Raw genomic sequence first — 72,089 nt, forward strand, 5'->3', positions numbered from 1 at the left:
AGAAATAAAATATCAAAATTTTCCAGAATAGCAGTTTTTGACGTCAAACGCTGTATATTTGTATTATGTAAAACATTAATGAGTATGTATATGGTTGCAAAACTGAAAAATGAAATTTCTTTTTTCGTTTTGGCAACAAAAACTGAAACTAACTGAGCTCCAGGTAGAACAGAAATAAAAAACCGAATACACTTTACAATATTATTGTTTTTATAATCCATACAAATGTAACATAATAACTTAGAGCAATATTTTTGTTTTTATGATAATTTACGCTACAGGGAGATGAGATTTATCAACGAAGACGTAAAAGAACACATTGATTTAGAATATTTTTGAACTTCGTTTCTTTTCCCCTTTCATCTTTTTCTTTAGTTTTCATACATTACGATGTAAATAAAGCAAAATGTTTATATGTATGTAGGTACCTTAAACTAATCCGCTATTGGGTACTTCCAAGTACCCAATAGCGAAGACGATAATTCACTCGAGAAGAAGTGAAATGATTATACCTAACCATGTGATTTAAATCAGATTGAAATTGGATACTTGTAAGTGACATCACGCGAGTGCTGATTGGCTTCTGAATCGAAAAATGCTACGATTTATTTACGTCACTTGCAGGTATTCAATTATAAACTGACCCTTGTCAAGTAGGGTGTATGGTGCGCATAATAAAAAAGTCACACATTTAGAATTCAATTGCTCAGGAACTATTCGACCGATTTCACTCAAATTTCGCCTTTTAACATGTAAAATTTCATTCGTCAAAATAAAATAAAAATTCCATATCTTACAATTCAAATTTTTTTCAACTATTATTAAATAAAAGATAATGCAAAATACTGACTAAAAGTTATTTTTTGTATGAGTAATCTTTGTATATTATAATTGTTTCCAAAAATGTTTTCAATTTGCTTAATAAGTTTCTCGATGAAGAAAGAGGTAAAAAGTAATATTAATATTGAACAAACCAGACTTTAGATCGCTCTCCTGACAAAACTATTGGGACCATAGATTGCGATCACCCCGGGGGTCAGAAATAAGAATCCGTTGGATAAGTTATGTTTATTAAGAAAAAATACGTTTCTTTTTTTGATTTTGTAACTTAAAATATCATCTGCACTAATTAACAATGATGTTTGAGGTCATTTTCTTTAGCCATTAAGATTGAGTCCTAGAACGCGAAGATCCGATCAATAGATCAAAACTTATAAAAGGGTGGTCCGTTTATGTTTGAGCACCGTATAGTTTTTCTAAAGTAAGAACTCCCCTAGCCATTCATTTGGATACGTGGCGATGACTATGGTTATGAGGTTTAACTATTTCAAGCAGGGGTGTGGGGTCATTGTTTAGGACAAGTTTTGGCTCGGATTGTTGATAGAAAGGTAATCATTTTGTCATGGTCTATTGTGTTGGTACTAGAGTCAAGAGAAGCTACCCTCACTGAAATGCACCATTCTAATTTTCGCAGAAATACAGTTCCTGGCCAAATTATTAGACGTTCTGAAAGATTCTATGTAAAATCTTAATAATCAGGTCATATTATGCTGCTTTATTGTTTTTACGCGACTGAAACCGGTTTGCACTTGTTTGCATTCGTGTTTCAATGGGTTAAATTAGACGATATATAATATAAATTTGACGATTGGATAAATTAGACGATATATTATGTATAAATATAGAATAATTATTATATCAGGTATTATATTAGTATATCATAATAATTAGACCAAATTATTGGACGCACTGTAGTTCTTTTAATAATGACATGTTTTGCACGAGTTTATAGGTAATACTTTTATATTTAAACAAACATGTAATGGGCCTTTATTCAGGAGATTTATCATCTACTTCCTATTTGTATTTATTATTTTTTTGTATTTATTTCGTATTTATTTTGCATTTAAAATTACGTCAACCAATTGATACAAGAACGTAAACAAGTACAAACCGGTTTCAACCATGCTAAAAAAAAAAAAAAAAAAAAAAAAACTGTATAGCATCATATAATAATTAAGATTTTACATAGAGAGTGCGTTTAATAATTTGGCCAGAGGTTGTATATACTTAAATCCACATCTGCGTTAAACAAGGGGAAAAAACACGAAACTCTCTCAAGTGTCTCCTATTAATTAATTTGCAAAATTTCTTCCAATGTCACTTAATATTATAAAGCATTCGAACCCCGCTATAGCGAACTCTTTGCGAAGTCAACAATAAGTTCCCACTAAACAGTGTTTCACTATTTATGCATATTGCAGTTGCATTGTTGGAAATAGTGACAGCAAAGGTGCATAATTTGCTTTATAAATTTTTAGGTAAATGTGTAGAGTTTCTGTACAACTAAATTTCCTTACAGCGAATTTTTTTCTATGATGGTAAATTTTAATCGAAATTTTAAAGAGCGTGTAAGACATTCTCCGAATGACAACGTGGCTGTCTTCCCACAAAAAATATTTCAAAGTTTTATTTTTTTTAATTTTCGTCATTTTAGAAATATTTTAGACATTAATCGTTTTGATATCTGTCGTTATTGAAAAAAAAATGTTGCAATTTAAAGTAGGAAACACTTTCATAATTCAATCCATTTAAGCTCTCCATTATAAAGTATATCATTTCATTTAATAATTAATAATTAATAATTATATGCTTTTGAAGTTATCTCATCCACTAAGTATTTCGCAATTTAAATGCCTGCTGGAATCCACTATAAGCGAGCTACCAATTTCTCAGCTGTTTACTAAAAATATATATAAACACCAGTTCGTTCGGGACAACTAAACACGGAGCTTTGTAATTTTGAACCCAATTCAGAAGACTAAGGAACTCCTGGATCAAGTATTAGGAAGAAATTTGCCTTCGTGGAAGACATTTTGAGGGAACTAATCCATATTTGCGTTACATAGAGAGGAAAACCTCGAAAAACACCCACAGTTAGCTTGACGAGAAGGGGACTACAATCCATGATCCATCTACCACGGAGGAAATTTCACGCCAGCACTGTGATTGGTGCGAACCGGGTGCGGAATTCATATCTACAAGCCACTTCTGAGATTCGAGCTAAGTTCGCCTCATTGAGAGACGAACGCTCTATCCCCTGAGCCACCACGACTCTACAACGAAGTGTTGTCTAAATCTCCAAAGTTCGTTATATCTGGGTTAGACTATGTAAGCAATGATTTTGGGGGATACTTAATACTGTAGCTTGTACTGGCTGAGGTATTACGTTTATTAGGTCATTTCCTTTGTGAATTTTATAAACTGAAAACGAGATTGGACGACATTTTTATTTCAAAAGTATGTACTTTTCGCTATTGAAATGCGTGACATGTATTTGCGAGTACGCAAACCCCTGCCACACATATATTATAGTATGTATGTATATTATGGTATACTATGTATATTATGATGGTATACTAGGGTATACACACAGTAGTATACTATGGGGACGGAGTTTGCAGGTAAATTCTGTCCCCAATGACGTTGCTGCCATCTTTAAGTTAGAGATGAGTTTACAAATCATTCTTGAATAAAGTCTAAAAATGTACTAAAAACGTATAAATGTAAGTTATGGAAGAATAAACTCATTCTGAATATGTACAATCCCCCCCCCCGCTTCCATAATGAATTAGAATTTTACTTAATCTCAAATTGATACATTTCTGCAAAATTTATACTCTCGATATGTTGTCATCAGACATTATAACAAATCCGTACAATCATTTAGCGAATATAGATATTTTTATTTACTTATTAAAAATTGTACAATATGTAATTTGGTTGTCATTTTAACCAATTTGCCACAGATGAGTCACCCCATTGCAGTCTCTAAGCATATTATATATAAAATTCCATGTAAAATTATAATTATCGGGTGATACAATACAGCTGTATTGTTTTTACTCGGATGAAACCGGTTTGCATTTGCTTATGTTCGTGTATCAAAACGTTAACATTGTAATGCAATACGTTAAAAATCAATACAAATAGTAAGTATATAAAAAATATCCTGAAGAAAAACCCATTACATGTATATTTAAATATAAAAGTATTGCCTATAAACTCGTGCAAAACATGTGATTATTAAAAAACTACGGAGCACCTAATAATTTGATCTAATTATTATTATTATATACTAATATAATGTTTGGTATAATAAATGTTCTATATTTATATAATATATCGTCTAATTTATCCTACCGTCAAATTTATATTATATATCGACTAATTTAACCAATTGATGCACAAACGTAAACAAGTGCAACCCGGTTTCATTAACATTGTAATGCTTAACATTGTAATGCAATACGTTAAAAATAAATACAAATAGGAAGTATATAAGTATATAAAAAATCTCCTGAAGAAAAACCCATTACATGTATGTCTAAATATAAAAGTATTGCGTGCAAAACAGGTAATTATTAAAAAACTACAGTGCGTCTAATCATTTTGTCTAATTATTATAATATACTAATAATACCTGATATAATAAATATTCTATATCTATATAATATATCGTCTAATATCGTCAAATTTATATTACATATCGACTAATTTAACCCATTGATACACGAACGTAAACAAGTGCAAACCGGTTTTAGTCGCGTAAAAACAATTAAGCTGCATAGTATCATCTGCTAATTAAGATTTAACAGGGACTGTATATGGATATTGTATTTAAACTGCGTCTCTCCTACGATAACTTCAAAATAATGTTCAACAGCATATTTTATGCGATGAGGATGAATAATGCAATACAAGACAGCACGCAATCCTCTCAATAATAAAAAGAAACAAAATATTGAAACGTAAAATAAAATAAAAAAATTATGCAGTTATAGGTTGGAACAATTCCCATCTTTTTTTGTTTTGTTTCGGCGAATGGAGTGTGTAGGGCATTAACATGGCGCCGACCTGTCTCTGTTGTCCACAAATGCCGGGGCGGCCCGAGCGTTGTGTGCTGCCCTCTGCCGAAAATCTTGTTTCTTCGGAATCCCGTTTTCAACCGCAGCGGTTCTTAACTGCACCCCCCATACTGTGAATTGAGTTAGCAGACGATTTATACTTCACTGCCCACCTTTAAAACACATACCATCATCATGTCTGATTGTGAGTAGATTCTTAGATTTTTAACTATTTTCTTTTTGAATTAATTTTAAAATGCGAATTTCAATATTAATGTCACGGTTATTGATTTTCTGGAACAGATGGAATATATTATTTTTTTTTATAGGCACTTAAGGTGTGGTCAAACGTTAGATTATTGGTTATTTCATTCAGAATTTATTCATTTTTTTAAACAGGTACTAAACAGCTTTGATTAAGTTTTTTAATTTAGTCGTAAATGAAGATCGTGGCTTTAAATATATTAGATATGAATTCGGGACGAATATACTCGTGATTGATTTATAAGGCTCAAACGCTTATATCTTTCGTTTTAAAGATGCAAAAATGCATTATTCTCTGAAAAGATTGTAAGATTAGGAGCCAATGTTGCAAAGAGTAATTTCATTTAAATTCATCTGTTCTGAATTGCATTTTAATTTTTTCAGATTTCGCTTTTTGAATAAGATGTTTTTTATTTACAAAAGTAATTAATATTATATCTGAAAAATAGTTAACTTTGGAAATAAAAGCTTTTTTTAAAAAATAAAAAAGGTACATTTATAAACGTAAAAGTAACGAAATAAAAATACGTCGCTTGTGGGGGGGAAAATAAAAATCTATAATAATCGAATAGTGAGTCATGTATGGTGAGGTATACGTAGTGATGCATACGATGATGCAATGCAGTACCTTGTTATGACTGCAATAGAGTTAAAAAAGATTATTTTAATTTATATTTTTTTATTTTGTCTAAATTCTTACTAAATGTTATAACAATTAAAATTAGCAGTTTTTTAACTAACATTTCCAGTTAATTTTTTATTTAAAAATAAATATTTAAAAATTCAATTTTTCTTATAATTCCATTTAACATCTTTAATTACAAAATATAATTACAATATTTAATTATTAAATAAATTCTTTATTGAGATAAAGCGAATCATAAAATAAATTCACTTTATGCATAGAATAAGAGAATGTGGAATTGTATATACGTTTTCACTTTTATACAATTTAAGTAAGTACGAACTTGTATTCGTCAAAAATGAATGGATATTTGCATATAATTTATAACGTTTCATTTGCAGGTGAATGTTTCATGCTTATACTTTGAACATGAAAGTGATAAAGTAAAGTTTATAAGTTTTAATTTCATTTATCACTATTTTATCTATCCCTATTTTTTTGTATTCATTTAAAGAATTTTAAAGTCAAAAAATATTATTTTGATTTTAATAAACGGTAAATAAATGAAAAAACGTTAACAAATAGTTAATTGTCATTTTTATTAACTGTTCACATTTACTAAAATTGATACGGAAAAGAGATTTTTTTTTATTGTTTTATTAGGAAAGCATATATTAACAATAGTATTTGATTTATTCATTAATTGATATATAATAATTATACATTGATATAGTATATTGATATACAATTATATAGTGATATATAATTATATATTGATACATAAATCATATATTGATATATGATTTATAAATATTATTTGATTTATTGTTGGTTTATTCGAGATAAATACGATTTTTAAAAATGGGTTATACTACTGATTTACAACACTGCAAGTTTATTTTAAACACACCAAACATACTTCTTTCAATTACGAGTGAAGATACTGACATTCGAAACTAAGCCAAAATTAAATGTTGTAAATTCTAAAGTCAAAATAATATTTTTTTAACTTAAATTTTTTTTATTTGAATGTAACAAATTAGTGACAGTAAATCTATGACTTATGAAGCTGCTTTCGTGACAAAAGTATAAGAATGCAGCATTCATCTGCAAATTAAACGTCAAAGCAAAATCAAACTTTACGAGATAAATTTGATCAAAATGAATACATATACTATTTCTAAATCTATAAATTTTTAAATGTGTATTCATTTAATGGTTTAACTTTGAATCTTGATATAGAATTTTTTTAACACTAAAATAAGCAAAGGTTAGTAATATATTAACTTTATTTATTAAATTTCAATTATGCTGGATTATAAGAGTTATAATTGAAGAAGTTGAATAGACATATAAAAGGAATTAATAGCCATCATTTATGCCAAATTTATGGCCATATTTTAGAATGGACAAAACAATGGAGTTACTTTATTGCGCAATAAAATAAATTTCTCATGGAATTTCAGTCTACCTCCCCTCCTGAAACTGCAGCGACGCAACAGCTATTCCACAAACCAACGTATTGAATTTAGTAATTCAGCAATAGCAATTATTGCATTGAAAGTTATCATAGCATAGCAATATTCTCTACAACAACAATTCCTGTTGAAATTTCATCACAAAGCTTTGAAAAACTGTATGGTTTTATTTAATAATATAAAACTACAATGGCTTCGAAAATATGATGAAGGTAATAAAAAGTCGACACGTTTCGAGCGCTCAAATGTAGGCGCCTATTCTCTCGACGAGAATGAGGGGGAAAAAAGTGATTTGAAACAGAAATCGTTAACTTCCCAACGAAAAAGGGAAAATAAAGCTGAAAACAAAATTTCAAAACCCTCAGTTTGCAGGTGTGAAATAGAAATTGAAAACGAAATAAAAACTAAACTGGATAAACCGTAGTAATCGGAAGCTGTCACAGTGATCAAGATGTCGATTTTATACATTTTCGTCTGGCGAGTCTTGAAAATGGATGCCCATTATTGAGCTCTTGAAACATGTCGACTTTTATTACCATCTTCATATTCAGAATTCAGAATCAGAGAAGGGGGGAGGGAGGAAATGGAAATGTTCTTTTCCTGTTTATTCTATACAACGTCTTAAAACGTACATCGCATGAATAAATTAAGAATCTAACCTTGATCCTGGTATTCAATGCTATTTATAATTTTAAAAAATACCCAATTTATTGTATATTGAAAATAAGTTTATGTTATATACTGGATATTTGAAAAATAAAAAAAAAAACGCAATAAATATTTAAGTGTTCTTCTGTAGAAAAATCGTTTTAATAAGTTCTGAACAAGTTTAATAAAAAAAGAAGTGTTAATAAATAGAGTGAAACAAGTGATAAGCTACAAGTGATAAGCTATACAAGTGATAAGTATTAATAAGGGTGAAAAATTTGTGTTCAAAAAAATTTAAGCGTTAAGAAGTAATTCAAGAAGTAATTTTTTGAGAAATTTATAAAATAAACTATATATTTTATTTTCACCTATTTTTTATTTTTAATGAAGTTTCTTTGTAGGTAATCGATGCAATATTGCATGCCCTTGCTTTAATTATTTTCACTCAAGCACAATATATCTGTCTGAAGAATGTGCAATCTTCGAGTTTATTTAAAATTAAAAAAAAGCTAGAAATTTGCTTAAGATTTTGCGAAGTCAAGATCGTAGCTCATGAGTCAGAGGTCAAGGACAAACATTGAATCAATTCAATTTGATATAAAATACATTAGCGAAATTCAATTTTTACTGGGCAACAAAGCTCCTTAGTAATCTTAAGGCGAACTCCAGTAAGCGAAATTTTATCAGTAATTTATGATATAAAAATTATCTCTGCCTATTTTTTATTGAATACTTTTGGTTATGTTTTTTTTTTAATTTAGCCTACATGTCCAGAAAGCATGTAACCTTACGAAAACCTTGTCTCTGAACTGTTTTTTAACTGTTATGAAAATGTTAGTACTAAACCCTTTGTTCAATAAAGCAAAAATATCGCAGTTTCAAACCTTTCTTAAAAAAAAAAAATTTTTTTTAAAGCTTTTTTAAAAAGTATTGTCACTAAGGTAAAATGATGACGTAGGTCCATAATGACGTTTTATCTGACGTCACACTAGTAATAGGATCAAGCTACATTGTCCATTAAAATTTCATAACAATGTGTATTTAGCTGAGCATACAAGACTTCGTGAAAAGTAACCTTATAATTACCTAGATTTAAGATTATTTTCACCTTAAGACTAGCTTTATTCAAGGATGTTTTCACTCTTGATAACTCTAAGTCAACCTCGATTTACGGTTTTCATATACAGTCGAACTCGTTTATAACGAGCACAAAGGGACCGTAACATTGTACTCGTTAAATCCGAGTGCTCGTAATAAACGGATCCTTAAGGCAGGCGTGCAATCAGAAGAGGGAGGGGAGCTTGGGAGGTCAAATGATTGAATTTACTTAAAATTTAATTGATATTTACTTACTTTAATTACATTAATAAATTTAATTAAATACTTTTCTTAATTTAATGACAACTAACCTCCCCAACCTGCGAAAGATTAGAGCGATAAGGGCAATTAAATTTCATTTCGCGGTTTTTCTTAAATTTCACGCATTTCTTATCATTTTGAAAAAAAGATAAGACAGAAAGGCTAGAAAGATGAGAAAAAAGATTGCCAGACAGAAAAATATTGCTCGCTAAAACCGGGTCTTGCTCGTTAAAAGCGACTTCTGTTCCGTAGACTTAACATTGATCCAACCAAATATTCTCGTTTCCCTCGGTAAATCCGAGTTCGTTAAATCCGAGCTCGTTATAAACGAGTTCGACTGTAGAAGGTTGTTTTCCAAGCTTTTGGATTAGATAGGGTAGTGTGTGAAGAATAGAGCAGATTATTACAGATGTCGTTTTAAGGTTATTAGATTTACACGTAAACCACATAACAAACCTTTTTAGGTTTACATTCAAAGGTTTTTTGCTGAGTTAAAATAAACCTTATTTTGCTATCTGGGTAGATGTGCATAAAATAATAACAGTTAAACAGCAGCTCAGACAGGACGCGTTTTTTAATGGAACAAATATAGTTGTTTCAGTTTCAAAGACCTATTTCAAATTCAAGCTCCTTGGGAACATCCACGCAGGTAGAACACATTTACGGGGAACATTTAATATGATTCATATGAAATTTTGTATCAATAAAGTGTGTAATTAACGGGTAGTCTTTTCAAAACGAAAATAGAGCAAAAATCGCTGAGAGAAAAAAAAAATCGTACAAGAAAAAAGTTTAATAATCGAATAATCATTGAATTGGATTGATTGGAGTAATTGTAAAAATTTCGATTGTCCCCCGTTATTTGCTAAAATCGATTCTTCTCTTTATGCCCCCCCCCCCCCCTTTTGCTATCTCCAACTTTTCAAGACGTCAGTCAGATTACAACGGTTGCTATGGCAACTCTCTTCACTGCGGGCAGACGGTCAATAACCGGAGGATTGTCTGCCGCACTCATACCCACCCCCCTACATCGCGATTTGTATGAGAGATAAGCAACGAAGTGAAAAATGAAAAATTTGAAAAAATAAATAAATAAAATATACGTTTTTCGATTTAAGGTGCATTTTTATTTATTTTGACTCTTTAAAATAAGGCAATAAAATTTTTTGTGATTTACAGATTTACGTGTCACCATTTCTAATTTATTTCCTTTTGTTTATTCGGTAATAATAAAATAGTACGACCCCTAAGCACGGAAGATGTAGACTAATTTGTATTTAATCAACAGATTAAATCTACTTAAATATTTTTTATGATACAAATCACAAAGTTGAAAAGTTGTTAACTCTAATTTTTAAAATTTGTTATTTTCTTTTTAAAAATTTTTTTTTTTTCGTTAATATTATTTCCAATGTTGTTTCAACTACAAATTAGCTGCATGTTTTTTCACTAAATGGTCATAGATAGTTTTAAATTAGGCTTTTTTATTAATAATTCAAAGAATATACAAGCTGCAAAGTAATATCGCTTATTTAGTATTTTTTAAGTAACCTGAAACCACATGATTATTTTTTTTATAATAAAGCTTCTGAAAATTTTTTTTATAATACTCAACAATTTATAATTAACGGTGTTTGAAACAAATAAAATAAGTTATGTACCAAAAGGCAAAATTAATGGAGAAACCTTACTAATTCATTTAGGACATTAGTCTTGGAAATCGATACTAACTTTTAAAATCTCTATGCTTATATTGACACCAATAGTGCTGAATTAATTTTGGCAATGCGAACGTATTAGGAAATTAAGCATACTAATATACCAAATTATTAGACCAATTATTGGCCAAATTATTAGACGCTCTATAAGATTCCATGTAAAATCTTAATTATCAGGTGATACTATACAACTCTATTGTTTTTACGTGACTGAAACCGGTTTGCAGTTGTTTATATTCGTGTATCATTTGGTAAAATTAGACGATATATGATATGAATTTGACCATTGGATAAATTGAACGATAGAATTCATAAATATAAAATATTTATTATATCAAGTATTATATTAGTATATTATAATAATTAGATCAAATTATTAGACGTACTGTAGTATTTTAATAATGACATGTTTTGCACAATTTTATATGCAATACCTTACTATTTAAACATAAATGTAATGGGTTTTTAATCAGGAGATTTTTTATATACTTCCTATTTGTATTTATTCTTAAAGTATCACATTGTAGTGTTAACCAATTGATACACGAACGAAACCGACTGTAAACAAGTGTAAACTGCGTAAAAACAATAAAGCTGATATAGTATCATCTGATAATTAAAATTTTACACAGAATCATGTACATCTAATAATTTGGCCAGGTAAATGAAATTAGTAGATTTTGTACCTATTAATATTGCATTAAAGTGGCTGGGTGGCGCAGTTGGTTTGTCGTCGGCCTTCTGAGCCCAAGTCTGCGGGTTCGATCCCCGGCCCAGACACCGGATTTTCGGGATGCAGAAATCCTCAGCGGCCTTGTCGTATGATTATGCGGCATGTAAAAGATCCCTGGAATGCCTCATTGGCTCTTGGCATTTCCGGCAAAATTAAAATTCCTAGTGCGCTTTAGCATCCAAATAGAGTCTCGGTGTTGCCATCTAGTGTGGCAGAAACTAGACGTCCAAATTAACATGACCAACGGTATCTCACCCATTGTGGTGGTCCTGAAAGAGTGGATACCACCTCTGGAGAACGCACTAGGTCTGCTCATCGGCAAGACCGATTGTGCAGCTCATTGGAAATAAAAATAAATAAAAAAATATTGCATTAATACTGCGCAGTTGTAATATAGATAATTTAGAAGGAGGTGTTTTACATGCCTTAGAAAGGGATAAGTTTCAGAGAAAATCATCATCGTGAGAAAATCGACCATCATGAGTTGACTTCAAGCAATATCATCACACCAAATGCTACTGAATGCCTATTTTTATGGGATGAAGTACTAAAAACGTGTTTTGCTTAATCTAGTAACGTAAAGCTACTGGCTATATAAAAATTAATAATGAATAAAGAAAATTAATTATTTATGCTTTATTAATTGCGTTGTAAAAGTTTTCATAATATTGTCTAGTACTGATTTATAGAAAATTTAATTTTTTTCACCCCGTACAGAAAACGGGTATTAATTTTGCGTAGAATATTAGTTTTAGAAAATGAGTTTATTTGTTTGTGTTCTGTCTTATAACTCAAGAACTATTTGTTCTTTCATTCGGAGAACGACTGCAAGGAGCAAATTTCTAAAATTCGTTTGAAATATTCAATTAGTTCGTTTGGTGGAGTCGTATGAAAAAGGAAACGTTTTCATTGGCTTAGAATTTGAATCAGCGATATTTGATAACTTGTATCTCTCATTTAAAAAAAATTCGTTATGTTCGTTATTCGTTATGTCTGATAAACTCAAAGATCAAATGAATGTCATAGCATTGACATATTGCGTTACAGAATTAGTGTTTCTAAAGTTGTTTGAAACCACGTGTTTATTTTGTTTATAGTTATGCTTTTAAAACGGGAATCTATAAAAATAAATAATTTGAAATTAACAGCATTTGAAATAAGAATAATAAGTTATGTACTGAAAAGTAAAATGAATGGAGAAATAGTACTAATTCGTATAAGAGAAACTTAAACCGTCTTGCTCTTATAAACGCCAGCAAAGCGTAAATTTGTTATTAGGTTTTAGTTTAACTCAAAAAATAGTTATGTTCCAGGATGCAAAATTAATGGAAACGAGATATGTATTTTATCACCATGCTATTAACTCCAATGAGGCTTAATTAATTCTGGTAACATGTAGAAAACGAAATAAAAAGTAAGATGCTTAAGGAAATGAAAAATTAAGTGAGAAATAGTACTAATTTATTTAAGAAAAAAGTAAGTAATCAAACTATTTTAAGTGATAATGATGTTTGATTAATAATAATTAGGTTTGATTAATAATAATTAGGTACTTATTGAAATAAAAAATAAGCTATGTTGAAATCAATATTAATTGAGAAATGGTACTGATCCGTTTAAAACAAGCATAAAATATAGCTAAACTACTATTGACACCAATTATGCTTAATTAATTTTGTTAATAAGTATTAACAGAAATAAAAAAAATAATACGTATGTACTCCAAGCACTATAAAGTAAAATTAATAGAAAAATGGCACTAATTCGTTCAGGAGAAAAGTTAAAAAATCGCCATACTGTAATTAACGTCAATGATGCCTAGTTAATTTTTGTACTTGGAACTACTGTGGTATTTGTTACTGATTAAATAGGTACCAAATGTGCAAATATATATATATATATATATATATATATATATATATATATATATATATATGTAATGTAATATATTAGCAAATTTGACGTCTTTTAAAATATCATCAATACTGGAAAGCTTTAATATAGATGCTGGGAAAATTCCTTTTACGATCTCTCTAGAAGGAAAAGTAACCAGAGAAAATCGCGTAATTACGGTGAAGTTTCACAGTCATGATTTAACCTCGAGCAACAGCATCATACCCAAATGCTTATCAAATTTCTTTATTTTGATGAACTACTAAAAACGTTTTTTCTTAATCTAATAACGTAAATAAGCTGACGTGGAAGGATAATATATAATAATGAATTTAAAAAATTGAATTATTTTTGCTTTATTACTTGTGTCGGCGTATGTTTTTCAGTCTTCTGCAGGATATCGCAGTTTTGTTTAGTGCTGATATATTGATTTCTCACTTTTTCCACCTCGTACAAAGAACGGGTATGTAATAAATAATGTATAATAAGTAATATATAATAAATAAATTTCATTGAGATTTATTGTTATTTTATAAAAAAAAAAGCAATTTGTGATACTTCACACTTGACTTAATCCTATAGTTTTTAATGAGGTTTCAAAACACAATGTTTGTAACTACTATGAAGTTTAAAATGTAAAAGTTGCGAAACTTGCTATGCTGCAAATCGTAATCATAGCACAAAAGAACTAATTCTTTACTAATTCCATTTGTGTAAGCACAACATGTGCACATTAAAAGCATATTTTAGATGCAATATAAGGCTTAAGGGATGTAGTGTTTATTTATTTATTTGAGGAGAGAAGATTTGCTCTATATTTAGCTTCCTCAATCTTACCTTTCATTTTTTTTATTTACATCATTTGCCTCATTAATATTAAAACATTACTTTTCATCAATTCATTGAAAATAATATATGTATGTAATTTAATGTTTTCTGGCAACAAAAAAAAAATTGCAATGAGGCCATTTTAAACAACTATTTTATATTGACCATTGATGAAGATTGTGGGAACCTGGTTGGCAGGGCTCAAAACTTACACTCGCGAAAACGGGAGTTCGAATCCAGCCAGCCGAAGACTCCCGTGTAGTAAATGGTGCACGCTAAATATGTCGGACCACAAAGTCCTCTATGTTCCTTTAACAAATTATACCTCCGGGGGTACTGGTTCACTGGTTCGAGTCAAAATTACGATCTGTGGATGAATGCATGAATGGGTACTCTGTTAACTATTTGCAATGAAAAAATATATTCATAAACAAAGCACGATAAATGTTATTTAGTTTTAATATTTAGTTATGAAAGTGAAAATATTAACAAGAAGAAAAAAAATCAAACTTGAGTTGCGTAAAAAATTGTGATAATTGCATTTGCGTGCAAGTTATTGTTGTACTTATTCTGGAATTGATCTTCTACAAAGTGAAGTAGCGTGCCGTTTATCATCAACCCACATGAGCTATTACTCTCTTTCCCTGAACCCGGAAAAGGTAGCTTGTTTACTCTATAATCTATTCTAAATGTCAATAAATATTCTGAGAATTTAGAAAAAAAATTCCGTCTGATTTTATATCCGCACTTCTGTTGCATGAAATTAAACATTCTCAGAAATTGTAAAAAAGAGAGAGTGGGGTCAATTGTAACAGGGTATGATTGTAACAGAGCAAAAATATCGAGTGTCGGGTTCTAGATTTGGTTCCTAGGTGGCGCACAAGGTGCATTTAATAAATCTACATGTACATCCCTGATGGCAGTCATTTTTATGTACTTTTGAAAGAATTACATCACAAAAGATATTTTCACGCCATGCAAGTACTATTTTTGATATTAGAATATTATATTGTAACAAAGTAATTTTGTTTAAACAAATAAAATTAGTAACCGAATATGTAAGTGGACACCTTAATTAACATTTCAATGAAAAAAAGATTAGTTTTGCTAATTAACTAGCATTGTTCTTAACAAATGAAGCTGAAATGGCGTCTTGAGGACAATTGTAACAATAAGTAAAGGGACGAATGTAACAGCTGAAAATAAATAATCTTATGTTTACAAACCATTACTTAAGTCTTTAAGAACCACCAATAGTTCCCTATATCATTTATATTATGTTGCATGTGCATTATTTCATTTGTCACCTTTCACAGCATAAATTACAATTTTTAACCCCTTAAAGTTAAAAGCTTAACCCTTTAGGTCTCTACTCATTATTATTTTTACGCCTAAAATATCACTACTATTTTGATCAATAAAGAAATATATCACAACTATGATACTATGTATAATTAACTATGTTTTAGTTGAATTTATGAACTGTTATAATTGACCCCGTAAGTGGGGACAATTGTAACAAGTGCTCGACTGTCAAAAATTGTTAATAACTAATATAATAACATTTAAAATTAGGTATTTATTTTTTTTTCTAGTAGAGGATAGTCTACTTTACTCGTCTGTCAATTAATACTAATAATATATTGGATTTTTTGTTAGTTAAAAATAGTTAAGTAAAAAATGTTACAATTGACCCCACTCTTTCTTTAGATAAACAATGTGTTCTTTAAATTTTTCCTTATTGAGCTTGTTATTATTGAACATTTTTCATTGAAAAGCAGCGGTGTTGTTTCTAACCTTACTGTTAGAAGAAAATAAAAGGAAACCTTTCAATATTAAAAGCTCTGGGAAAAAATAAAAAAAACTTTTAGTAATTATGAAAAAATTACTGTACTTTTCAACTCATAACTGAGGAGTATCTCAAATGGAATCATTTTCCTTTTTTTTTTGTTCAATCAATGGTTCAATCAAACAATTTGTTCATTAGTTCAATTTTAGCAATCGGGGTGATTAATGAGCACAACGAGCAAGGGTCAGAGCTTTAAATTAAATTTTAAATTAGTTTCTAAATTCAAATTTAAATTAGTTTTTGAATTTTTAGCTTGTGAAGTTAATAATGTTATTTTAAATCTTTCTGGACAATATACTATATAATAATGTATGTGTTACTCTGAATGACCGATATTGGTGATTGTTGACTTCCATGGGTAAATGTTGAGAATCCCGTATTCGCTTTAGTAAATGTCCGAAATATATACCAAATCTACTTAAGTGCCACTGCCCGGTATGCCCTACATCAATGGTTTTTTAAATTTAAATTTAAATTAGTCTTTGAATTTTTAGCTTGTGAAGTTAATAATGTTATTTTAAATCTTTCTGGACAATATACTATATAATAATGTATGTGTTACTCTGAATGACCGATATTGGTGATTGTTGACTTCCATGGGTAAATGTTGAGAATCCCGTATTCGCTTTAGTAAATGTCCGAAATATATACCAAATCTACTTAAGTGCCACTGCCCGGTATGCCCTACATCAATGGTTTTTTAAATTTAAATTTAAATTAGTCTTTGAATTTTTAGCTTGTGAAGTTAATAATGTTATTTTAAATCTTTCTGGACAATATACTATATAATAATGTATGTGTTACTCTGAATGACCGATATTGGTGATTGTTGACTTCCATGGGTAAATGTTGAGAATCCCGTATTCGCTTTAGTAAATGTCCGAAATATATACTAAATCTACTTAAGTGCCACTGCCCGGTATGCCCTACATCAATGGTTTTTTAAGATCAAATGCCACTGCCTGGTATATATTTGTCCGGTATGCCCTATATTAATGTTTTTAAGGTCAAGTACCGCTTCTCGGTATGCCCTACACTGATGTATTTTTAAGGTTCATTGTCCCTGCCCGGTATACATTTGCATGGTATACACTACACTGGTGCTTTTTAAGGTTCAATACCACTGCCCGGTATACCTTACACAGATGTTTTTTTTTTAAGAATCATTGCCACTGCTTGGTATACATTTGCCCGGTATACCCTACACTGATGTTTTTTAAGGTCAAGTGCCCAGTATGCATTTTACCGGTACTCCGAACACTGTTTCTCCTAATCTTTCCTCAGCAGATATTAAGACATCGATTAAATACAATAATACCAACGAACAAATTAATATCGAAACGGATATAACAAATATTTGGGACATTCACCAAAGCGACTGTGTGAATGTTGACATTCACCGTTGAAAGTCGACATTCTCTTGATTTTGATCATTAACGGTAAAAAATACATCGTTTCGATAATTTTGACTTATGCTCGTTTCTTTACGCTAACTCTGGATTTTTTTTAAAATTGGGATTTCGGCAGTTTTGAGGTGGAGACAACAATATATAACGTTTCCAAATAAGAGCTAAAACTATGGAAAAAAATAGTTTTATTTATTTCTTTAAACATTTTAAATAAAAAGAAAAATGTCAATGAAATGTCAAAAAAAAAAGGTAATTCATTTTATGCTGTAGTAAAGAACGATGCTATTTCTTATTTATTATTTGAATGCCAAAATTACGAGGTTTCAGTAATGTTTTGTACATTAACTTTAAATTTTGCGAAATCGTCTGAAAAACAGTTCTTTAACATAACATTTATTATTAAAAAATAAATTAAGCGAAAGCCTTTGAAATGCAATACAAAATGTAAAAACAACAATCAAAACTCAATAATATTTGAAAATGGAGAAAAAAATACGATTATATTTATTTTATTTTATTACCAGTATTAAAAATCCGTCTCTATTCTGAGTCATCAATGTATAACTCCGTAGCCTTGTAATTTTGAACCTAACCTAGAAATCCTGGATCACGCATTGGAACAAAGTGGGAGAATTTTGGGGAGAATTTTTTGATGAAATTAACCAGCATTTGCGTTACATGGAAAATAAAACTACGAAAATCTCCCACAATTTGCTCAATGTTTGGGGATTCTAACCCATGATCTACTGAAAATAATTTACGTCAAAGCCCCGGTCATTGCGAGCCGGCAGCAGATTAACCAACCACCACCAATATAATTTATAATGTATTGTAGTATTAAACAACATTGTTACCCTTTGAAACTTGTGAACTTACCGAGTGCAACATTTGAATAAAAATATATTACCCCACGCTTTGAATTTCGAATTTTTCTTTGATGTTATAAATTATACAGTTGCCATTTACCATTGGCCAGATGAGTAGTTAAGTTATTTGATAGTTTTTATACCATCTTTGTTCATTGAAAATCAAACTATGTGATTTGTTTTTAAAATTAAAGAGAAATTTTATCCCCTCATTCAATTTTCCTGTTATAGTAAAATATTTGAACCCCATATCCGATTTTGTTTCCCAAAACTATTGTGTAACTATGTCACGGAATCACGCCTAAAAGTAATTTGACAATTTTAATTAGTTGAACAGGAACTTTTAGAATATAATTCAAAATTTTTTAAAAGAGATTGAAATTCCTGATATAGTTTCCAAAAATGGTGAAAACGGCAGAAATTTAAAGATAATAAAAAGCTTTTTCGCTGAAAGGAAAAGAACTTTTGAAACGAATGAAAATTAACATTCATATTTAGGTCCCATTGAATGTAATTCAATCATTTAAAATAAACTTGAATTCCGTTAAACATTTTGGTGGACTAAGGATAAGGAGCAGAATAGATTCGTGTATTGGTTCCCTCTAAAAGCATTGATAACAGTCTAAAAATGTTAAAGATTTTGAAAAATATTTTTACAAAATAGGTTTACACACTATAAGCATTAAAAAATGCAAAACGGGACATGAATCGAAACAATAAAGCATATAGCAGTGTAAGGTTGATCTTCATGCCAGCAAAAAACTTTATCATAAAGCCCTAACAAGGTTTATAAAAGGCTAGCAATTAAATCATGTAAGCTTGAAACAATGTTAAATTTAACTATGCTAGTTTATCTGCTATAAAGTTCCTATTAAGCTTAGATACACAACTTTTTTTAAGTAGGGATTGAATCTGCCTTTACAAAACATGGCTAGAAAAACCTTCTGAAATCGCGATTGAGTGATCAATCTCAAGAGTAGAAAGCGTTTTCAAATCGAGAATAGAATTCGCATTCTCAAGGTTTATTTTAAATTTCATGAATATCACTGAAACAAAATTTACTTTTCTATTTGAAAAATTAACGTTTCTATTTTGTGAAGCCCGAGCTGCTGTCGTTTCTACTTTAGGATATTTAATTCACTATTTTCCTAATAGATGGCACTAGTGGTCCCAGTTTTTCCCCGATTACGAGATCAGTCGAGGGAAGGAAATACTGGTAGGAGTTTTAGGATATACCATGTCCTGAAGGATTTATAAAGTGTATGCATTGAAAATCATATTGTTGTGTTTTTATATTATATTATACTAGTTATATCATATTTACCTTCAAAATTTTGCTCTAATTGAATAAGATGTGTGTGCAATCCATTACTTTTTTATGTCTATGTAAAAATTATAAATACAGTAGTTAGTGCATTTAAAATTTTATTTTTGTAATGAAAAACAATTTTCTAACTGTTATAATAATATAAAGAACAAACATAAACAGTAAAAAAAAATTTCATTTTTTATCCATTTTTCTGATTTTTTTCTATTCCAACCAAATGAAAATCAAAATACAACATTTTTATTAAGGTTGCCTGCAAACTGGGATATATGTTTAAAGTTTTAGTTGATTATCAATTTAAGTTTTTTTTTGTTGTTATTTTACTTGAAGTATTCTATTGGCTGTATTTTTTTTCTAATGTTGTGTCGTTTACAGCTGCTATTCGTGCCGAAGAAACAGCTAAGGGAGGAATCAAGTACGAGCTGGTCTTGTCTGAGCCATCCGTCAATGATCCACCCAAAAAAGAGCAAATCACGTCACCACCCAAGAGTATGTCCGTGGAAGAGATCGAACAAAAACTGAAGGCCGCCGAGGAGAGAAGACTCGTAAGGCATTTCCAATCATTTTCAACGGGGCTATTAAAAAAAACTCAAAATACAACCTAACCATATATTTAAAAATTAGGGTGCTAGATCCCCTGCGCTAACCAACTCCAATGAGTATAGCGCAATCATTGGTAACAGTGTATAAAAAACTGTTTTACACCAAAATATTTATAAAAAACGGAAAAAACTGTTTTATGTTTTGGCGTAACTACCACTACGATTATTTAACATCTATTCACTAATATAAAAGACACGCTAACTCGATTCAATCTTGGGATACATTGTAAAAGATGAAGGTTGGCAATGTTGTTAACACTAACATTGATGAACTTCGGACGTAATATGATCACGCCTACTTGGATAAAAAGTCCACATTGAACACTTGACTTGCTAGATGTAACTGCGTCATCGTCCTCCTCGCAATCTCATATCACACAACGGGTTCCTGTACACACTCGATTGCTAATAGCAACACAGGAGAGACCACACATTTAATAGTGAACTTAATACAGCTCCCCCGACAAGACCTCAAAATTCGGTGAACTTGACACAGCTGTCCTGAGGTATACAATTAACAAGTAGGAATGCAAAGCATCGTACATCCAAATCTCGTAAATAACGCCAACTAATATAGATGTTTTTGGCGGAGGTTATCCAATGGAGGGGCGCATGCGCTAGCGTCAAAATTTCAGTTCGGATTTTAACTCACCACATTTCCTCCCACCTTGAGTAGAATATCTGCAAATCTTTCGCAAATACCGCAACTAGTGATATCCATTCATCAAATTCTGGTGGTGGAGTATTGTAGCGTAACTACCGCTACGATTGTAAAACGTAAATTCACTAGTATATAAAACATGATAACTTGATTCAATCTTAGAGTAGCGTATGATAGAAAAAAGGTAACATTGTCAATGACTACACTACCCACAATATCAAAAAAGAATTGTTTCTTGGCCTGAAACAGTTTTTTTTCTACTAAAGTTGGAAATATTCAATTAAAATATATATGCTAATAAAAGTACTACTTACGTAGTACTATTACTTACTTAGTAATAATGCTACTAGGTAGTACTAAGTACTACGTAATACTACTACTGCTTAGTAAAAAGTACTACTTACGCTTGTGACTCACTTCTAACATCCAAACATATCCCTTATGATTCCATTAAAATTTATTAATGAACATAAATAATTTGGTTTAGTAATATTTTTTTTCAATTACTAAAAGTATATCGTTAAAACAAATTTGTTTTAATTTTTTTATCCTTACCGCACAGGCTGATATATCGAATAACATTTGTGCCTGCTTAATAAGATAACTTTATTGAATTACTTTTCAAAAAATAACACTTTTAGTTTTAACTTCTTACTTTAGAAAACAATCAAAATTTTAATACATAATGATAGCACAGTTAAAATAAAAAAAAGAAATATTACCGTTAAATTTGGGATGCAAAAATGTTTACAATACTTTTATCATTAGTATTAATTTCATGCTGATGATTAAAGAAAATATAGAAATTAATTTGAGAAAACCGGATCCCATCTTGCAATTTTTTTCAGCCTTTAAAAATGCACCAACACCCTCATTAGATTTTCATATATAGTAATAGTTTCGTATATAGGATTATAGTATACGTATATAGGTATATAGTACGTATATGGGTATATAGGATTATTTTTCGTATATTGGATTTCGTATATAGATATAGTTTCGTATATAGGATTTAAGGAGTTACTACGAGGTGAGAAAATAAAATGAATGATACTAATGCCTTTGGAAAATATGTAGCACAAAAAATAACAAAATTTTTTATTATTTTTGTCATTTATGAAGTAATAATAGGTACGCAAATGGCTTGTATTGTTGCCTAATATTGATATTGAATATAATAGAAATTATGTTTTGAAACACTTTTTTTAAAAATAATTAAAATTTTTGGATACTAAAACAATCTGTATTTATTATGTGATTTGCTTATCAATATTGCTGAAAAATCTTTCTCATTCGGCAGAACTTTCTTACTAATGCTTTTCCCTTACCCTATTGAACCATTTTCACAAAAATGTGTAAATGTTGCTGGGCACTTGACCTTAAAAAGACATCAGTACTGAGTATACCGGGCAAATGTATACTGCGCAGTGGCACTGAATCTTGAAAAAAACATATGTGTAAGGTATACCGGGCAGTGGCAATGAACATTAAAAATACATCACTGTAGGGCATACCGAGAAATGGCACTTGACCTTAAAAAAAGCATCAATGTAGGAAATACCGAGCAAATACATGCCGGACAGTGGTACATGATCTTACCAAAACATTACTGTAGAACATACCTGGTGTATGCATACCGGGGAGGGGCACTTAACTAGACCTAGTATACACTGAGTGGCCAAATTATTATGACCACCTCAGAGTTTTATGCAAATGAGTTATTGCGTCACAGCTCTGCCGCTAGAGGGCAAGATAGCTATAACACGGGAATGCTGGACAAGTGAGTCATCAGTTATACTGTGTTGCTTGCTCAGATATGGGAAAGAAAAGTTATTTAACTGAATTTCAACGTGGAATGATTGTGGTTGCGAGATGTGTCGGAACGAGTATCAGCAAAACGGCTGCACTTGTGGAGTGTTCTAGAGTAGCAGTTGTTAATGTGTACAAAGAATGAACAATCAAGCAAAAAACTGGGTCTCAACGTCAGACTTGTGGTCGTCACAGGGTACTTAATGCTCGATCAGAGAAAAGACTGGCCAGGGTTGTGCAGCGCAACAGGATAGCAACAGTGTGACAAATTGCAAGTGATCTTAATCAAGGAGCTGTGAACGTCTCTGAACGAACTGTTCGACGCACATTGCGCCGTACTGAAGGGGTAGTCATAATAATTTGGCCACTCAGTGTATATTTTGGACATTTACCAACGCGACTATGTGATTGTCAACATTCACCCATGGAAGTCAACAACCACCAAGATCGGTCATTCAGAGTAACACATGCATTATTATATAGTAGGTAGTCCACAAAGATTTAAAATAATATTATTAACTTCACAAACTAAAAAATTCGAAAACAAATTTAAATATTAATTTAAAAATTAAATCAAAAACTAATTTAAAGCTCTGACCCCTGCTCGCTTTGCTCATTAATCACCCCAAATGCTTTACAATTATTTTTAGTTTCTCAACTTTACACAATAATTAGTATTATTATTATTTACTTTTCGAAGAAGCGATAAGCGTATCGTTAAAGTTAAAAATTTACCGAACTTTTTATTGCATTTACGCGGTTTTTGATGCAAAATCCTTATGGGATAAAATTAAAAATCTAATCATATTGCTCGTTGCCCATGACAACTTCATCTATAACAATTTATCTATGGGTATATATTTTAGTTTTATATAAATGTTTTGTTGATAATAATAACTAGCTCGATGTTTTTCTCCCTAGAAAGTGTCTATTAATAATGAGAAAATTTTATTCACAAAAATGTTTTAAGAACTACACGAATTATTTTAATTAAATATTTCGAATATATAACATGCGGATACTAGATATCGAATTAAATATACTTTTCATTAACTGTTTCGTACTTAACTACATGTATTGCACATTATAACGATATATAATAGAGCATAGAGACCGTAATTAGAGTTTTAAAACTCTTGATTTCAATAAATACCTTTTTTCGTTGAATAAGTAAAAATGGTACCTGGCTTAGAAGATCAAACACGGAACTTTACAAAGCATATAAAGAACCTGATGTCATTAAATTTATCAAAATTCAAAGGATTAAATGGGCAGGCCGCATTATAAGAATGGAGGATAACAGGACAACCAAAAAGTTTTCAGTGCCAGGCCAACAGGTACAAGAAAAAGAGGACGACCAAACATAAGATTTCTAGACTGCCTTGAAAAGGACCTACAAGTTTTAAAGGTAATAAACTGGAGAATCTTGGCTAAGGGAAGATTGTCTTGGCATAGGCTTGGTGAGAAGGCCAGGGCCCATTCTGAGCTATCGTGCCAATGAGAAGAAGAAGAAATACCTTTGTAGGTTAGCACTTTGAATTCGGAATAGAGAAATATTTCATGTAAGCAATACTTTCATTATTTTTACACTAATAACAACCCAAGAAAGCCGACCGGTCTGTGTTGAGATTAGGGAACTGCCCTTGCATCAGAAAGGTTCTGGGTTCGAATTCCGGGCAAGGCATGGATGTTCTTTCCTTCTCTGTACTATCTGTCCTTACTGTGGGAGCAGCGTTGGCCCACCTAATAGGTTGCCCCTGAAAGAGAGGCCAACAAAATTGCCTGTAAGTGCCTGAATTGACGAAAAAATGTCAACATAGGTGGGCATTGGGAAAAAAAGGAAAAAAAACCAAGAAATCTGGATCTATACAGTTAGAAATTTTTCGGGAAAAAAACGGTTAAGTTACAATTTATTTAATTGTTATTTCATCATATTCAAACAAAACCAAATAATAAATAAGATTGCATTCAAATCATCAATTGTGAGAAAAACCGTTTATTAACTTCTTTCACCTAATACGGTTAAACAACCAGAATTTCCTCGGACCAAAAAGTCCCACTTAAAGAAGCAACTTAGTTCCTTGCAGATGGGTAAATATTCGAGCCGAGAGGGCAAAGCTGTCTGTCTTATGCCCGACAGAAGGGTGGTTCAAGTCCTAGCAGTGACGCCACAATATTTCTTCAATTCTCTTCAACGCATGACAGGGTTTCCTGTGTCTTCAATTTGTGACGTTGGGTTATTAGAATACGATACTCTCCTTCACGCATAGGCTGCTATCTCAAATGTCCAGTTAAACTTCTTTTTGTATGGTTTTGAATACACGCTAGTTGTAAATGGTTAAAAAAACATTCGTATTCAAGGTTTTTAGCCATACTACTAGCAAACGGTTTCAAAACCGTAAAAGTAAAAATGTTCGTTGCCGTAAACTTTACGGTTAATTGGATGGACAGACTGATTCCGGTAATTTTTTCTTCTTATAACCGTCGTTGAATGACCGACCCAATTTTGGGCTTACAACTACTAACTCCATAACCCTGAAATTTTAAACCTAATCCAAAAGACAAGCGAACTCCTGGATCAAGTATTGGGAGCAATTTGCCTTCTTGGATGACTTTTTGATGGAACTAACCCGCATTTGCGTTACCTGGAGAGGAAGACCACGAGAAAATTCCACAGTTTGCCTTACGGCAAGGGGATTCCAACCCATGATTCGTCTACCACTGAAGATATTTTACGTCAGCACTGTAGTCAGTGCAATCTGGATTTGGAATTCGCATTGACCAGTCATTGCTGGGATTCGAACCCGGTTCACCACATTGGAAGGCGAACGTTTTTCTTTCTGAGCCATCACGGCTACTGAAGGTTATTTTACCATAATTTTCGAAGGAAAATTCTAACAGTGTACCCGTGAGAATAGTGGATCATATCATGTGATTTTCTGGCCAATAAAAATGCGCCAAGAAAACTAGATAACGGTTTTATGCCATTAGATGCTTATTTCATGTACAGAAACGAAAAATGTAAGACTATTTCAACTTATGAATAATCGGTCCTATTGACTCGTGCTTAGTTTCATTGGATTTAGCATTAAAAATTTTCCATACAAAACAATATTTTGCTGCTCCAGATAATAGTGTAGGATACGAACAAGGTAAAACATTTTACCTTTTTGTTTAACACAAAACCTTTTTAACTTCTGAACTATTTGTTCATACGTCTCACTCAATTTGGGGTAACAAATTAACCTAACTTGCTGCATACGTTTTATTTAATTTTTCTCTCAAAATTCTTTTAAAAAGAATATTACGTATAAAGGAAAGAAAAGGATTTTTAGGTGTTATTTGCTGTCACATAGCAATAATTTTTGTGTAAAGCAAAAGAAAAAAGAACTTGGTATTAATTTCGTTGTGAAAAAAAGAACACTTTTTCTTTTAAGTCACTGGAATAAAATGCAAATAAAGAAATGGGTGAAAAAATATAATCTTTTCACATATGCATGATTATATGAAGTTTTTTTTTTCCAAATTATTTGTTCCGTAGTTATCACACCTAAAATTATAAAAAGTATAATTATCTAATACGCAATCTTTTTTAACATTACTTCTAAAATTTGTGATCTAATAATTGTTATTTTAAATAAGATTTCATTACGCGGCAATGAAATAGTCACGAAACAGTTATGAGGGTTGATGAGCTAAACGAGCAGATGTCTCATCATTTTAATATTAAGTTACCATTTGAATTCATATATGGATAAAACTCCCCACTGTAAAGCAAAAAATTCATTGAATCTCTACCTGTTTTCGACAATATACCATAACAGGAAAATTTATTGATTTCTAAATACGTATATTCTACTTACAAATAAATAATTTTTCAGCTGATTTTTTGAACTAGCATGGTGATGAAAAAAAACTGTCTTTTTTTAAACTCTTTAAAACTACCTCAGTTTTTAAAACAACACAAAATTTTTGCCACGCAGATCTTCAAAAACATAACACGTTAAGACGTTCTTTTCTTTCTTTTTTTTTCCTTTTCTTTACCACTCGAATGCTATTGTTGCAAAGAAACACTTTTACAGGAAACTACTAGGAATGCTATTCTTGCTTGTCCGTAATTGGAATCGAACATTAATATGTTAACTTACAGTCACGTTTCATTCGAAAAACTTGCTAAAATTCGTTTTAAAATTTCACCTAGTTAATGGAATATATTTCCATAAAATAAAACAATTATTTATTTATTTTGAGGGTACTTTAAGTACATTGCCTGTTTCGAATTTATAAGAATTTTAAAAACTATATAGATCTTATTTTGCACATAAGATAACAACTTTTGGGGAACTATAATTCCTTCTTTATCATGACTTTGAGTTTTTCCAAACATTGTCTGCTTGGAATTCATAAAAATTTTAAAAACTACATGGACCTTATTTTGTACGTAAGATAAAACTTTTGGGGGAACTATAATTCTTTTTTTATCACTTTGTACTTTTCCTAACGATGTCTGTTTGTAATTTATAAATATTTTAAAAACTGCATAGACCTAATTTCTTACATAAGATAAAAATAGTTGGGGAACTATAATTCCTTTTTATCATTATTTTGAGTTTTCCCAAACATTGTCTGTTTGGAATGTGTAAATAGTTTAAAAACTAAATAGACCTTATTTTTACGTAAGATAAAAATAATTGGGAACTATAATACTTCATCTGCACACACCTTTGAATAAAAAAGGTATACAATACACGTACTTTTTTATCATCACTCTGTGTTTTTCCAAGCATTGTCTGTTTGGAATTTACAAAAATTTTAAAAACTACATAGACCTTCTTTCGTGCAATAGATAAAAATAGTTGAGGAACTATAATTCTTTTTCTATCATCACTTTGAGTTTTTCCAAACATTTTCAGTAGAGAATTAATAAAAATTTTGAAAACTGCATAGACCTTATTTGGTACATAAGATAAAAATAATGGGGAACTATAATACTTCATATGCGCACACCTTTGAATAAAAAAGGTACACAATACACATACTTTTTTATCACCGCCTTGTGTCTTTCCAAGCATTGTCTGTTTGTAATTTATAAGCATTTTAAAACCTAAATGAACATTGTTTTGTATTTACGATAAAAATAGTTTAAAAAATATAATTCCTCTTTTTTATTAACACTTTGAGTTTTTCCATTTTAAACTAAAAACCAACTAAAAATCAATAGTTGAAGCAATGTTTAAAGGACAATTTAATGAATAAATTAATAATGAAAAGCGTATATAGTGTCTTTCAACCCAGAACTTAACTGCAAAAATATAAAAATAAGTAAATACAATAATTTGTTGTTGACATTTTAGTTAAACAATTAATGTATAAATAAAAGTTGACATTTTATTTTTCAGATGTTGGAAGCTGAAAGACTTAATCAAATCAACGAAAAGAAATCGAAATTGCAGGAAGCGAATCAGAAGCGTCAAGAATACAACAACAATTTCATACAATCCACCAAAGAGACTCTCGAACAAAGGATGGAAATTTTTGAAAACAACAGAGAAGCTAAGCTGAAGGCTCTTCAAGAAAAACTAAAGGAACACGTAAGTTGAACCATTTCAGTAAATTTGCCCACAAAATTGCAAATAATTCTTAAGTGCTTCATACAGATCCCAATATTAAATAGATCCCAATATTTCTAAAAGCAAACGAAATTACTAAATCGAACATGGAGGGTTAATTAATGTCTGAAATATCTACATTACCATACCACATAATATCCCATTCAGGTCAGAGCCGTTCAGACTTTCTCTGTATTGTTTATATCTGGAGTTGTGGCCGGCCAAACTATACCTAGTAGTCATAATTATTTTCCCAGTACCCATTTTTCATGAACAATTTAATAATATCCAAAACGTATTTTTTTATAATCACTAGCTCTTAAGTTTAATTTTTTTCAGCTTAATCAATGAAATCAATACATTTCCTTGTAACTTTAACTTACAACTCTAATAACTTTTCCTTGTTGTGAGAGATATTAATATGATACAACTGCTAAGCACACAACTGCCAAAACCCCTGAAACTAGCTGATTGGAATTAAAAATAGTCGCCAGCTTTTGACTGTCAGAAAATTTGTTAATTGCCTCTCAAAATAGCGATCGAAGAGATTAAGGCTCATTTTTGAATCGTGTAAGCATTTATCTTAAATACGTGAATACATTTTATAGTTTAGGGTGAATCTTTTAGGACTCCTATTTAATTAGGCTCTTATCATTCCCTCCAGTGTATATTTTATGATTTTTATTTGTGTATCAGTTCAGCAACTTTGAAAAGAATATGTGAATAGGAAATTTAGTCAGACATATTCCATTTTATGAACTAGCATACCTGTCTAATTTATACATTTTTTAAAACTAGAAATAAATCTTAAAGGAGATAAATAAAATTGAATAAAACAGCATTGTCTCAAATTGCTTTAAGCGGGTAATTTCCTAGATATGTGGCGTAACTACCACTGCGATTGTTAAATATCAATTCCCTAGTATACAAGACATGCTAATTTGATTCAATCGTGAGGTACCCTTTGCTAGATGAAGGTTGGCATTGTCTTACGGTCTTACCCCACATTGGGGACCTGCGGACGTGAAAAGATCACACCTACTTCGATGGATGGTACACATTGAAATGTTGACAGGCTATTGCGTCATTTGTCCTCCGTCATTTGATCTCTTTGCCCTGTTGCTTCTCAGTCTCATTTACACTCAACGGGTTTCTGCACACACTTGACTGCTAACAGCAACACAGGAGTTACCACACACACAACCATGAATTTAATACAGCTCTCATGGCTAAAGCTCAAAACCTGGTGACCCTAATCCAGCTCTCTTGGTCTTTCACAAATACGGCAACTAGTGGTATCGGTTCATCGAATTCTGATGGTGGAGTATTTTGGCGTAACTATCACTAGGATTATTAAACATCAATTCACTAGTATACAAGACATGCTAACTTGATTCAATCTTGAGGTATCTTTTGATAGATGAAGGTTTGGGTTTGTCTAGCGGTCTTTCACCTCAGATAGGTTGTTCAAAAAACCGTGTTAACTTTTATTTCATTCATTTTTGTTCCAGGAGCGCCACATCGAAGAAGTTCGCCAGACCAAAAACCTCAACTTGAGCGAAACCAACCAAGAAGGTACTGAGGTAGCTTCATCTGGTTAAAGCTTTCCATACTATCTGCACTGTTTTTCGCCAAATCTTTACTGCTTCATATCAATACATATTGTGTAGTTGATCTCAACAGTGATAAATAGAAACAGTTTTTAGCTTCAGTATCATTTCGTTTGACTCAAATGGAAGTTAATTATTTAGAGGTTTGCTTTCAAAGTAATTATTAAGAACGCATTTTTTTTTCTCAATACAGTGAAACCTCTCGGGATCGACCACTCTCCATTCCACAGAAAGATGGAGGTTGGTCATTCTTGGAGGTTACCTCCATTGACTTCAAAATACTTATCGAAGGCACATGATGCAGATTTTTGCAAGGTCTCTGAGAAAAGTTTTAATGCTCTCTCCTAAAGATTTTCTTCAACGCAAAGTCTATGGAAAATAATCCGTGACTCTCTAAATTGGTCGTATCCCAGATAGCAAAATAAGGTTTATTTTAACTCAGCAAAAACCTTTTAATATAAACCTAAAAAGGTGTGTTATGTGGTTGACCTGTAAACCTTCTAACCTTAAAACGAGATCTGAGACAATCTGCTCTATTCTCCCCACGTCACCCTAATCCAAAACCTTGGGGGAAAAACCTTCTATATGAAAACCTTAAACCGAGGTTGACTTAGGGTTTTCAAGCGTGAAAAAAATCCGTTAATAAAGCTAGTGTCTCAAGGTGAAAATAATCTTAAATCTAGGTAATTATAAGGTTTCTTTTCGAAAAGTCTTGTATACTCAGCTAAAATCCACCTTGCTTTGAAATTTTAATGGACAATTTAATTTGATCCTATCGCTAGTGTGACGTAATATGGACCTAAAACGTCAATATGGATCTAAGTGACAATACTTTTTTAAAAAAGCTTTAAAAAATAATTTTTAATCCTTTTAGGATATAAAGCTTTGAAGCTGCAATATTTTTGCTTTATTGAAAAAAGGTTTTTAGTTCAAACATTTCCGTGACAATAAAAGGAAAATTCAGACACAAGGTAGCGTGCTTTCTGGGAAATAGAGATGGTATTTCCTGGAGGTTTCACTGTGTTTTAAAATTTGATACTGAAGCTCCAGATATTTAAGTATAAGAAATCCTATGGCATATTTTTCAAAAAATTGTAAATGGACTATATTTTATTAGTTTCGTTTTCTCTCCCTATAAAATGTGATTTATTTTTGCTGGTAACTAATGTGATCTCTCGTTTTTGTTAATTAAAAGTGATATTTTATAGAAAAAAGTTGTTACCGAGATAATTGTTTATTATCTATTTTACATATTTTGTACAGCACATCGTATGCTTTTTTCACTGAAGAAAGTGAGGAGAATGAAAAATGTTCTAAAAAAGAACGTTTTAAAGAGATATAAAAAGTGCTCTTATTGCAAACGAAGTTGAATAAAATGAACACAGCTTGCAGTTTTTCTTCTTTTTTTTGTCCCTCTTTGAATACATAAAAGAATATTTTTTTTTAGTTATAATGCATCTCCTTATCCTTGTACGGAAATCTAACCTCAATGAGTAATAAAATTTGCACAATTAAACAGCTTAAGTAAAACTTTTAGTTCTTAAAAATGTTCTTAACACCAATCGCGATATTGATTTGTATTAAAAAATGAGCAAAATAACAGACATTCCATCTGAATATTCCGGCCATTTTTGTACACACCATCTACATACAAAAAAAAACTCCTAATCTAAAATTTTGATCGCTTGTAGTTCGCTAAAACACTAGCCATTAAAATTTTAGATTTGATTCCTTGAATATCCCCAAAAAATTATCAGATAGAAGATTCGTTCACGCAGTATAGATTCTAGACACAGTGAACTACTGAATCAATGTAATTTTGTTTCATTCTACATTATACAGCAATATCAGCAAAAGTAATTAAATGCTCTCCACACATTTTACTGAATGCAAGCCGTAGTGTTTAAATGCGAAAGTGGAAATGTTTTTGCAATGATAAATATTTTACTTCGGTATATTTATTTTCTGTAACTTTGACGTCCTTTTAGTTTTGTAACTTCGCGGCCACTTAAATATTGATGCAAACTTATAAAATTAATTCTTGAAAATTGACTACTGAAACTATGCATGCTTGACATTATGGTAGAAAAAGAGATATATCCTTTTTTAATAAATAATTTAATATATTGTTTTTTCAATTATCATTTCAAATTTCAACATTTACATTTCATAGTTGCAATGAATTTGTAGACAAACTGTTGATCACTTATGAACTGATTTATTCATATAAATTGTCCAAATAATGTATGGAAATTCATTATTTTTACAAATAAAATGCTTTTTTGCAGCATTCACATATTAATAAAGAAGGCAGAAATATCAAAGAAATATTCTTCTGTTCTTTTTTCTTCTTCAAAATTGGTGCATTAAAAAAGAATTTTGATTTCATTAAACAAATTAATATATATATATATATATATATATATATATATATATATATATATATATATATATATATATATATATATATATATATATATATATATATATATATATATATATATATATATATATATATATATATATATATATATATATATATATATATATATATATATATATATATATATATATACACTACTTTAAAAATTGGTATAAGTAGTAATGACATTTCTTGAATCAAAAGATTAAATAAGTTTCTATTTTTAAGTTGAAATATTCTGATGCATGTTATGTTGGTAAGTAATGATTTCTTCAGTACACTGCCTGAAAAAAAATTAGTCACTCACTGCCGAAGAATTGTTTCTTTTGCTAGAGTCACTGCCTATTCCAACTACAAAAAGTCTCTGGGACCAAATATTTATTTTCTAAATCAGACCTTTAAAATAAAGGGTTTTTTTTTAATGTTACGGTATACTCTTGATATCTCAAAGTTGATGGGACGCTAAAAGATTTTCGAGGTAACAAGTAAATATGTTTCCAAGAAGCAGAAAAATATATTCTAAAATATTACTCTAAAAAGTAGAGTCATGAAACGTAAGTATAACTACTAATAAATATGAATGAAATGATAGTTGACTATAATTCGAAATACAACAATGATAATTTTATTTTTGAAAGTAAGACAAAACTAATTGTAAGACAATGCATTAAATACAAAATAATTATTGTACAGTAAATTTACTGTGTGATTTTTCCAAAAAAACTCAATTTCTGTTTTTAAAAAAAAAATTCGACACAACAAGGATTTCAGAAGAAACTCTTCGACATAGGAATTCAGATGGATATATAATGCTATGGGGAAAAAAAATTTTTGACATAACAAGGTTTTCGAGTTATCGAAGTTCGAGTTACCGAGAGTATACTGTATATCTTTGTATGTTTATTTTTCAGTACATGACTTTCTCATTTCCATTAATTCCTTACTATTATAAGAAGCCATGTTATAAAATATGTCAAACAAATACTTTTTTCTCTCTTTATTGAAATGGTTATAATGTGTTGAATGGTGTTACTTTACAGCTTTGCTTGTTATGTGCTGTAATTGCTGCAAATGTTGAAAGTTTAGTTTTAAGTGTTATTCGAATAAACTTTTGTGTTAACCAATAAGTGCATGTGTGATATTAATTGTGACTTTCGAATAACTTACATAGAATGAAGAGACAAACTTTTTTCAATTTTAATTTGACTCAAGTCCTGTAAAAACTATTGACGTAGATCAGAACTCATTCAAACTGAAATATAAATAAATAAATAAATTCCTGCAAATTTAACTTGAATAAAAAAATAGGTCTGGAATATGAAGCTAGTACTTAAGAGAGATATTTTAAAATTAAACACAAAACAAAATATATCAGTGTTCAGGAAATTTCGTTGATTGAAGAAGTTGATGAATTTACTAACCAAATTATTAGACACTCTATAAGATTCTATGTAAAATTTTATATATCAGGTGATACTGTACTGCAGTGTTTCCCAAACTTATAACTTTTGCGCACCCTTTCTAAATTTTTCGTAACGCTGTGTACCACTAATAAAAAAAATGAATGTATTTTTTACTGTAAAAAAATTGCATAAAAGTTAAGAATCACAACTGACTGTTGACACCACTAATTATTAACTGTTAACTCGGCAAAAAATAGGCAATAGAAAAATAGGTAATCGTAAATTTTCATGGCTTACTTTGCTTTTAAGAAAAATATTTTGAAATTTTCGTTTGTTGCAAGATATTTCGCATAAGAACGCGTACCCGTACTAAACTGTTCCGTACCCCAGGGGGTACGCGTACCACACTTTGGGAAACACTGCTGTACAGCTTTGTTGTTTTTACGCAAATGAAACTGGTTTGCACTTGTCTACATTCGTGTATCAATTGGATAAATTAGACGATATATAATATAAGTTCGACGATTAGATAAATTAAGCGATATATTATATAAATAAGGAATATTTATTATATCATGTATAATATTAGTATGTTATAATAATTCAACCAAATTATCAAACCCGTTGTAGTTTTTTTATAATGACATGATTTGCACGAGTTTATAGGCAATACTTTTCTATTTAAACATACATGTAATGAGTTTTTATTCAGGAGATTTGTTATATACTTCCTATTTGTATTTATTTTCAACGTATTGCATTACAATGTTAACCCACTGATACATGAACGTAAACAAGTGCAAACCGGTTTCAGTCGTGTAAAAGCAATAAAGCTGTATAGTATCACCCGATAATTAGGATTTTACATAGAATCTTACAGTGCGTCTAATAATTTGGCATTGGACTGTACTATTAGTTCAAGAAGTTGAACGGTGATTAGTGTATTTTCATCTGCCCATATATTATAACAGTGCGATGTAGGCAGGAGTGATGCAGATATTAATCAATACAAACTGCTTCAATAAAGAATTAAAATTCGTTAAATAATAAAAATATTTTATTTCAGAAATATTGAATCCAAAATAAAAACTGATTCATTTTTGCATACATATAAATTAATGAATTTGGAAAATGTTCCAAAAGGTGTGGCTGCAGGGCTAAGCCTAACAGGACACCTGCTACGTACACCAAGAAATCAAAAATGGGAATCCCTTGTGCGTTAGCATAGTTTTCGCCAAGGAAGGCGATGGAATCCATGTATAGGCTATTAATTGATTAAATTTAATGCCAAGGCTCTTTTTCTTAGCCTCAAGCATTCAAATATGCTGGCGGAAAAAACGTTAGAAATAATAGCGAATTTTTAACGAATCCAAAACATCAGCAACCCTATAGCGGTTTTCGAATTCTATGCTTTAGGCAGATGTAGAGGGAATCTCAAAAAAAAAATAGATTTTATTCCTCACTAAATTCAAGGTTATGGTATAAAAAGATTAAAGATTATATTAATGTTCCTTATTTATTGAAAAAGGATTAAATGAGATAATGATTTAGTTTTTAAATGTTAGGAAATATGTTACGCATATTTTAGCATGACAATCAGAAATTAAATGATGAGTAAAAGACATTTTCAAATTTATATTTAACATTCAATATCACAACGATGCATTAGAAAGGTTTTTAAAATATGAGTAACTGTTTCCTTAATTCACTTATATCCGCATTCAAAAATTCATTTTATTACTGCTAGTTTATCGTTGGACACATTAAAACGAAAAACTCTCATATGATTGACTTTTTGGAGAGAAAAAAAATATTTTAAACTTTTTGAAGAGATTAAGACTTTCTTATAGGTGCATTTTTTATACAATTACTTAACATCCTAAATATATCTTTATGCAATATTGGATTTGTTTGTGTTTCGTCATTGTTAAAAGACAAAACCAATACGGTTTAAATCCACTATATATTGAACCCGGGACATATATAGTCAATATTCGATAGCAGTGAGCGTTTTTAGTGGCTCCATCTGAACTGTCGCTTAAATGTCATTCCATGCGCTCATAGTGAACAGCTAAAAAATTGGTACTTCATTTATAGTGGACTCAAATTTATTTTATATAAATACTAGGGAGCTAAGCTCCCTGATCGCCAACTCCAATCTTTGCTTTGGAATAGTTGCTGCTTCTTGCCATAAAACAGTTGAAATTATTCAACTAAAAATGTAAGTATTAAAAAGAACACTTGTCCCGCCACTTCCAGCGTCCAATAAGATGTGATACTATTAAGGCCTTACGTAGATAACAATTAATTTTGCTAATATGTACTACTGTTATTATGGTAAATTGTGCAGTTTTAATGAGAAATATACGACAGCTTTTCATAGTTTCAGAAAATATTTTTCCAGTGGTACCAAGGGGAGTGAACAACTATTTTAACGAATTAAAATAACTTTTTCCCGCCACTACTTTTAAACCGTAAATTAAAGTTCATATAAAGAAATCATCATGCACCAAAATACTTATCAAGGTAGAATAAAAACTCAATTTGTTTTTAAAATTTTAGTTTGCTGCTATTAATAAATGTATTTCGCGCAAAACTCAAGTGAACAAGGGTTATGTAATAACTACCAAATATACTAATATAGGTATAATAGTATAGGTATAATAGTATAGGTTTAATAGTATAGGTATATTTTTAAAACTGCACCATTACTAACAGTTTTGATACTGTAGAAATAAGTGTCTTACGACCCCTTTGTAAAGGATTTGTACCGGATTAAATTACTTAATAAGGGAAAATTTTGACTATCATGTGTTCTCCGCGTACAATGTCATCACGACAAGAGATGCTAAATACAGTTAATCTCTATTCTGATTGGATGAAGGAAGAAAATTATGTTTTGTTAAATATAATAACATAAACTCATCGAGAAAGGCGACAAATACAGATAAATAAAGAAAATGAAATTGAAGAGTGGAAAAACCAGGTAAGTGACATTTTAAGTGAGACTATCCTTAAATAACAAAGAAAAGATAAGGTCTCGGTACTATTTTATCACCAATTTATTATAAGGCGGAACTTATAATTCTTTGTATTATTTTATTTTCATCAGCTTAATTTGAAAATGAAAATTTTGCAAGCATACTGAAAGCTAATCTGGATTAGTTATGTTGAGGTTAAAGTAGAAGCAAAACTAATTCTACTACCTACATTGATGCTACCACTTTATGTAATTTTCACTGATTCATAATAACCTCTAAAAATGTCACTTACCTGGCTTTTCTACTACCATCTTCAATTGGGTCGATATATGCTTTCGTAGTGTTATTCAGTATAGAATAATTTATTCCTATATTCACCTTTTACGAAGAACGGGTATTCAGTCAGTAAATAAACAAAATAAAAAAAATGAAAGAAAATATTATAAATTATAGTTTGTCTACGATAAGTACTCCCCCCTCTATAATGTCTGAGGCCGTCTGCTGCTATGGAAACAAAAATAACTCAATTTACAGAGGGTAGCTCTCTTCACTCTAGGCCTAACACAATAAACGAAAGAAAACGATTTCCTTTCTCTCGCCGATCCGAGCCATGACCTGTCCTATACAATGACCCCACACCCCTACTTGAAATAGTTATACCTCGTTACCATAGTCAGACAAATGGCATGGGGAGTTCTTACTTTAGACAAACTATACATACCATTTGAATCGATTTTTTTTTTTAAATATAGAAGTTTCATACGAGATAAATATTTTTTCTAAAAAATATAACATTCTATAAAATATAACATATTCTTCTACAAAATATAACATAGCTCTAGATTCGTAATATTTAAAATTACTTTTCATCGATTATTCTGCACATTGCACATTTTTGAGTTAAAATTTTCTTCTAAAACAATACATTATTTTTTTTTTTTTTAGAATACAGGTTGTCACTCATTTCGTTACAATTAACATATTAAATGTTTTTATATAAAATTATAATAATTTGATATTCTACAAACAAAATTATGTTTTCTTTTTTAAAAATATATATATAAACTTTTAAGGGAAAAAAAACAGAGGTGAATGAGAGGCCACTTTTGGGAGTTGGAGTGAGGAAGATATTGAGCCACATATTTTTGTTTTATTTTCTAAGAAAATGCTTTTTTGCAAGTCATTCAGGAAAATTTTAAAAGTAATTAAAAATTTTGAGGAATTGAAAAGTTTTAAAAAATGGATTGAGAGATTTTCTAAAAAAAAAGCATATTTTTTTTTAAAATATAATTTATTATATTATTTAAATTTAAATATATGTATTAAAAAATTATATTTAAATTTAAAAAATATAATTTTTTTTAAATTTAAATATTACTATTTCAGAATATTTTTGTTATTTAGTAAGAGAATTAAAAAAGGAAGAAAAAAATTCCTCTTTCCAAGAAATAAAAATAAACGAAACGGTATAAATCATGTTTGTCAATATTTTAACTTAACTTTAACTTCTGAGGTTTAATACGATAGGAATTCAATTAGAGAGACAAGAAAAAGGAAGCCCCCTTTTCCTGAACAAACAGGAACTGAAAATAAGAACTCTGATGTCAAATATTTGCCATTATTATCATGAATTCTAATACCCGTGTCCTTTGGTTTAATAGTTTAAGCAATAAATTTGGTAAATGAAATTATCTCTTCTACAACCAACGAGAATAGAAAGAAGAGGCTTGATCTAAAAGAATTTTCATTTGAAAATCCTTTTGGATCAAATAGAATAAAACAGAATAGCGGAATAGAAAGTGGAAGTTAAACAAATTAATGAAAATGTTTCAAATAAAATTGAAATAATGATAAAAATAAAAAGCAATAAAAGTGCTTGAAACAAAATAAATTAAGAGCTACAATCTATTTTGTTTTATATATTAGACGAGACGTATAAAATAATTTATATATTAGACGAGATTTTAAGTACAGACCCTGGCCAAATTATTAAACGCTCTATAAGATTCTATGTAAATTCTTAATTATCAAATTATACTATACAGCGTTATTGTTTTTATGCGACTGAAACACGTTTTCACTAGCTTACGTTCGTGTATCAAATGGTTAACATTGTAATACAATACGTTAAACATAAATACAAATAGGAAGTATATAAAAAATCTCCTATATATAAACCCATTACATGTATGTTTAAATATAAAAGTATTGCCTATAAACTCACTCCTGCTAAACTTATAATTATTAAAAAACTACAGTGCGTCTAATAATTTGATCTATTTGTTATAATTTACTAATATAATACCTGATATAATAAATATTCTATATTTATATAATATATCGTCTACTTTATTCAATTGTCAAATTTATATTATATATCGTCTAATTTATTTAATTGTCAAATTTATATGATATATCGTCTAATTTAGTCAATTGTCAAATTTATATTATATGTCGTCTAATTTATTCAATTGTCAAATTTATATTATATATCGTCTAATTTATTCAATTGTCAAATTTATATTATATATCGTCTAATTTATTCAATTGTCAAATTTATTTTATATATCGTCTAATTTATTCAATTGTCAAATTAGTATTATATATCGTCCAATTTATTCAATTGTCAAATTAGTATTATATATCGTCTAATTTATTCAATTGTCAAATTACTATTATATATCGTCTATTTTATTCAATTATCAAATTTATATTATATATCGTCTAATTTATTCAATTGTCAAATTTATATTATATATCGTCTAATTTATTCAATTGTCAAATTTATATTATATATCGTCTAATTTATTTAATTGTCAAATTTATATGATATATCGTCTAATTTATTTAATTGTCAAATTTATATGATATATCGTCTAATTTAGTCAATTGTCAAATTTATATTATATATCGTCTAATTTATTTAATTGTCAAATTTATATGATATATCGTCTAATTTAGTCAATTGTCAAATTTATATTATATATCGTCTAATTTATTTAATTGTCAAATTTATATGATATATCGTCTAATTTAGTCAATTGTCAAATTTATATTATATATCGTCTAATTTATTCAATTGTCAAATTTATATTATATATCGTCTAATTTATTCAATTGTCAAATTTATATAATATATCGTCTAATTTAATCAATTGTCAAATTTATATTATATATCGTCTAATTTAATCAATTGGTACACGAACGTAAGCAAGTACAAACCGGATTTCAGTAATGTAAGAACAATAAAGCTGTATGTAAGACTAGTTATAGTTAAAACCAAAAAAAAAAAAAAAAAATATCTGAAAAATGTCACTTTCTGATCTTTTTTTTTTCTTTTTGGCCATTTGAAAAAAAAAATATGGTAAAAAATCGACACAATTTAAACGTACATAAAAAAAATTGAAATTTCGTTAACAGTATAATCATTGTTTATTCCAAGTACAGTCTCATCGATTCTCTATAAATTTCTAAACCAACGTCAAAATCGATCTTTTGGTACTCCACGTGTCCCCTCCCCCTCCAAAAAAAAAACATTAAAGTTTTCGTAACACTTTTTTTTCTTCGGTTTCTTGAGACTGAACATCAATCGGTGATGCTTGGACCTTACTAACTTGTAATTGCACACCTTGTTACAAACTCATACATTTCGTTTCGAGCCGTGATGGCGTAAGGGATAGATCAGGGGTTTCCAACTTGCATGAGGCCGGGGGCCACAATTAAAACCACAAATCATATGGTGGGCCGCAACTTTATCAAAATTTTTTGTAGGACTCTTTTATGTTTGAAGGAACATTAAATATTACTGTCAGAGTTTTTCCAAGTTGTACGAAACAAAAGTATTGAATTACAAATTAAAATAAGAAGTGGATTTTTAAAAATATTTATTTGTTATTAATAATACTTTTAAAATATTAAATAAATAATTAAAATTCGGGCTACAATAACTTAATGTGCACTATGTATTAAACAATTAATGTGCAACAGATATCTAATTGTTAAGGTATTAAAACTTACATAGTAGCACACAAAATATTTAATGAGAAAATTGAGGTTTGTCTGCTGCAACCACCGGAGAGTAGATATTTAAATTTAAAATTTACAAATGTGTGTGAAAATATTTTAGTCCAAAATGAGTGGTTTCAAGAAGTTCAATGTGAGATATTCTTCGAGAAAATTTCTGATACGCACATGCTAAGTTATATTAACAAAATACAAAATACAAAAAAAAAAAAAAAAAAAAAAAAAAAATTAAATAGGAAAGAGCAACATACACTATTATTTTTGTATTTGAATAAATATTTTCTTGGATGCAAAACCTGAAAAATAAATTTCTTTACACCGTTGGTATGTTAAATTTCACAGAAACGAAGAAATTAGGTTTTTATTAACGAGAAAAGTATTTTAAACCCATATAGAATTTTTACAAAAATTGTCCGTAAAAAAATGACAACTAATATATTTTAGTTCACGGGCCACAAAAAAAGGCTTCGCGGGCCGTATGCGGCCCCCGGGACGCCAGTTGGAAACCCCTGGGATAGAGCATTCGCCTTCTAATAAGGTGTACCGGGTTCGAATCCTAGAGATGGCTGGTCCATGCGAATTACGCATCCGGCTTGCACCAACCACAGTGCTGATGTAAAATATTCTCAGTGGTAGACGGATCATGGGTTGGAGTTCGTTTACCGTTAGGTTAACCGGGGCATGCTTTTGTGGTTTTCCCCTTCATTAACGCTAATGCGGGTTAGCTCCATCAAAAAGGTCTCCACGAAGGCAAATTTCTCCCAATACTTAATCCAAAATTATAAGTCTACGAATTGAACATTAGTAGTCTTAAACCCAAAAAATTGGGTCGGCTGTTCAATAACGGTTATCAAATTAAATCAAACAATTTCGTTAGCTGGCTCTGCTTCTTCCCAAATTACAAATCTAGCTTTCTTACTGAACGTAGGGATGTGGTCAACACCTCCTAGAAAGAACAGGCCTCAGCACGGGTTACCATAAATATCCCTTAGTAGTCCAAACGTAATGACATATTTTGTATTTTCAACCACTGCGCAACTTAGTACCCTTAACGTAATGACATCTTTCTAATTTTTCGTCTACTGCGCAGTTAACTTCGTCACATCGGACTACTAAATTGATCCGTGCTGAGGCCTTTCTACTTCTAGGAGGTGTTGATGTGGTGCCCCGATCGTTCAAGGCGATCTGCTTGGCGACTTTTGAAAAACTTTAAAGCCATGTTGTCAATTCGAATTCATCCATCATGCCGTCAATAACCATGAAACTGTTGTTAAAGATCACCGTAGCCAAATAATTCGATCCTATCTTTACCTTAATCGACGTGTTTGAAAATAAACGTCCAAATAAGTGAATTTATCGATTAGTTATTATTTTAAATGTTCGCGCCAACACAATATTCCGATAAATTACCATTTGACATGTCTTCATGTATATTTTATATTTCATTTTATTTCATAACCGTCGTGGAACAACCAACCCAGTTTTTGGGTATACGACTACTAATGTTCAACTCCGTAATCTTGCAATTTCGAGCCCCAATTCAGAGGACAAGGGAACTCTTGGTTCAAGTATTGGGAGAAATTTGTCTTTGTGGAGGACTTTTTGAAGGAACTCACCCACATTTTTCGCTACATGGAGATAAAGACCAAGAACGCCTCCAACGGTTAGCCTGATGGCAAATAGACCCATGATCCGTCTACCACTGAGTATATTTTTACGTTAACACTGTGTTCGGTGCAAGCCGGATGCGGAATTCGTATCAACCATCCATCTCTCGGATTCGAACCCGGTTAACCTCATTGGAATGCTAACTCTCTATTCCCTGAACCATCACAGCACGGTCTTCATATATAGGCCTGATTGCATCCTGTGCCATCCGTGAGTCCTCGACGCTGATCCAATGTTCGATCAACTATATCAAATACTTTACGGGCATTGCCCACATGTATCCCATTGAATAAAATGTTGAAATATGTAATAAAAATTTTGATTTCTTTTTTTTTTTAAGGAAAAACCCTTTAAAGGATGTTGGTGTTCATATATATTTTGAAGTTAATTTTGACTTAAAATCAAAAAATATTTGGAGAAAATATTGCCTTTTTCATAATAAGCATTTTTCCCTTTTTTCAGTGACAAATTACGCTAAAAACACATCTCCGACCGTATCTCGGTGGGCAATTTGTACAATTTGAACGTTTTAAAGACACAGAACTTACCTACACAGCTGTAACTGTTACCTACACAGTTGTTCCCAAGGACACGACAATATAACTCGTTGCGACGCACGCGTTACCTATTAGTGTACACAACAAAACTGCTCTTAATTCGTAGACCTCGCTACTTTTGAACCTTGTGGGTTCAAATATCGCATGATGAGAAGATTAGAGCCCATAGTTCAACACTTGTTACAGACTATAACCTAATTTATTTGACAATTTACGAGCACTGGAAAAGTTAGTTTCAAATTCATGTTTGCAGATGAATTTCTCAGCTGTACAAATTAAGCTTATAAAAGAGAAAATTCTTTTCTCGAATTAATGAGAAGTTTACATTCAAGTCTTTTTTTTTCAAGTAAGAGTAAAGTTAATGTGCTTATACGTTTATACACATATTTGCACACGAATGTGACTATTCATAAAGTTTTATTTTTATTCGGACTCATTAAAATAACTTATTTGGAAAATGAGTATTTCATTAATCTATTTCAATTTCTATAAACATTGCATCGAAGTTCCATAAATTACTTCGCGGAGTTACGATAAAGTAAAAAAAAAATTAAATAATAATGAAAAGGAGTCTTAAAGACTTAATAAATCACCGGAAACAGATTGACTTCCAAATATTTTTCGCATACACGAGCCGGAAATGAAGAAAAAAATTTCTAACTAAGTAGCGGAAATTTTGCTTTTCAGTTGCGAATAATAGAATTCCTTTATTTTTGTTTCATTTATTTTTTTTCGCTCTCTCTCTCTCATCCTGTGTGCCTCATACTTTACCCTTTATCAAAAGTATCCCCCCTATCCGTTCATTATAATCAGGACAGTTGCTGCATAAATTAGAAACTAAAAAAGCAAAATAATAATGAAGAAAATGAAATAAAATAAAAGGAAGGGCATCAACCAATTACCGTGCCCGGGCGCGCTTAGCGACAAGAGGGTTTCTATCGTGATTTAGAAAGGCGGTGTGTGTAGAGGAACAATCTATAGCGTTGCTATGGAAACGGGATGCTTGAGAGCAGCCCGGAGGGAGGATGGAGATCGATAGGATGGTTGTTGGAAGAGATTCCACCGCTTTTCCAAGAAGCAGGAATGCTGGCGAAGCAAATAAAATGGCGGATTGCTGAGTTACCTTCACTGATAAGCTGTCAAAAATAAGAATATTCTTTATTCTTTACATCATTTTATACGAAAAATATTATTTAATGTATGGTATACTTTTTGTTAACGAACTCCAGTGCTTTTAAAGTAGTAAAAAAAAAAATATTTTAAAATTCTTAAGAGATATATCATTTTCGTTTTCCTTTCAAAAAGCACTCAAAACTTTATTATAATTATGACTCATGGTGTCGATCAAACCTATATTGTTAGAAGTATAATTTCGATTTGTGCAATAAAAATAAAAATGCAAAAATTTAAAAAAAATTCTTTTTCTGTTATTAGTAACCAAGCGAGGTAAAAGATTAAAAATCCGAAATTCTTCCCTTTTGCTACATTAGCACTGAAATCCTAACGTGAATTCTTTAATTATCTCTAGAAACTGTTTTTCGATTTTTTATTTAAAAAAATTACTGCTTCAAAATTGAAGAAAATAAACTTTACAAAAAGATGAAACGAGTAAAAAACATCAAGAAATATGTATTCACCCAGATAATGACAAAATCATGATAATGACAAAAAAAATTATCCCTTTGCCTAGAAGTACGATAATTGCCATTTTGTTTTCATTTCATATGCAATGGGTGTTGAATGTTCCAATTAAAACGAGAGATTTGGGGTTATTGCTTGGTTGTTGAAATTCGGGGGACTTGCGTGGGGTATCGGTTTAATAATATTGGAGATTTGAGTGTTCGTCATGGAGTTCGATCGAAATGTTTTTGCAAAGAGAAAACGTAATATTCTGTGACTAAAAACTTGTTTTTTACTTGACAACATCTGAACAACATTGTTTATCAAATATCAGAATTCATGAGAAAATGATTAACACTAGATTGTCCAAAGAAGTCATTTTGACTGCTTTTTAATTTCAATTAGAAAAAAAATGATGGCCCAATTTCTCAGAAATGTGTGACTTTTTGAACACCATATAATGTTTTTTATTGTTAATATTTACTAATAACTTGTTATATAACTGTAAATAATATAAGAAAGTATTAAAAATTAAATTTAAACAAATTTCTATACACATTAGTTATTCTTTCACAATGCAGATATTTTGACTGCTTTTGGGCAATATAGGTACTTCAGTCTTTCTAGTGATAACTAGCAAGAGCTACACAATAAGCTACACAATGCAAGATAAGTAATTAAATTGGACATAGATACAATGACTCAATGGGATAGATTTTCAATAAAATGTTTTTTTTTAAAAAAAAGCTTATATTAATTGCATTGATATTTGTCAATTTAAGAATACTAATTTATAATTTAGTTTTTCTAAAACAAATTAGAAGCATACGCAAAGTAAGAAGTATTGCTCATTTTCAGAAAGAAGACGCTGCTGCAAGAAATCACACTTTTGCTGCTAAGAATTTTTATTAAACTTTCAATCACGCGTTTAAGAAAAATTTAAAAAATAAAAATAACTTCAAAAAATCTAAAATTAACGATTTATATTCATGCCCTGAAAAAAAAAGTCAAAATTGTACCAAAAATGCGTCGAAATAGATCCGAAACATATAATAGTCAAATTTAAAAATCTCGTGTTATTCAACATTACACAAACAACATACACAAACTTTTGAGGAAAATGCATCGTCTCTAAAGTAATGTGGAGGTCGAAATGTGAAAGAAAGATGTTTGTTGGCTTCCAGCAGGATTCGAGCAGAATACATCCAAGAAAGTATAGCAGGATGCTATAAAAACCACCGTTATTCACTCCAATCTAGACAGAGATAGGAAACCTCATATTAGGGCCGACGACAACGAAACATCATGACATACTAATTTCCAATTTCAATGGTACAAATTGTTGCCATTTAGAAACATGGCGCCAATAACTTTGTCAAATGATCAGCGATTCTAATATCACTTTTCGCTTACTTCGCTGTTTTTAAATCTTTTAAATGAATGTAATGTGTACTTGACATTTCATCGCGGCGGCGACTATATAAAGCTTCCCAAACTCGCCCTGGACTGTGGTGGAAAGGGTGCCCTCTTATGAACCTGGAGGTCCTTGGTTCGGATTATTCTGGCAGCCAACGAACAACTCTCTCACACATTTCTCTACATCACGTTTAAGGCTATGCATTTTGCTCAAAAATGAATATACATGTTGTTTCAATTTTAAATGCAAAAAAGGTTTTCAAATTTGACTATTATTTGTTTCGAAGCTATTTCGACGCATTTTGGCTTAATTTTAAGAAACTCTTTCTTCGCAAAATGTAATTATATCAACAACAAAAATTCTACTAACATTAACTAGTTTTATTTATTTAAATAAAATAAAATTGCAAAATTATTAAATATTCCATACATATTATAGATTGAGCTTGATGCGTTCTCGCATTTCACTTCCTTCCTAACTGTTGACCAGGCTATTATATTCTTAATTCTTTTTTTAGAATATATAATTTGGCTGTATCTCTCCCCACGGCTACTGTTTCAACAAAATAATCATTGCTGTCGTGGGAAAAAAAGTTTATTTTTTGTCAAACTAACAAGCACGACTTACTAGAACTTTACTGAAGAACTTAATTAAATGAACTGATAAAAATTGTCGCCCTTTAAAAACTGAATGAATTTTTTTTTCTAAATACACAAATCCTTAAAACTTCATAGCTCAGAAACTAATTTGAAATAAATTAAAAAACTATCAACTTCACTCGTAAGATTAGATAGTAGCAAAAATTATTATTTTACTGTGAACAGTTTTTCTTGTACATAGAAAAAAACAGAAAAACAAGAGGTGAAACAAAAACTACGGAATACAACTTATTGAAATCAGTTACATTAAAAAACAGAAGGAAAAAAAACAAAAGGGAAAAAAAAGAAGTTTCTTAAAACACCAAAACTTTGAAATTTAAGCAAAATGTTGGTTATCGTCAGACATAGAGTCTTAAAAAAAGCAATGAACCTGCTAGAAATTTTTGAAAACTCGATCTTTCTCATCCGTTAAAATTTTATTAGATATATATTGTGCGTTTTGAACTAAATAAAAAAATTTTAATAATATTATTTAACAATTTCTACTCATGTATGGGTATTTTAGCGGTATACAGCACCCATATTTTAATATGAAGCCAGTTTTAAAGCCTCCAATTTTTCAAAAAAATTTGAAACAATCGCAAAATTTATATTCTGATGTTAATTGATATATGGACTGGAATTCGAGTGTTTTGACCAAAAAAAAACTATTTAAACTTAATTTTGAAATTTTTTTTAATGATATTCGAATATATATATTTTTTAAAACGAAACCAGTTTTAAAAGAACTTCGCTTCTCAAAATTTTTTTTGAAAATTTACCTAGTGCCCCTTCCGATTTTTTTTGGCATATACTACGTGATTCGACAGCAAAATTTTTTTAAAAATTTTCTTTTAATATTTCCAGACATACACATGGATTTTTTAAGAGAATACGACTCCCATAGCTTAACTCGGAACTAGTTCTAAAGGAATCCCTAACTAGAAAATATTAGAAATTTTTATTTTTATTTTATAACCGTCGTTGAACAGCCGAACCGATTCTCGGGTTTACGACTACTAATGTTCAACTACTTACCCTCGTAATTTTGAACCCAATCCAGAAGACAAGGAAACTCCTGGATCAAGTATGGGGAAAAATTTGCCTACGTGGAAGACTTTTTGATGGAACTAACTCGCATTTGCATTACATGGTGAGGAAGACCGCGGGAACCTCCCACGGTTAGCCATACGGCAAAGGGACTCTAATCCAGGATCCGTTTACCACTGAGGATATTTCACGTTAGTGCTGTGGTTATTGCAAGCCGAATGCAGAATTCGGATTGATCACCCATTGCCGAGACTCGAACCCGATTCACCTCATTGGAAAGCGAATGCTCTATCCTTTGAGTCATCGTGGCACATTTACTAGAATATGGGTGTTTTGAAAGAAATAAAAATTATTTTAAGCTTTACTTTCAAAGAATATCACGCCCATATTTTAATATGAAACAAGCATTAGAAATATCCCGTTTTTTAAAAATATTTTTAAAAATTGGTAAAGTGTCCGCTTTAATGCTACTTCGATATAATATGCTCTGGAATTTGTACGTTTTGAACGAAATGAAACCATTTCAAAAATATTATTCAAATATTTCTAGTCATACATGGATATTTTCAGAGAATGTGAAACCGGGTTTCAAGGAATAATGCTTTCAAAAGAAATGTGACAAAATTTGACTATCAACTGCAATGTAACTTCATTATAGACACTACAATTTGCGTGCTTTGAATGAACAAGCCATTTTATTTTATTTTTGAAAAAAAGATAATTTAAGTCCTACTAATCATATATGGATATTTTCAGAGATCCGCTTTTCTAAAAATTATAAATTTCAAAACGCCCATTCTCATACTACAACGGTATATACAATGGAGTTTGCGTGCTTCGAGAGAAATAAACCTAGGCTGAAAATATTTTTTAAATAGTTCTAAACATGTATGAGTCGTTTCAAGGAATATGAAACCAATGTTTGAATATGAAGCCAGTTTTAAAAAAGCCTCCATTTCAAAAAATTTTCAAAAGTTTGCAAATTGTCTTTTTTAATTCTCTATTTATGTTCAATTATTCGCACGTTTTGCACTAAATAAGATTTTTTAATAAATAATCTAAAAATAATTCCAGTCATATATGGACAGTTTCAGGGTGAATTGCACCCATATATTAATATGTAGTTAGTTTTAAAAACAACCCTCACTTCAAAAAAACATTTAAAAAATTCTCAAAATGTCCGCTCTAAAGTTACTTTGAAATATACACTGGAATTTGCATGTTTCGGAATACATTTTTTTTTAAAAAAAAACACTCCTTTAATGTTTCTAATTATATATGGGTATTTATGAAAACTATAACGCCAAATATGTTAGATTTAAAGAATTAGATTCACGAAAAATTTATAAAAAATTTACAAAAAAATTGTGAAACAACCGTTCTGATGTTCCTTCGATATATACACTGGAATTTACGTTGTTTGAGCAAAATAAAACTATTTTAAAAATACTATTCATCCACTTCTAATCACATATAGGTATTTTTAAGGAAATATGACAACCAAATTTTAATATTAAACCCGTTTTAAAAGAATCTCACTTTTCATAAAAATATTTAAAAATATTGCAGAGAGTCCTTTCTAATGATACTTTGATACACTCACTGGATCTTGCGTATTTTGGAAAAAATAAGACTAATTTAGAAATATTCTTTAAAAATTTCTAGTTATATATAGGAATAATTTTTAAACAATAAAACGCCTATTTTTGCAATTATAAACCAGTATCAAATGAATCCCTCATTTCAAAAAACTTTTAAATTCTGCAAAGCGTCTGTTTTATACTTTGATACCTGCATCGGATTTTGCGAGTGGTCAAACTAAAAAAATTTCAAAAATACTTTTTAAGAATTTCTAATCGCTTATCGGTATTTTTAGAGAATATGATAGCCATACTTTAATATGAAGTCATTTTTAAAGGAACCTCCCATTTCAAAAAAACTTTTAAAAAATTGTTAATTGACGGTTATTACTTTTATCCGTTGTAAGTTGAGTGTCTTGGACTAAATGAAACAAACTTTAAATACAGTATACTCTCAATGTTTCAAAGTTAAAGGGACGATAAAGCAAGCTTTCGAGATAACAAGCTCAGAACAAAATATGTTCTAAGAAGTAGAAAAATATATTCTAAAATAGAACTCTTAAATGTAGGGTCAGGACACATAAGAATAACTAATAATAATTACGTATGTAATGATAGTTGCCTATAAGTCTAAATAAAACGTTGATAATTTCGTTTTTAAAAGTAAGACAAAAATAATTATGCTTTCAATAGAAAAGAATAGACTTAGAAAAAACTTAAATTGTTGCAATACATGTTGAAAATACATATTGCATTCAAATTATGCTAAGAGTTTAATTTTTTATGCATTTTAAAACAATTATAGTATAATTGACATAAATGAAAAAAATATTAAAACTTAGTACGATTGTATTTACATACAAAAATAAGACAAGACTTCCCTTACAAGAAACACGGTGTTTTTGAGATATATAAAAGGTTGATTTTGAGGTAAAAATCAGATTTAAATTAATGTATATTGATGGCGTTAATTTTAGTGTAAAATATAATTTCATTTTCAACCTATGGTTTGGTTTTAAAAATATAAATAATTGTTTTAAAATCAAAAGTATTTCTCTTTAGAGATTTTAAGTAAATAACTCCGTAATGTATTTTTAAGTTTATGAGTTGGTTTGGATTTCTATCAATCACAAAACATTTATAAATGTTTCATATCTCAATAGTTTTAATTGAAATGAGGTGAAATTATTCACATTTAAATATATTTACTTAATTGAAGTGTCGACAGAAATAGCGCCTCAAAAACCTCTCTTAGCTATAAGTTAGATTTCTATCACTCTCTAATCGACCTTAAGTGTGAAAACTTCATACACCTTGATTATAAAAAATGTATATCATTAATTAATATTGGGCTTTTTTTAAGTTTGTTTTGAATGCTTACTTCTCATGGTCAACACCTCAACACAACTTTAAACAAACCTCAAAAGCACCTAAATATAAGTAAAATTAAGGTACCTAAAAAAAAGTAAGGATTAAGTAGATATTATAGTGAATAACTTTGTACTTAATTCATGTTATATATCATAATAATTCATTAGATTCATTAAGTTCATTATATGATATAAAACCCATGTTGTATTTTAAAATTTTATTTCCAAAATGCAACATACGATCGTAAAAAAAAATTTCACAGTTTTCCTGTGAAATTCCTTTGTCGAAAACAATTAACTTCTCAAATTTTTAACATCTGAACATAAAAAATGCTCACATATATAAAGGAAATTTGTACATTGTGTTGTATATAAAAAAAATTCCAAGCAAGATATTATAATAATTATGGAAAGATAAAATAAAAATTAGCAAAATAAAAGAATAAATAAATTTAACAAAAACAGTCTTTTTAAATTGTTATTCCTTTAAAATGTTTTGACCGAACTCTTTTACATTTTGATTTTTTTAAATTTAAATTTGCATAGTTTAAGATGAAAAATAGATTTGCATAACTTACAACTCAAAAATTGTGATTAAATTTAATAATAAGATATACTCATTGCCATAAAAATTAACGCCCTTAGAAAGAGTAATCAGAATGACAATAAAATTTTACATACGCAGCTTCAATACTGACATGTAAATTATTAAAAAATCAAAGCTAAATAATCTTTACTAACAATAAAAGCTAATTACCAAAATTAGTTTTGATATTCACTAAGGCATTTATAAAATTCCTGGTCAGTCCGACGTTCGCTGCATCGGGACGAACTACTACTAAACGAGACGAGCTTTAAAATTTCGACTTCATGAACACGACAAATATGTCCATTGCCAAGAATATGAGAAATCGTCTATAACAGCATCATGCTGGAATCTTGGGCATAAAATCAATTTCGACCATGAAAAAAGTAATTCGACCGCCTAACGTCAGCGCATCGTGATGACCTGGAATCTTGTTTCATTCATATTAATGCTTGCTCTCTGATTAACGACATCAGTTCCTCGCCCTCTCTTCATAGCACGTGGAAATGCATTTTACCCTGATTTGCCCCTATCGGTCACTGTGGAGGTGTCTTGTTCCGTTTTTCCTCATTTCATCTCATCTTTTTTCTCGGCTACTGTGGGTTTTCGAGTTTTGTTTCTCACAAATTATATTTTCCATTTTTCGTTGGCAACTTTACGTTTTCTTTTTAAAATCAATTTTGTTTCTTCTCATTTTTGTCCTTCTATTTTTTACAATTTCAGTTTTTAGAGTAAAAGATATTGAAATTTATTATTGATAAGCAAAGCAAATCTCCTCTTCGAGTTATCTTTTTTTTTTCTTATGGTGGGAAATCTATTAGAAAAAGATACAGACATTTCCAGTATTATTTTTCTATTTAATACATTAACTGTCCATGGATGTCAGCTACTGGATTTAGTTGGCTTTGTGAAGTAAATGCTACAATTTACCTTTTTAATTAACTATATTAAAAGCTCGATATAACGAATGCCGCATAACAAAGGAAGTCCCCCATTTAGACAGTTTTCCAAAACACCGTCAAGAATACCTGCTATCTTTAAGAAACCAAGTTGAAAATTACTAATTTTTTGCAATTTGGACAAAAAACAGTTTTGGAGAAATGCATTTTTTGCTGTTTAAATGAACCAAAATAATTCGGAATTTTAAATAGAAGAAACACATTTTTGATATTAATAGAAAATAGCGAACAGTGAATATCATTTCTTTCTTACAATTTCAACCACTTATTTAATAAAGTAATGTGTGCACAACCATCGGCTAAATTATCTTCTTTCTTAAAAAATAATAAATAAAAAATTGCCCCTATTCTTAGAGGTCCTGCGGCGCACTTCCAAATAATATATATCTTGTTGACCACTTATCTATCATGTCCCCATATTTCTCTTCCTGACAGATTACTGTTAAAGTCAATATTAACATCAATGACTTTAAAATGCATTGCACTACAATAACTCTTTTTTCTGGCAAAAACTTTCTAGGATTTGGAAATTCTTTTGTTTTATTTCTGCCTATCATAAAGTACATAACTAAGTTATTCAATCTGTAAACAAACACAGTCTACTCCAAATATATATTTTCAATAGTTTTCTATAATAATTCCCTGAAGAGTTTGTCTTTGTACCTGCGTGTCCGTTTGAAATTTGGTTAGTGGATAAACGGGGAATCTCAGTCGCAGATTCTAAGTATCGTTCAAAAATATCAGTTAGACCGTACTTAAGATCCTAAGTATCGTTCAAAAATATCAGTTAGACCGTACTTAAGATCCAAAGTATCGTTCAAAAATATCAGTTAGACCGTACTTAAGATCCAAAGTATCGTTCAAAAATATCAGTTAGACCGTACTTAAGATCCTAAGTATCGTTCAAAAATATCAGTTAGACCGTACTTAAGATCCTAAGTATCGTTCAAAAATATCAGTTAGACCGTACTTAAGATCCTAAGTATCGTTCAAAAATATCAGTTAGACCGTACTTATGATCCAAAGTATCGTTCAAAAATATCAGTTAGACCGTACTTAAGATCCTAAGTATCGTTCAAAAATATCAGTTAGACCGTACTTAAGATCCAAAGTATCGTTCAAAAATATCAGTTAGACCGTACTTAAGATCCAAAGTATCGTTCAAAAATATCAGTTAGACCGTACTTAAGATCCAAAGTATCGTTCAAAAATATCAGTTAGACCGTACTTAAGATCCTAAGTATCGTTCAAAAATATCAGTTAGACCGTACTTAAGATCCTAAGTATCGTTCAAAAATATCAGTTAGACCGTACTTAAGATCCTAAGTATCGTTCAAAAATATCAGTTAGACCGTACTTAAGATCCAAAGTATCGTTCAAAAATATCAGTTAGACCGTACTTAAGATCCAAAGTATCGTTCAAAAATATCAGTTAGACCGTACTTAAGATCCAAAGTATCGTTCAAAAATATCAGTTAGACCGTACTTAAGATCCTAAGTATCGTTCAAAAATATCAGTTAGACCGTACTTAAGATCCTAAGTATCGTTCAAAAATATCAGTTAGACCGTACTTATGATCCAAAGTATCGTTCAAAAATATCAGTTAGACCGTACTTAAGATCCTAAGTATCGTTCAAAAATATCAGTTAGACCGTACTTAAGATCCAAAGTATCGTTCAAAAATATCAGTTAGACCGTACTTAAGATCCAAAGTATCGTTCAAAAATATCAGTTAGACCGTACTTAAGATCCAAAGTATCGTTCAAAAATATCAGTTAGACCGTACTTAAGATCCTAAGTATCGTTCAAAAATATCAGTTAGACCGTACTTAAGATCCTAAGTATCGTTCAAAAATATCAGTTAGACCGTACTTAAGATCCTAAGTATCGTTCAAAAATATCAGTTAGACCGTACTTATGATCCAAAGTATCGTTCAAAAATATCAGTTAGACCGTACTTAAGATCCAAAGTATCGTTCAAAAATATCAGTTTGATCATACTTAAGATTCTAAGTATCATTCAAAAGTATCAGTTAGATCGTACTTAAGAGACATTTGAAAAATGGAATTTTCTCATTGGCTTAAAAGTCCCCATTGATATGAAAATAAATTGCAGAAGACTCTAATTTTTTTCAAAATTCTTAATGAAAACATCAGTAATGTTCGCTAGCTTATTTCTCTCATAAAATAGAAGTTCTTGCACGTTTTTTATCTAATTTTTTTTATTTGTTATGTCTGATAAACTCAATTATTAACATAAACATGGCGACATAACCTTACTACGTCATCAAATTAGCATTTCTAAAGTTACATAAAACTTCTTATTTATTTTGTTTATAGTTTTGCTGCAAAAAAGTGACTCTATGGAACTAAATAATTTAAAATCGGCGGCTTTTGAAATAAAAATAAATAAGCTAGCTAACTTCTGAAAACCAACATTATTGGATAATAAGTACTAATAGGTTTACAAGAAATGTAAAACTTTGTTTTGCTGTTATTAACGTCAATGATGTTTAATTAATTTTGGTTATAGGTACTAAATGAAATTAATTAAAAAATAATGAAAAAAAAATTTAAAATGTGATCGCTTTTCGGTGATCACAGGTTACCTATTAGCAAAATGGTTGTTGTCTAACTTATTTTAAGTAAGTTTAGGCCTTGCCATCGTTTTTTTCCTTTTTTTTGCTTCAACTCTAACATATGGGACCGTCTCAATCAGTTTTGAATCCTCTTTATTTGTGATATTCACCTGAATTAGTTTTGAAAGCGATCCGGTTAGAATTTCTGATTCGTAATTAAAACAATGAAAGCAGAAATATCATTCAAATGATGAAATTCTCTTTTATTCACAACTCAGGAAGTACTTATGGGATCTCTCTGGTCCCCATATCTCAAAAATAAACTCACCAACTTAATGCATAACAAAATTAAAAATAGAAAATCTAGAAAAAAAAATTAAAACATTATAAAAAAGAAATTATTAATTCTAAAAAGAATTACCAAACAGCAGCGGTCACCCCAGCAACACGTGCAATGACGACGTATGCACACTGTTTACTATTACTCTTGAGAACAATTGAAATGTGTGATAACATCCAAATAAGATGACCTTACCATCAAACCCAAAACAAGGCCCATTCTGCCAATAGGTAATAATAAATTATGAACTTAAAAGCAAAATTAATGGAAAAATGGTACAAATAATTGAAGAGAAACCTAAATATTCCTTATGCCACAATTGACGCCTGTGATATTTAATAAATTTTGGTAATAAATACTAATTGAAATTAAAAATTAGCAATGAACTACAGCAAAGTTAAGGGAGAGATGGTACTATTTCGTTTAGGAGAAGTTCGCCATACTGTTATTGACGTTGATGATGTTTAATGTATTTTGGTAATAGGCACTACTGGTAGTGTGGTAATTGGTGCAATATTAACAGGCTCCAAAGATACTAAAAAAAGAGTCAATGTATTAACATAGTATTTTATTTCGTAGCTGCTATAACTGTATAAATACTGTACTGTTTTGATATAGATACTATGATAAGCGGAGGTTATTTTACCGTTCCTCTGACAGGGATAATTAGCGGAGAAAATAGCTTGATTGGGGCAAATGTATGAGTTGACCTCGTGAAACAACATCATGCCAAGCAAATATAGATAGTCTATACTCCGATTGGATGAACTACTAAAAACGTGTTTTGTTTAATTTAATAACGTAAAGTCACCGTGAGGAACAAAATATGACATTAAGTTTAAAAAATGAATTATTTTAGCTTTATTAATTGCGTTGATATACGTCTTCCCGTAGGAAGAGCGAATCTACAGTCCGTGATCAAATTATTAGACGTCCTAATGTGAGATCTTAATTATCATGTAATACTATACAGCTTTATTGTTTTTACACTTGTTTACGTTCATGTATCAATTGGTTGACATTGTAATACAATTCGTTGAAAATAAATACAAATGGGAAGTATATAAAAAATATCCTGAATAAAAACCCATTACATGTATGTTTATATATTAAAGTATTACATATAAGCTCGTACAAAGCATGTAATTATTAAAAAAACTATAGATACTATAATTTGGTGTAATTTATCCAATAAACTATACTATAATTTGGTGTAATTTATCCAATAGTCGAATTTATTTTATATATCGCCTAATTTAACCTATTGATGCACTTACACAAACAAGGGCAGACCAGCTTCAACCGCATACAAACAATACATCTGTATAGTATTATCTGATAATTAAGATTATACATGGAATCTTATAGTGCGTCCAATAATTTGGTCAAAGACTGTACTTTGACATTAAGTATGTATAGTTGCTAATAATGACGCACTCCCTATAACGACTCTTTTTGTACGAGGGTAAGAACTATCGTAAAAACGGAATTTTATAGTGAATATTCTAGAAAACAAAGCATGTTGCGCATTTATATGAAACGACATTAATTATTTTAGTATTAAACTTTTTAAATTATAAAGAAACGTAAGAAAATGTCTTATGACAAGTTCATCGCTCCTTTGATGGAAAATTCGTTCGATTGCACATAGAGAAAGAGGGAAACATCCGGGTATATTTCACTAAATCGATCAAAATCTGTTTCATTCTCTTCTTTCTTCGAACCCTTCTTAATTTCTGTACAAACGATCGCTAAATGAACTGTATTTTACTTTTTATTATACTGATTTGTGGAGACTTTTATTTGCAAGAAACGAAATCTTAATGTTTATCAGAAAGGTTATTACGACAATATATATTTATAGCAACAAGAAAGGTAGTTTATGTTCCTTTTATTCTGTTATTCAGCTTTTCTTTTTTTCATACAGTGTCTGGCCAAATTATTAGACACACTATAAGATTCTATGTGAAATCTTCATTATCGGTGATACTGTACAGCTTTATTGTTTTCACGTGACTACAAAGAATACAAAGAATATTAAGACTTTACAAAGAATATTATAGTGCGTTCAATAATTTAGCCAGGAACTGTAGGTCCTTGAACTCTTTCTATATACCTTTAATAGAGCCTTTATTCGAGTTTTGTTTTTCCGAAAATTTCTTAATAGAACATTTTTCCTTATCTCATGTTTTTTTTAATATTTTCATCTGAGCAGAGTTTGTTATGAATTTAACAAATGAAGCAACCTGCAGTAGTGCGTATCCAGTAATTTTAAACCAGGAAAAAGCCCTCCTTCCCTCATTAAAAATGGCAAAACAAATAAATAAAGAAAAAGACAGTTAGAAGCTCACGGTAACCACTCTTTAATTGGAAGAGCCACTGTTACCATGGCGACGCTCTAAGTTGGCGTGTAAATTTTGAAGATCTCGTGGCCTGTCCTTAGAAGCTTGGATTCTTAATGTGACTGTCTTGTCAGGATAAATATTCTTTCCGCAAAATGAATCCTCATATTATGATGTCCTTTAAGCACTCGTTTGCGTGATCACAACAGCTCCTTTGATCCCTCTCTTCTTCTCTTTTCACTTCTGTTCTATTCATTTTTTCTTTTTTATTTATTTATTTTTGGATCGTCTGCTTATAGTTCTCGTCTCGCCAATACTGGAATATCAGCTTCAATGCTCATTGAACATAGTTTCGCTTTTTTATTCAAACTATTATTTTTATTTCATAAACGTCGTTGAATAGCCCACTCAATTTTGGGTTTACGTCTACTAATGTGCAATTACGTAGCCTTGTAGTTTTGAACTCAATCCAGAAGACAGGTGAGCTCCTGGATCAAGTATTGACCGAAATTTGCCTTCTTGGAGGACTTTTAATGGAACTAATCCGCATTTGCGTTACATGGAGAAAGAGACCACGCCTAGCCTAACGGCAAAGGGACTCTAACCCATGATCCGTCTACCACTGAGGATATTTCAAATCGACACTGTGGTCTGCGCAAGCCGGATGAGGAATTCGCATCGACCAGCAATCGCTGGGATTCGAACTCGGTTCCCCTTATTGGAAAGTGAACGCTCTATCCCCTGAGCCCTTGCGGCTTTTATACTATTATTGATGTTAAAGTTTTTAAAAAAAGTCACGCATTTAAAATTTGTTTCTCAGAAGCCATTCGACCGATTTCGTTCAAATGTTGTATTTTGCCATACAGAATTATATTCGTTAAAATGAAGATAAGAACAGTATGCAATTTGAAATTTTACTACTATTATTAATTTAAATGTTAAAAAGCAAAAAATAATTAATAAAAAAAATTTTTTTTAGCCATAGAATTATTTTTCGAAAAACGAATATTATAATTGTGTGGAGAAAAAAAAATTCAGTTCGCTTAAGAAGTTCTCGAGATTATGGCAAAATACGCAAAAAGTAAAAACAGCGCTAAGACGTCCGAACTTTCGACCGCACTCAAACAACTGGGACCATCTTTAGCAAATTATGGTTACCAACCATATTTTGAGGGTCAGAAATCCAAATCCATGGGGAAAAAAAGCATGCTTATCGAGAGAGTACCTTTTAGTATCTCATTTGGAAACTTAAAATATCATCCGCACTAATTAATTACCATATTTAAAATCAACCCTCAAGTCTGGGGTTAGCCTGGTCGGTCGGGCGCTGGGCCCATGCCCGAGAGTTCGTGGGTTTGAACCCCGCCGGCTGAAGACTCCCCGTGTAGTAAAGTGACTGATGCACGTTAAATCTGTCGAGTCGCAAAAGGTCTCCATGTTCCCATAACAAATCAATACCTCTGGGGGTGCTGGATTGGATATCGATCGTTCTCTGATTGAGGTCAAAATTACGATCTGTGGATGAATGAATGGATGTATGAATGGGTTTGCCCTATAAAACGGGTGCGACGTACGGTGTGGTAGAAGTCCAATTCTTGGCCATAGATGGCGCCACTGGAAAACAAGAACAATCGCACCCCCTCTGCCTAAACAGGCATACGTCAACAACAACAACACACGAAATCAACCCTCGAACCATTGAGATTGAGTCTTAATACGCAAAATTCCGATTTTTTTTAAAAAGTTATTCAGGGTGTTCCGTTTTCCTTTTTTCCTTTTTCACTTTCATCCTTTTTTCGAGTTAACATGCTTTATATACTAGTGACCAACTCACTAGTATATAAGACATATAAGACAATTAGATTTTTGTAGTAATAGATGCACTACAGTACTCCCCCACCAGAATTATATCTGTGATAGAGTTCGATGAACGGATAACACTAGTTGATTCATTGCTGTTTTTATGAGAAGCCGGAAGAGCTGTATTAAGATCACCGTACTTTTTGAGTGCTGATCGTGAGAGCTGTATTAAGTTCACGGTCGTGGTAGCTCCTGTGTTGCCTTTAGAAGTCGGGTGCATACGTTGAACGTTTTGTGTGATCGAGACTGAATAGCAACAGCTTGAGGAGGTGGATAATGTCGCAGTCATAAGTAGTAAGTCAACTCTTTAATGTGGACCATCCATCGAAGTAGACGTGTTCAAATCGTAGTGGGTACTTCTGTCCAGGTAGGCGTGTTCACATCACGTCCGAAGGTCACCAATGTGAAGAGAGTAGATATCAACAATGTCAACCTTCATCTATGAAAAGGTACCCCTCCATAGAATCGAGTTAACATGTTTTATATAGTGAATTGGAATTATGTTTTTGTAGTGGTAGATACACTACAGATATATTTAATAATTTAATGCTTCAATGACTTTTATACCTAAACAGGATTAAATAAAAATGGAGGCGGCATAGTTTATCAAGATAATATTATAAGCAAAGTTTAAATCTCCAGTATTTTAGATGTTACGTATTATCCTAATCAATGAATGATATGATAGACTTAAAAATGGAAAATAAAATTCATAAAAACTAATTGTAAGGACTATCTTTCATTATACGAATACTAAGTAGTCGAAAAAAAATTTATTAGAAATCCTGAAGCAAAAGCAGAAGGTGTAAAATTGTGAAGGGTCTTATGGCCCCGAAGCTTTTGTTTTTGCTTTCATTTTTTAACAGTAAAAATAAATTTTCCTTTTTAGGTTTAGTAAAATAGAAAAAAAAGTGTTCTATTCATATTTTTTAGGTATTACATAACAACTATTTAACCTTGGGACAGGATAGCCTGGTTAGTAGGGCACTGCCCCCATGTCCAAGAGGTAGTGGATTCAATCCCTGCAGGCGGAAGACTCTCCGTGTAGCAAATGGTGACTGATGCACGTTAAATCTCTCAAGTCACAAAGTCCTCCGTGTTCCCATAGCAAATCATTCCTCTGGGAGGTACTGATCCAAGAGTTTCCTTGTCTTCTGGATTAGTTCAAAATTGCTGGTCGATACGAATTCCGCATCCGGCTCGACGTGAAATATCCTCAGAGGTAGATGGATCATCGGTTTGAGTCCCCAGGATCCAGGAGTTCCCTTGTCTTCTGGATTGAGTTCAAAATTACAAGGTTACGGAGTCAAACATTAGTAGTCGTAAATCCTTAAAATTGGGTCGACTGTTCAACGAGGGCTATAATATAAAATATTTAAAAAAAATGATTTAACCTTGAAAAAATTTTGAGACAAAACTAGTACATAATGCAATATTTATGAAAGTGGATTTTAAAACATTAATCACAGTTAATTTTAAATCACATGAAATAAAATAAACTTGTTTTGCTTAACAGGCTAAATTAAAACAATTTCTTTTTAATTATTTGCTTCTAATAGTCCGTATGTAAATTTTCAAACAACGATAAAGAGAATGTATTCAGCAGTTTTATTTCATAAAAATGCCTCAGTGTTTATCAAAGTCGTTAACGAAATCATTATCATTGGCCCCGCGTGGGAATTCATTGAAAAGTTGCTTTATCAGTTTGGCAGAGAAGTTTGGCTGCCTTCTCTCCCATTGAAGCTAACCATCAATTACAAAAAGACCGCGAGGGCAGGTCATTTTGGAAAGATGCCAACGTCGACGTTTGTTGCGGCTAATAAACGCCAAGTACGGAAATAGATGCATGAGGATAAAGAGCATTTTCGCGATTTCCAAAAACTTTTTCATTACAGCTTTAATAAACCTCTACTTTCTTGTTTTCCACAGATACATAAAAGAATTTTTTTTCAAGTGAAAAAAAAATACGGTATTGTAAGCTATCAACCTTTTTTTTTCAGAATTACTTCGTAATTGATTATTATGATGGTTATTACTTTTGTTTACATATTTGCTAGGTATGTTATTTACGTCGCACTGGAGCTACACAATGGGCTATTGGCGACAGTCGGGGAAACATCCCTGAGGATGATCCGAAGATATGCCATAGCAATTTTGATCCTCTGGAGAGGAGATAGTTCCCCTCCTTGGGTAGCCAGACGACTTGCGTGTAAAGTCGAGCTCTTTGAGTTAGAACAGTTTAACGAGGACCGATACCGTGCACCTGCGGTCTCTACGCAGGCTGATCAAGGTGGTCCAATCGCTTACTGACCGCAGCCAGTGATGCTTGACTTCTGTGTTCTACTGGGAACCGTGACTTTATGATTAGTCCACTGCAGGATTCACTTTTTTGGGAGAAAAATAATGGATATATATTTTGTATCCCATAAATTTCTTTTTACATGACTTGATAAGCGTTGTTGAACAGCCGACCCAATTAATGGGTTTACGACTACTAATGTTCAACTACGTAGCCTTGTAATTTTGAACCCAATCCAGAAGACAAGGGGCCTCTTGGATCAAGTATTGAGAGAAATTTGCCTTCGTGGAGGACTTTTTGATAAAACTAACCTGCATTTGCGTTACATGGAGAGGAAGAGCACGACAACCTCCCACGGTTAGCCTGACGGCAGAGGGAATCTAACCCATGATCCGTCTACCACTGAGAATATTTTACGTCTGCACAGTAGTCCGCGTAAGCCGAATGCGGAATTCGTATCGACCAGCCGTCGCTGGGATTCGAACCCGGCTCACCTCATTGGACGGCGAATTTTCTATCCCATAAGACACGGAGGCTCAACTGGATAAAAATCCATGCCAACAATATCTCCATAGTAAAAAAAACATAAAGGCGTCTTCCCTATTTTGGAGTTCAACATTATATGTTACATTTTGTTTTACTGTGCAAAAACTTTAAAGTTTAAAATTACGAATCCAAAAATAATGGATTTTTCGGAACGTCAGATCTGCGAGCTTAACACCACACTTACAAAATCCTAGCAAGACTGAGAACTCGGCACTTATGAGGAATTCAGGAAGATGGAACCAGAACGTACACTAACTATTAAATCTGCCCCAACACCGAACTAGGGCCTGATCGTGTTATCAACTGTTCTGCTATAATTTTAATTTATAACTGTCGTTGAACCACCGATCCAGTTATGGTTTTAAGACTACAAATGTTAAACTCCGTAGTCTCGTAATTTTGAACCCAATCTAGCCTCGTAATTTTGAACCCAATCTAGCAGACAAAGGAACTCATCGATCGAACCATGGATTGGGAGAAATTTGCCTTCGTGGAGGACTTTTTGAAGGAACTAACCCGCTGTCCGAGTAGCTGAGCTGTGTCTTGTCTAAACAGATGATCTAAGTTCTGCCCTTCCAGATGAAAGAAATTGTAAATATGTTTTCATATCTGTTGCTTAAGCTTTTATTTATTGAATATCTTCTAGGAGTTTCTGGAAACTTCTATTACATCATTCCCTGCTCCTTATTCAATTGTGTCATTGCGTTCATGCGTTTCGGGAAGAAACGCACTTACCTTGTTCTTGTTCAGTAAATCAGAGTTATTAATCATCTCGATTCTTTCTACGCGGTAATATTTTATAGAATTCGGAAATGGCTAATAGACCGTAAGTTCACGTTCAAACAAAGTTTCCTCACTAAAAATGACTAATTTTGTTCGTAATATATCTGTGGAACTTATTTAATTGTTATTATAGTGAAAATGGCTTTATACTTTGTTGCAATTTTATTCATAAGTATAACAATTTTTGGTTGCTTTAAATTAAGCCAAATATCGAATCATTTTGCGAGTTGTACCAAATGTCGATGTATTTGTTTTATTGAAAGTCTAATTAAATAAATATCTAATTTATTTTTCTTTCTAAATGAACATCGTAGGATTTTAATCATTTTGTGGCGTAATTTAAAATTTAGCATTTTGTCATTACAAATAATGCTTATAATATTTAAATCCTTTTACTCGTTTTTATTAAGATTATACTATATTAAAAATGAAATAGAATTTATAGAAACTTATTGGCTTGGTCAAAGTGGCTGCTTTCCATTATTAGGTTGGAAAGACTAATTTTAATTTTTCCAATATTAACTTAACATTTTATAATTGTCTATTTATGCATTGTATGGAAGGAAATAATTATATTAGCATGTAAAAAAAAAAGTATAAAATTGCTATATTTGAACTACACAAAATTAAGAAGCCTATTGTCAGAAACCTTTTCCTATACCCATTTCAAGAGTGCATTATAACTAGTTTTGAAAGTTTAAAATTTATAAAGCGCAGAGGTATATTTCCGAACGAAATATAGGTAAGTAGGTACTTAATAAACCTTGCGCTAAAGCTGCACAATGGGCTATTGCCGACTGTTTAGGAACCATCCCTGAGGATAATCCGAAGACATGCCATCGCAATTTTGATCCTCTGCAGAGGGGATGACTCCTCTGTTTTGGTAGCAAGACGACCTGCGCGCGAAGTCGAGCACTTTACTGTAGAACTGTTTAACGAGGAACGATACCGTAACCCACCAGCACACTGACCGCAGCTAGTTGTGTTTGACTTCGGTATTCTATCGGAAACCGTGCCCTCAAAATTAAGAAGCCTATTATTGAAGCCTTTGGTTGTATTAAAAAGCCTATTGGAACCTTTCCTTATTATAACTTCAAGCGTACTTACTTCTAGTTATAACTCGATTTGAAAATATTTAATTTATGAAACATAGAGGTATATTTCTGAACGAAAAATACCTCTAACGAGCTACACGAAACACAAAAGTGAATCAGTAGCTTTGTCTTTGGTAAAATGTCACAAAATGTCTTTATTTGGAAAGGCTAAGAAAAAAAGATTTTTTTAAACGAAAGAGGTTAAAACTTTAAAAAAAAAGTTGGCATTATTTATTCTCTCTGAAAAAAATCTATTTTATCGCTGTGATGTACCATATTTTAGAATTATGGTCATTTTTCCTACCAAAAAAGTTTGAACTATGTCACATTTTAACCCATTTTTTTAAAAAGTTGAACACAAAAAAAAATTTCTATAATTAATTAAATTTTGCAAAACGTGTAGAAATACTTCCTTAGAAAACTGTACCTTACACAATATTAAATAACTTTTCGTTCTATCCTACATGGAGAAAAAATTTAAAACCCATTACCGTACTGTCTGGTAACGACAATTCTTTCTGGTAGAAAGAACATAATTCTGGTTAAAAAACCAAAATATATGGCATTTATACCATTCATTTGATAATTTTCCCGATCGTAAGGTGACAGTATAGCTAAAATTTTGGGTGTCAAAATTATAGCTCTTATTACCACACAATACAAAACTGAAAAGAAAATTTAACCGAATAAATATTTTTTATACCATGCTCTAAGCTTGCCAAATTTTAATGCATTTACCAAATTTTATCTCATATTATAAAACTATATTTCATTGTTAACTTCACCAAAATAATTACAAAAACACTCCGGTGAAAATTACGGAGCTCTTAGGTACTCCCATGAAGCCAGAAACAATGTATCATATTCTGGTAGTTTTAACCGCACTTCTTTTTCGCAGTATACATACACTTCTTCCCTGGAGTTAAAGTACAACCTGTTTTTTTTAACCAGATTTGGAAATAAATTAGCAGAGAAACAATAAATTTGAAGGGTATAAGCATTAAACAGTTCTTTATTAAATTCAAATGGAAATTTACATAAATTAAAACACAAATATGTTTTCCTACGAAAACATAAAGACAGGCAGAAAAGTTTCTTCTGAGAAAATATTATATACCATATGAAAATTGTCTATGAAACATTACAAAAATAGGTTCTAATGATATACTTGTGCTTCCTTAAATACATTGCTTTAGGTGCACTGACTTTTCAAGCTGCTAATTAAGTCGTCAGATAACAGAATTGGAAGCAAAAACCAAATTCGGAGAAATCATTGTTCCAGCTTGTGCAACGATTATAGAAAAGGATTCAAAGCAGCCATTTGTCTGCAAAGATAGTTCCAATTATCAACTATCAGATTCAGGTCTGGAGATTTGGCTGGCCAATCAATTTGGCGAATATCTTTCCGTATATTCCTTGACATGATGTATCACGATGGACTGTTGTTCATTAAAATTATGTCGAAAACCAACTGAATTGCTCCAAGAGCACATTTCTATAGAGAAATTTTCAAAAAAGGGAAGGATGTTTTAGCAAGAAGCTTTCCACACTTTCTTTTTCATAAATGGCCAATATTTTTAAGAGAACTCTCCTCCCCCTGCTTTAAAGATAATTTTTTTGATTTCCATTTTTTTGCACTTCTTTTTTATGCTTAAAGAACCTTTGTTTATATAGTATTGTTCAAAAGTAAAATACCTTTCAAACAAAAGATCGGAAAGATTATTCAATTAGGAATACAGTATACTCTCGATAACTCAAACTTCGATACATCAAACTTCTATATATCGAACTTTGATATCTCGAAAACCTAGTTACACCAAAAAATTATTTTTCCCTTGTTACCTAATGTATATTTGAATTACTATGTCGAATAGCTTCTTCTAGAAACTTGTTATATAAAATTTTTTTCGAAATAGAAAATGAAATTTCTTTCGAAAAATCACAATGTAAGTTGATTATAAATGAAGATAAAACAAAGAAAAATTATAGACATATGAAAAAAAAAGGGGGGGGATATAATAAGTAAAAAAATAACAAACAACAGTTTAAAAGAAAAGAAAAAAAAGAAAAAAGGCACATTTTTAAATCATTCTTGAATAATTTCCCGTCCATCATGCCGTCATTCAGTCCCTGCCATCATGTAAGTAGATCTGATTTCGTTACTCGCTTTATAGTCCATTTTTTATACTGTTTTTTCTTTTTCTTTTATTTTATTTTCTGTTTTTACATGTTATTTTTACTTACTTTTACTTTTTGTGTTCTATTTTATTACTTGTAATTTTTGAAAAAAAAAATTTTGAGTGCTCCTCACACTATTGTATTAATATATTTTGCTTTGGCTTTATTAATACAATATCAGAAAGCACTCTGTTTTGCGGATATAATCGTGTGGGCTGATGAAAAGATTATATCTTTTTTTCACCGGTTTTTTAATAAAATTTCGACCTTTTTTTCTTTCTTTTTTTTTAACTGTTTGTTATTTTTTTACTTGTTATTTCCCCCCCCCCTTTTTATTCATATGTCTATAATTTTTCTTTGTTTTATCTTCATTTTGAACTTATCTAATGAGTTCTGTTTACTTGCAGCTTAATAATGAAATATATATGAAACTATAATATTATAAATGAAACTTATTCTTTTTTTTAACTTTCTTCATGTTTTCTTGGATTTTTATATATATATATATATATATATATATATATATATATATATATATATATATATATATATATATATATATATATATATATATATATATATATATATATATATATATATATATATATATATATATATATATATATATATAGTAGCAGTTTGCCTATCCAATTAACCATAAAGTTTACAGTAAAAAACGTTTTTTATCTTTACGATTTTGAAAACATTTACAACTAGTAAATTAAGAAAAGTATGAATGCAAAACTATATGGTTTTTTAACCATTTAACACTAGTCTGGTTTCAAAACCGTAAAAAAAAATCTATATATATATATATATATATATATATATATATATATATATATATATATATATATATATATATATATATATATATATATATATATATATATATATATATATATATATATATATTGTAGGGTCAACTCTAGGACTCGATCCCCGCTCCGTCAGTGATGAGATTGACAGATTTGGCCTCTCGCCTGCAATATCTACCTAAAGAAACTAAGTGGCTTCATTAGGTGAGCCTAGCCTGTGTGTTAAAATTCTGGTTTCGTATTAGGTTAAGGTAGTTAAAAATCGGTTTTCTTGCAGTTAAAAGTTTGAATACCATCTTATGTATTTATGATTACTTCACTATTTTGGTGAAACATAGTAAAATAACAAAATAATTAAATAAATTGTTATTTTAACTATATATATATATATATATAAATATATATATATATATATATATATATATATATATATATATATATATATATATATATATATATATATATATATATATAGATAGATAGATAGATAGATAGATAGATAGATAGATAGATAGATAGATAGATAGATAGATAAGATTATATATGTATATATAAAAGAGATTAACGAAGAAAATTAAACGTAATGTAATAATAAGTTTTATTCACTGCAAGTATATTAACTGTGAAAATAAATGCAACATGAAATAAAATTCATATAATCGTCATGATTACGTAGTAATATTGATTCCTCGGGGGAGAAAACATATAAGGAAATTTTATTATTTCGAAAATCAAATATAACTAAATCATCAATAAGTATTAAAAGAAACTAATGTTAAAAGTGTAATTTTTTTTCATGATAGAGTAAAAATAAGTTTGTTGAGAATGATGAAAAATTAGATTCTTGTAGTATTCCATCAATTTGAATATGTTTTCCATTGCAAGGATAATTATTTGAAAGACAAATATTATTCAGAATTTTCCAGTTTCAGTGTGTTTATTTTCCTCTTAGTTATCGTTATTGACCTAGTAAATTGTATTGATTTTGTGATTGGATATCATTAAATAAAATAATAAAAAATTTGAATATTTACTAAAAGTTATTTTTTACAAACAATTCTCTTTGAAAGAACGAATTTTATTATTGTTTCCAAAAAAAATTTTAATTCGCTTGAAAAGTTCTCGAGATCAAAATATACGAAAACTAAAATTAACATTCAAGGGTCCTTGGACCACTTTCTTGATGGGCCCACATTTCTCAGATTTCGGTTGCCTCCTATATTTTGGCAGTCAGAAATTCGTCGGAAAAAGGTATGTTTCTTCAGAGAAATATAGAAACTTAAAACATCGTCTGCACTAATTAATTAACCCCCAAACTATTAGGAATGAGATTTAGAGTATGAAGATTCAAACACCTTTTCTACAAAATCAAAAATATGTTTTTATTTAGTTATTTATAGGTTTTTAAGTGTAGTGTATCTACCACTACAATCATATAATTCCAATTCACTAGTATATAAAGCATGTTAACTCGATTCTAAAATGGGGTACATTTTCCATAGATGAAGGTTGACATTGTGGATAACATCTCTCCCCACATTGATAGCATCTCTCCTCCTTCACAGAAACTCCCACTTCTATTTGAATACGCCTACTCCGAGGTATGGTCCACATTGAAGAGTTGACTTGCTACTTGTGACTGCGACATTATCCACCTCCTCAAGCTGTTGCTACTCAGACTCAATCACACACAACGTTGGCCTGCATACACTCGACTATTAATGGCAACGCAGGAGCAACCATAATCGTGAACTTAATACATCTCTCACGATCAGCAAAAGTACGATGATCTTAATATCGATGAACTCCCGGCTTCTCACAAAACAGTAACAAATCATCTAGTGGTATCCCCTTCATCAAATTCCATCACTATAAATTCTTATGGAGGAGTCTTGTGGCGTAACTACCACTACAATCAATTAATATCAATTCACTAGCATATAAGGTATTTTAACTCGATTCTATGTTTGGGGTACCTTTTCATAGATGAAGGTTGACATTGTCTATAACTTGTCTCCCCATATTATGCATTAATTAATTTTCATAGTCCATGAATTTTAACAAACATGGCTCGAAATTCAGTAAGTTATGAAGCTGATGATATTTGATATAAAAATTAGCACTATTTTCCATGTTAGAAAGTATTTTTCTAAATAAACATTCACTTCATTTCCTCAATATTTTTGTAAAAATTCGGATTGTATTAACAAAATGTTATATTTAATAATCTAGAGTTCTTAAAATCCTTGATCTATGACAAGAAAAACGTATACGTAACACCCGAGTTTTACTTTCAGTTGCTGTTCTCGAAGCTGACATAATAATTATGAATTTCAGAATTACTGATAAATTATGGTACAAAATGCTTACACATATACAGTTCCAGGCCATATTATCAGACGTACTATAAGATTCTATGTAAAATCTTAATTATCAGGTGATACTATACAGCCTTATTGGTTCTTACGAGACTGAAACCGGTTTGCACTTGTTTACGTTCGTGTATCAGTGGGTTAACATTGTATTACAATACGTTAAAAATAAATACTGATAGGAAGTATATATACATTTTCCTGAAGTTTCTCAACAGATGTCTAGGATAAAAAATAAATAATATTATTTACGAATTACGTACGATTTGTGTACTTTTGAAAGAGTTGCATCACAAAAGATATTTTCACACTACTTAAGTACTTTTTTGGTATTAGAATATTATATTGCAACAAAGTAATATTGCTTAAACAAATGAAAATTATTAACCGAAATGTAAGTGGACACCTCAATTAACATTTCAGTAAAAAAAATTTGTTTAGTTAATTAACTAGCATTGTTTTTAACAAATGAAGCTGAAATTGCGTCTTGGGGACGATTGTAACAGCTGAAAATAAATAATCTTCTGTTTACAAACCATTACTCAACTCTTTAAGAACCACCAATAGTTTCCTGTATCATTTATATTATGTTGCATGTGCATTATTTTATTTGTCACCTTTCACAGCATAAATTAAAATTTTTTACCCCCTAAAGTCAAAAGCTTAACCCCTTAGGTCTCTGCTCATTATTATTTTTACTCCTAAAATATCACTACTATTTTGATCAATAAAAAAATATATCACAACTATGATACTATGTATAATTAACTATGTTTTAGTTAAATTTATGAACTGTTACAATTGATCCCGTAAGTGGGGACAATTGTAACAAGTGCACAACTGTCAAAAATTGTTAATAACTAATATAATTTTAGATAAAAAATAAATAATAAAATAAGGCATTTATTTTTTTTCTAGTAGAGGATAGTCTATATTACTCATCTGAAAATTAATACTAATAATAATTTTTTGTTAATTAAAAATAGTTAAGTAAAAAATTTTACAATTGACCCGACTCTTCCCTATATATACATATATATATATATATATATATATATATATATATATATATATATATATATATATGTATATATAGGGAGTATATAGGGAAGAGATATATGTATATATAGAGAAGTGTAATATATATATATATATATATATATATATATATATATATATATATATATATATCATTGATAATGAACTGCATACACGTACTATGTAAGTTCTAAACAGGCACAATAACTAATTTAACAAACTAAGATAGAATATTTTTTGGAATAAAATTAAACGACGTGAAAAAAGCACAAATAAATACCATATGAGGAGATATTTATATTTCTATACTACAGCTATACCACAGTTCTTTAATGAAAAACTTTCTTCAGTATATAAAAATAGAATAATGTACAGTATTCTGACCACATTATTAGACACATTATAAGATTCTATGTAAAATCTTAATTATCAGGTGATACTATACAGCTTTATTGTTTTTACGTGACTGAAACCGGTTTGCACTTGTTTACGTTCGTGTATCAATGGGTATATATATAAATTAGACGATTGGATAAATTAGACAATTATATTAGATAAATATGGAATATTTATTATATCAGGCATTATATTAGAATATTATAATAATTAGACCAAATGATTCGACGCACTGTGGCGTTTCAATAATTACATGTTTTGCACGAATTTTTATGCAATACTCTAATATTTAAACGTATATATATATATATATATATATATATATATATATATATATATATATATATATATATATATATATATATATATATATATATATATATATATATATATTCATATTCATATATTTGCATTAATACAGTGTTTTTTTAACGAATTGTATTACAATGTTAATTAATATACGAACGTAAACAAGTACAAACCGGTTTCAGTCACGTAAAAACAAAAAGGCTGTATTGTATCACCTGATAATTAAGATTTTACATAGAATCTTATAGTGAGTTTAATAATGTGGTCAGAGACTGTAATAGAATAATTTAGAATAATAAGAACAATTTAGAACAATTTATGATAATATTGTTGAAAAAGTAATAGTTGTGGATACACAATTATACGCTCTTTTCAAATTGTTTAGGTTCATTCATAGATGAAGTACAAAGTTACAAAGTTAACTCATTTTCCACTAGGAGAGCTTTCATCATACAGAAAAGGTTCAGGCTGTTCATGCGGGCCAATGAACGAGGACGTCTCATGCAGGAAGTACACTCTTCATAGAAGATTGCTGCTTTTTAGAGTCTGTCTCTTGGCATTCACCGCGTGCCTTATGATACAATAATATGAAAACATAGAGGCCACAACAGTGAACACAGAGAGTCAGACGAGCTTTAAGCTCCATCTATAAAGAAATAACAATA

General features: G+C 30.4%; 1 protein-coding gene across 1 annotated transcript; it reads left to right on the plus strand.

Annotated features, from left to right (window-relative positions):
* The first annotated feature begins 4,932 nt into the window (after window positions 1-4,932).
* On the plus strand, window positions 4,933-32,572 carry stai (stathmin). Its single transcript, XM_016060659.5, has 4 exons — window positions 4,933-5,112; window positions 20,280-20,449; window positions 28,376-28,567; window positions 30,097-32,572. The coding sequence occupies exons 1-4, from the start codon at window positions 5,103-5,105 to the stop codon at window positions 30,184-30,186; spliced, it is 462 nt and encodes a 153-aa protein (XP_015916145.1). The 5' UTR covers window positions 4,933-5,102; the 3' UTR covers window positions 30,187-32,572.
* The last annotated feature ends 39,517 nt before the right edge of the window (window positions 32,573-72,089 follow it).

This window comes from Parasteatoda tepidariorum, chromosome 10, assembly GCF_982258835.1.
Source record: "Parasteatoda tepidariorum strain Cologne lab strain chromosome 10, Ptep-v5.0, whole genome shotgun sequence".
Lineage (NCBI taxonomy): Eukaryota > Metazoa > Arthropoda > Arachnida > Araneae > Theridiidae > Parasteatoda > Parasteatoda tepidariorum.

Excerpts from the sequence above, each read along its gene's own strand:
- stai (XM_016060659.5), top strand. Across the intron at positions 20,450-28,375 it reads CCGCCGAGGAGAGAAGACTC|ATGTTGGAAGCTGAAAGACT; the intron begins GTAAGGCATTTC and ends TTTATTTTTCAG. Across the intron at positions 28,568-30,096 it reads AAGAAAAACTAAAGGAACAC|GAGCGCCACATCGAAGAAGT; the intron begins GTAAGTTGAACC and ends TTTTTGTTCCAG.